The sequence below is a fragment of the Pituophis catenifer genome, unplaced genomic scaffold (assembly GCF_029215685.1).
Source record: "Pituophis catenifer annectens isolate HBS135680 unplaced genomic scaffold, rPitCat1.0.hap2 SCAF_8, whole genome shotgun sequence".
NCBI lineage: Eukaryota > Metazoa > Chordata > Lepidosauria > Squamata > Colubridae > Pituophis > Pituophis catenifer.
Genome location: NW_027256888.1, coordinates 52659939 through 52732027, shown reverse-complemented (window position 1 = coordinate 52732027; position 72089 = coordinate 52659939). Strand labels below are relative to the sequence as shown.

The 72089-nt window shown below is 38.4% G+C and overlaps 2 protein-coding genes across 3 annotated transcripts; both read right to left on the bottom strand.

Moving 5' to 3' along the window:
* Positions 1–6853: 6853 nt before the first annotated feature.
* LOC139320721 (E3 SUMO-protein ligase KIAA1586-like) lies at positions 6854–8233 on the bottom strand. Its single transcript, XM_070949156.1, is given in 1 exon segment — positions 6854–8233. A coding segment is annotated over 1 exon segment (1380 nt).
* Positions 8234–42451: 34218 nt separating this feature from the next.
* Positions 42452–58690, bottom strand: ZNF330 (zinc finger protein 330). 2 transcript variants are annotated; one of them, XM_070948333.1, is made up of 10 exons: positions 58591–58690; positions 55309–55438; positions 53204–53223; positions 53046–53116; positions 50873–50952; positions 49617–49743; positions 47952–48056; positions 46268–46314; positions 44205–44322; positions 42452–43479 (listed from the first exon to the last, which is right to left on the bottom strand). In XM_070948333.1, exons 2-10 carry the CDS (start codon positions 55426–55428, stop codon positions 43202–43204), a joined length of 966 nt encoding a protein of 321 aa, XP_070804434.1. In that variant the 5' UTR covers positions 55429–55438; positions 58591–58690; the 3' UTR covers positions 42452–43201. The 2 variants fall into 2 exon arrangements, with proteins under 2 accessions (XP_070804434.1, XP_070804435.1); XM_070948334.1 differs by lacking the exon at positions 58591–58690 and adding an exon at positions 58230–58451.
* Positions 58691–72089: the final 13399 nt, after the last annotated feature.

Genomic DNA, 72089 nt, shown 5'->3' with positions numbered 1-72089 from the left:
AAAATATTTTTAAGCCTGACTTTTGAATTCATCATCTGCTTGTTCTTATTATACATTACCTGCCACTAAGTGACCACATATTTTACTCAAAGTGAACCATTCAGCATTATTAAATATCTGTGAATTGCAATTTTATTGAAAACATTAAAAGATAGCTCTATTTAAATTAGGAAAACCGAGCAATGATATCTGGTCAGTAATTCCAACCTACTAGCTATATCGTTGCAAGGACTTTTCTTTTAAAAAGCACAACTTAGTTTTGAAAGTCACCGACCAGACAGAAACTTTACCATTGGAAACAGGGAATGCCAAAATCAGCAGAAATACAGGGAGAGAGCGGGGACGACAACAGTAGCGGGACTCTCCGAACACAGCCGCCCTAATGAGAATTAAGCGTAGTGTATTTCTTATTATTTAGAAATGCTGGCAAGCCTTGAGCGGAAAAGAGGGGAGGGGGGAGGGGAAAAGAGAATGAAAAAGAGGCAAGGGACGACAAAACAGCAGGATTGCACGGCGGTTTGATTTTTAACAGCCAGATTCAAGCAAAGGCTTGGAAACACCGATCGATTATAGTGACTGTCTGCTCCACTTGAGGGAGGCGACAATATCCCACGGGAACTTGCTTCTTTCTATGTGTGAAACCATTCGTCTTCCTGCTTCCTCTTCCCGCCCAGTAAGGGGGGGCCAAGAATAAGAAAGCCAGCACCGCAAATTGCGGTGTTGCGGCCAAGATATCGCCTGACCCACGACAGCCATGCCTTCCGCCCCACTCCTTTCGCCGGCGTTAGCCCGCTGCACCAAAGAGGCACGCAAGAGGGAAAAGAAAAAAAAAACAGAAAAAAATAAACAGAAGGAGATACCTGCCAAGCAACACGCACGCAGCAACCTCGGCGTCCGGCGGGCGAGTCCACAGCATGCGCGCCCGCCCGCCCGAGACAGGGCATAAAAAGGGAAGGAAAGGCAGGGAGGAGACGGCCGGACCCAGCCCCGTTTGGGCCGCCGGCTTGTACGCAAGCGAGTCCCCTGGCGCAGGGTGGGGAAAGCCTTTGTTGACAGGTCCAAAACGCGGAGAATTGGGAGGTGCCACGTGCCCGCCGCATAATAAATCGCACCAATTCCGCCCGAAGGTTTTTTTTTTTAAAATAAATAAATAAAAAAAACATTGCTGCGGGTATTTATACAAAGCGTCGAAAATGTTCGCAATGCCTTCCTTCCCCCCCCCTCCGCCCCCTTGGGGAAATATTTTCCCGGTTGAAAAGCACAATTGACGCAAGGCCGGGCTGTCGCAGAGAAGCAAAAGACTGCTCCGAGCGAAACAAAAGAAGGAGCTGGAGCCCCCTGGCCCTCTCTCCCGACCGGCGGTGCAGCGAGGAATGGGCTTAGTCAAAATCCCGGGCCCACAGCCAAGCTCACCCTCGATGACAGCTAATTGGGTGAAGGGGGAGGGCTACGGCAAAAAGCTGCAGAGTCAGTCGATTCCACAACTCACAACTGGATAAATTATAAAGCACAAATTTTAATCCTATTTAATTTTTAATCGTATCAAATTTAGCTATAATGTGGCCTTACCTACTTTTTTATCCTGGGCCTGCTAAATTCTGGTCGCTGGTGATACAATGAGTTAAATGCATTCTGGGCTGGATTCCCTATTGGGCAATTTGTGTCATGGACTTAAGTCATTTTAAATTCTATAAAATACCATCCAATTTCTCATCCTTTCCTTTTTCTGTCAGGAAGAAGTGGACAAAGCATAGGTAATGCTGTCCTCTTGGACATCCCTTGTTTGAGGCAATATAAAATCCTTCTTTTGGTCTCTAGACTCTAGAGCAGTCTTGCTCAATTGTGGCAACTTGAAGATGGATGGACTTCAATTCCAAGAATTCCAAGGGAATTGAAGTCCATACATCTTCAAACTGTCATCATTAAGAAAGATGGCTCTGGAGAAAGAGGCATGCAGAGGAAGCTAACTGCCACGTAGCCTGCTCATTCTCTTTGTCACTCACTTGTCTGATAGCAAAGATGCTCAGTTCAATCATGCTGCTGAGAGAAAAAGTTCAGACAACCAATTAAATGGTGATTCGCTGTCCTTTAAGCCAGGGGTCCCAAACCATGGTCCGTGGCATGTCAGGAACCGGGCTGCGCAAACAAGCAAAGCCCCATCCATGGAATGCAGGTAGCATGGAAAACCACACCTCCTCTGGTCCATGGAAAAACCTCTCCACAAAACGAATCTGCTGCTCAAAAAGTTGGGAACCATTGCTTTATCTAGCACATTGAAATAGCCAAGTTTCAAAAGAGTATTACTGGTATCTCTTCTAAGTGCTGTAAAATGATAGGTTCTGTGGTTGAGATGCTTTCAAGTTTCAGCTGTGCTTTTGTTGTTTTTCTTTACAACATATAATATTACCTAGCAAATATTGGCAATAAAAGAGGAATAAAATATAGGTCAATAAAAGAGGGAAAGCATGGCTAAAGACTGATTTAAGATTTTCTGCAACTGGCCGTCGCCACATAGCTATTCTACAAAGGGATTCATGGGTACGCATAGATTGCAAAAGGCTGCATGTGGGCTGAATATGCACACCTGCAAACCCCAATTGCATGTTGTGTGGAGGTGCATGTCCTATGAGGTGATTGGTTGATCTGAGTTCCTGTTCTGTGCTTTGCTGTTTGAGTGCCCCCTAAACAGAATATTACGTTTGCAGAAATATAAATGGAACACCTATGCAACTGTTCCTGAATGACAAATGTATATATTCCTTCTGCTCGACCCTTAAATGGGCTTCTGAAGATAAAATGTAAAAGGTGTCTGGGTGTTATCAAAAACCAAAAGCCACATAGTCATAAATACTGTGAGACAAGGTAGAGTGAACTGTTTAAAATCAACAAACTGTTTAACATAATAGTTTCAAATACACAGACTTTTTTTTTTTTTTATCTTTTCTCCTGGAAATCGCCAACTAACAAATGCTTTTTACCGGTGTGTTGTACTTAGTACATTGCGATGACAACAAGTTCAGCCTATGATCACGCTCTGATATTGTTAAAATGAGAAAAAATAAAGCTCCTGGATTAAGTAACTTTGTTTTTTCCCTTGGTTTTAGATAATTTAATACTCTGTTTTGCAATAATAATGGTGCAATGTTACCATTCAATTGTGCACAAAACAAATGTCACGTTTTATCAATCTATTAGTAATATTCAGATCAGGGGTAGGTTCTACTTACCTTTGCTACTGGTTTGCAACGGGATTGCACACGCACGCTTGCTTCACGCGCGCCTGTGCCTTGCTTCTGCGCAGATCGCTGATGACGACATCCAGGGTGGTGGGTGGGGCCAGTTTTATTACCGGTTCTTGTGAACCAATCTGAACCAGGGGCAACCCACCACTGATTCAGATATGCTTTTTGTATTATATCTACCAATGTGCAGTATTCTTTTTAGAAGAGAACATTTTTGTTCAGGGTTGAAGATCTCACAGTATTCTGTTTAAAATATGGGTTGGAAAAATAGAAATGCTCTTTTTTACTGATTAAACCAGTAGTCACCAACTAGTGATCCATAAGAAACTTTTGGTGGTCCGCAGAAAAATTATTTGCATATTTTGTATTGTATTTATTTTGTATTTATTGAATTTGTATACCGCCCTACTCCCGAAGGACTCAGGGCGGTGAACAGCCATAAAAATAAAACATGGAAGTACAAAATTTAAAATAGAGATAAAACAAATTAAATAAATTTGGCTGAACCATATTTAAAACCCCAATAATTTAAAACCAAATTTAAAATTCCCATTTAAAAGCGGAGAAGTTTAGGTCAGGCCGGCTTGCTGGAATAGGAACGTCTTAAGCGTGCGACGGAAGGTACGCAGATCCGGAATCCTCCGTATCTCGGGGGGGAGCTCGTTCCAGATAGTAGGTGCCCCCACAGAGAAGGCTCTCCCCCTGGGGGCCGCCAGTCGACATTGTTTGGCCGACGGCACCCAGAGGAGCCCCTCTCTATGGGAGCGTACTGGTCGGTGGGAGGCTATTGGTGGTAGCAGGCGGTCCCGTAGATAACCAGGTCCTAAGCCATGGAGCGCTCTAAAGGTGATAACCAAAACCTTGAAGCGCACTCGGAAGACCACCGGGAGCCAGTGCAGCTCGCGCAGGAGGGGCGTTACATGGGAGCGCCACGTCGCTCCCATCACCACCCGCGCGGCTGCACTCTGCGCCAGCTGGAGCCTCCGAGTGCTCCTCAAGGGGAGCCCCATGTAGAGAGCGTTACAATAGTCCAGACGGGAGGTGACGAGGGCATGAGTGACCGTGCGTAACGAGTCCCGATCCAGAAAGGGACGCAACTGGCGGATCAGGCGAACCTGATGAAAAATCCTCCCGGTCACGGCCGTCAAGTGCTCTTCTAAAGACAGCCGTGAATCCAGGAGGACACCCAAGTTGCGAGCCCTCTCCGTGGGGGCCAATGCTTTGCCCCCAATAGTCAGCGATGGCACCAGCTGACTATATCGGGACGTCGGAAACCACAGCCACTCGGTCTTGGATGGGTTGAGTCTGAGCCTGTTTCTCCCCATCCAGATCCGTACAGCCTCCAGGCACTAGGACATCACTTCAAGGGCATCGTTGGGGTGGTCTGGGGTGGAGATGTACAGCTGGGTGTCGTCAGTGTACTGATGGTACTCCACCCCAAAACCACGGATGATCTCGCCCAGCGGCTTCACATAAATGTTGAACAAAAGGGGCGAGAGGACCGATCCTTGTGGCACCCCACATATAAGGGGCCTCGGGGTCGACCTCTGCCCCCCTGTCAACACAGACTGCGACCGGTCAGAGAGAAAGGAGGAGAACCACCGTAGTACGGTGCCTCCCACCCCCAACTCTTCCAACCGGTGCAGCATGATACCATGGTCGATGGTATCAAAAGCCGCTGAGAGATCTAATAGGACCAGGATAGAGGAACAGCTTCTGTCCCGAGCCCTCCAGAGATCATCCACCAACGCGACCAATGCCGTTTCCGTGCTGTACCCAGGCCTGAAGCCCGACTGGAACGGATCTAGATACGTCGTTTCATCCAGGTACCGGAGAAACTGTCGTGCCACCACACTCTCAACAACCTTCGCAGCAAAGCGAAGGTTGGAGACTGGACGATAATTAGCCAATATTGCCAGATCCAGGGAAGGCTTCTTGAGGAGAGGTCTCACCACCGCCTCTTTCAAGGCGGCGGGAAAGACACCCTCACTCAATGAAGCATTTATAATCCCCTGGAGCCAGCCTCGCGTCACCTCCCGGGAAGCCAGCACTAACCAGGAGGGGCACGGGTCCAACAAACATGTGGTCGCGTTCAGTCTACCCAGAATCCTGTCCACGTCCTCAGGGGTCACAGAGTCAAACTCATCCCAGATAACATTCTCAGGACCTGCCTCCGTCATCCCCACTGGATCTACCCAGTCGGAGTCCAGATCTTCCCAAATCTGAGTGATTTTGTCATACAGATACTGAACAAAGTCCTCGGCTCTTCCCTCCAAGGGGAATTGCATTAAATCAGGGGTCCTCAAACTATGGCCCCTGGGATGGATATGTGCAATGAATGTTTGTGTTGCTGCAGAGAGTCTTCCCCTTCGGGATCTTTTTGTGTGGGTCCCAGGGGGATAGAAATTCTGACTTGGGGTCTGCTTCGGCCTCCTGGTGCTGGGGTTTGGGTGAAGGCTGGAGGGAAGTGCTGTGGGTGGCGAAGAGCCAGAGGGGCTTGTTCCAGTGGGGTTGCATCATGGTCTGAAACTGGCTGACCATCTCAGCCCACTAAGCCTCCAGGCCAGGGGTGAAATCTAAAATTTTTTGCTACCGGTTCTGTGGGCGTGGCTTAATTGATGGGTGGGGCTTGGTGGTCAGGTGACCCTCCCCGGTGGGCGGGGCTTGGTGGTCAGGTGGGGGTGGCCAAGTCGACATCACTTCTTTGCCCTTTTTTGACCTACAAAAAGAAGATATACCAATTATTTCATGCGATAAATTCTTAAATAATAAACGAAGTACACAAAACAATAAGAGGTACACAAATACTTATATAAGAGCAATAAAAATGTTGTTTTCAAGTTTCTTCTTGCACCAATGATAATAATGACCTACAAGGAGATATAACATGATATACAAATTTAACCATTTAATACAGAAATAAGAATAACAGAAGTTCACAAAACAATAAAAAACAATAAAAGAGGTACATAAATACTTACATAAAATTGTTAGTCATCTTTAGCTTTGAGATGTTTTCACATAGCTATTTCAGTGGCACTCTCCTCACTTCCACTTTTCTTGCACTTGATGCGCGGATCATTGGCTGAGCAATGGTTCTAAACCATTTTTTCACTGCAGGAATAGGGTCCCATTTTGGAAGAGGTAGTCCGGTGATGCTGATGGTCATGAGGTTGGTTAGATTGGAAACGGCTAGGCGACTTCTGCTCTCTGAACATATCAGGTTCATTTTCGAAAAAACTCTTTCCGCTTCTGCAGAACTCACTGCAATTGTTCTGACAATATCTTTTGCTTTTTTGATACTGTCAGGAATTACATACCTCTTCAAATCGTTTAAGACATTCTCCACAAAATCTCTATAGTCATTGATGTCAATGCTGTAGTTGAAAATGTCACTAAATGTGCGCAGTTGTTCTTCAGCTGCTGCCCATGGAACGAACGACTATTTCCTCAAAATCCCAGAACTCTGGCACCAAAAACTGTAGAAACTGTAGTTTGTTTGTGGTGTCTTGCAGTTGGTTCCCAGTTTTTAAATGCTCACAGTCCATCTGTCGTTTCTGCAAATTTTTGATGATACTTTGTAAAAGTCTTTCTCAATGAAGACCAACAAATCAATGGTTTTCTATGAAGTTTATATTCCTGAAGGTTTCTGAGGTAATTAGTCCTTCAACTTTTATTTCGTATGGACTCTTTCCTTTTGTTAGCAGTTCAAATGCCTTTATTGATCTTCTCACCAGTTTTTCAGCTTTTATTATGTCCGTATTGCGTGCTTGCAGTGCAGTTGAAAGAAGTGAAATTTCTTCCAAAATGTCTATCATCAATGCCAAATCGTTTAAGAAATATTTATTTTCCAGATGGGCAGCCATACCTGAGTATTTTGCATTCCCGTGAAAATATTGATGTAGCACAGGATAAGCATGCCACACAGCTATGGTTGCCCATAAACTACAGGCAGCCCATCTTGGCCCAAAAACTCGACCAATCCTTATGATGTTAATTACAAGTTCTTCAGATATTTCGTCAAGTTCAATTTGGTTTTTATTGGACTGCTAGAAAATAGAGCATATCTTATCAGTACAAATTTTAAAATGATTTACCTGTTTTATTTCCTTCATGGCAACATCTAAAACAAGTTGGAGGCGATGGTTCAAGCAGTGCCATATGATGATGTTTGGAAACTTGTTTGCTATTCTGGTGCTCACTCCAGATCTTCTCACAAGCATAACGCTGGCACCATCAGAGCAGAATGCTATCAAATTTTTTTGTAGATAGTCCCAGGTAAAGCCAACCTTATGTAAACTTTCAAAAACTGCAGAACATATTGTCTCTGCATTTTGTTTCTTCAATTCAACAAGCTTGACAAAAGTAGTTGGTGGGTCCTCTGAGTCCTCAACTTTTAAGAAAACTATCAGAACTGGTTTGCAGGATACTGTTGAGGCTTCATTAATGATCAGACATTTCTTCAGATTCCGTGCAATGATGCTGGAAAACATTTGGGTTTTAATTTCATTTGCAATGCACTCAACTATTTTCACAACTGTTGGCCTGGAATGCAATCTTACTCCCAGATCTACTCCATTTTCAGTTTGTAATTCTATCAATTCCTCTATGCTTGAAATTGGTCTGCATGCTTTTGCCAGGCTGTAAACAGTTTTGAACATTTTAGAAGTGGTGCCAAATTGCCTTTCAGATATCTTGTCCATTGCTTTTGTTATGGCTTCCTGCTCAGCTTGTTTTACATTGTCTCTACAAATGGTGTGCGATTTCGATACGAAATGTTCTCTCATTTTCTTCCGGACAGACGCCTGGTGCACTTCCTTGTTTTTCCCAGCCGGCTCAATCTTGAAAAGCTTCCACTCTTTTGACACATGAATACCACTCTCCATTGAGAAGCCATGTTTCGCACAGTATGTACAGTATGTACAACCCAGTTTCTTGTTTGAAATTTCCAAGCAGTCATACATCTCTTGGAAGTAGCTGTACTGTTGCATGGTCCAGCAGTCTGGAAGAATGCTTCCGGTTTCAGGTTGCAGCGGGTGACTCTATACTTGATTTGCTGCTTTCTCCGGTTTCAGGTGGTGGTGCTTGAGGCACAGGGGATGGTTTTTGTTCCATTTCTGTTGGTGGTTGTTCAAGTTTTGGTTTCTTGGCCAAGAAACCCATCAAAGTCTATTGCCTTTTCATCCTTCCTGTTAAAGGCGGCAGCTACTGCAAAAAGAAAAAAAAAGCAGCTTTGTTAGCTGATGACACACAATGTAAAAGCACACAGAAAGCCTCAAAAAGCCCCAAAAACCAACTTTCACACAACACAACTGGCTCATCCACAATGTAAAAGCAGTTGTGCTAGACCCAGAATGGTCCCTGCCACAAGCAGGCACCTCACACAGCCACAAATAGCCCAAAAAACCAATTTTCACACTTTTCAGACACAAAATTCCACATGCAGCTTTGTGAGATTTTGTGTGTTTGTGTAGTTAGAGTTAAACACTACAGAAACACACAAAATCTCAGAAAGCTGCACAAATATTATTTTATTTTATTTTATTTTATTTTATTTTTATTTTTAGATAAAAGCAGCTAAATTTAAAACTTCCTAAACTTTAAATGGCTAGGTCTAAAAAAAGAACAACTAAAAAAAAACCCAATTAACTATTTTTTTAAAGCTCCCAAAGGGGAAAAAAACTTACCCAATTGAAGGGACAAGGCAGACAGGCAGGCAGGCAGGCAGGCAGGCAGGCAGGCAGGCAGATAGAGCTGCTCACCGATTTATTTTATTTTTATTTATTTTATTTTATGAGCTTGATTGCAGGCAGGGAGATTCAGTTGCTTGCTGATGCAATGGATTGCATGGATTACAGCAAGCGAAGCAAGGCTGGCGTTGCGACCAGTGGCTCAGAATTCGAAGGTAAGCAAGCTGGAGGCTGGGGGGGAAGGTGGGTGGTTAGCTAGGTGGCTTAGCCAGGCCAGCAGGCAAGCATGAGCTCTTGGGGACCCGGGGCGTAGCACGAGGCCCGCAAATGATCCCCGATGGCTGCGCAAACTACGTGAGCCTGGGGACTGGGTGGGTGACATGCTAGACCACAACCAGCAAAGCTTACCTTTTTGAGTGAGCAGCAGTCAGCGAGGCATCTGAGCGAGGCAAGGCGAGGTCTGAGCGGCCAGGCGAACATCTGGGCGAAGTAGGAAGGGGAACTTATATAGGCTGGAAGGAAGAGCCGAGTGGCTGGAAAAGCGACTGGTGGAAGCGGAAGTGCTGAGTGGTGGAAAAAGTGAGCAAGTGAGCGACAAATGGCCAAGCGGGCAAGCAGGTGACTGGGTGAATGGGTGGGCATGAGCAGGGAGCCAGGGATTTTTGCTACTGGTTCTCCGAACTGCCCGCCGCCATCGCTACCAGATCGGGCGATCCGGTCCGAACTGGGAGCATTTCACTCCTGCTCCAGGCACCGGTACCTGCCCTTGCACTCTTGCAGGTCTTACCTCTGCTTGGAAAGCCTAGCTTGTAGTCCTCAGTGAGGTGCTTCTACTGAGCCTCCTTCTCAATCAGATCCAATTTGAACTGAGTTGTTTTGCCAACCCTTTCTCATGGTGACTGCTTAGCTCCAACAACTCCTTCCTGTTGGGGCCCTAAGGAGCCCAGGCGGGGAGACAAGAAGTGGCTGGGAGGGGAGGGGCAAGTAGAGACCGGTGAGGTGCCCCTCAACATGAGTGACATTGAGTTGGCCACACCCGCCCAGTCACATGACCACCTAGCCACGGCCACCCAGGTGGTCATTAGGCAAATCATATTAGTGGTCTGCAGGATTTAAAATTATGAATTTAATGGTCCCTGAGGTCCAAAAGGTTGGTGACTCCTGGACTAAACTGTCTGTATTCATTGTTTTTTATCACAGTGGCAAGAGATAGAAAATTCAGAACTGAAAACTCAACTGAAAAAATGCTGAACTTTATCAACCCTCCAAAGGAATAAAAGTGACTTATCGGTTACTTATTGACTATTGCTAGCAAGAAACAACTTTTCCTCTATAAGTTAATACTTAATAGGTTAAACTGTGCTTTCTTTTTAATATTAGAATATATATTCTAATATATATGTCACTAGTAAAAATAGTAAGAATTTTAAAATAGAAAGTATTTAAACTGAATGCAGGACTCAGTATTATGCTAGGGATAACTATTTGTGGTAGCACCTGCAATCATCCATTAAATTCACTTACATTTACTTAATGACATGAGGATCTGCTTCCTAGTTACATTAGGGACACATAACCATCAAAATACCACTAACCACAGCAAGGTGCTTATTTAAAATATAAATTATTTAGATGCATTTACCATCTATGAAATAACTATAATATATGCAAATTTCATTTCCAGTTATCACAGTCTATTTAGCAAGATATAAACAATTACTATCACTAATGAGCAACTAAATTACAATTTAGATATTTAAGTACAATGACAAACAAAGCAAATAGCTTACAAGAGCCAAATTCTACCCTGAATTAAACACTAACCTAAATTTACAAGCAAACGTATTTGTTAAATACAGTGTAACCATCTTGATTAAAACGGAAAAATTAAGGCAATAATACCCAGTTTGCAACAGTTTAAGGGTCTGGCAAATAATTTATGACATCAATAATATTAAGGCTTTTAATATTTTCAGACAGAACATAAGAGATTGCCTGCATGTCTAAAATAGTCAATATTAGTTTTTATCATAAATTAAGTTGGAACAGAAAACCAGGAACGAAAACAATATAATTTTTCCTTCTTCCTATACAGTTGCAAAACACGATACAGTTAAGTGCATGGCAGAAAAAAATGGAAACTTGTCTGATCTTGAGAGTTTATCAGGCTAGATTTTCCAATAACTTGAATAATACATTCCATTTCCATAAATTATTTCTGGCTTAGTGAAGGTTAATTGTTTTTAACCATGGGTTGGGTGTGTGTGCGGGTTTTTTTTTTTTTTTTGGTAATTACTTACTTTTGAACCTTCTGCTTCTCTTGGTCTTGACAATCTTTAGCTCAACCTGTTAACTGTTTTTTTTCTTTTTTCTTTTGTGTGTTTGTGTGTGTGTAAAAAGGGAGGAGAATTTATTGCTCTTTCTTTTCTTTCAGCACTCAGCCAGGGTACATGTTAAATGTTAAACTTAATTGACCATTTTTTCCTCCTTTTTGTACACTATTTTTTTTCTTTTTTTGTTGCTGTTAGGGTTGAATGTATGTTTTGTTTCATTTTGTTTGTTTAACTGTTCCGAATTTTATTTTTTATGATAAAACAATACTTTTAAAATAAGAACAAATTCTATGTTGCCTACGATCTGTTTCTATGTGATGGTAGATGTAACTATTTTGGGATGTGTGGAGCAGTGTGTCCTTGTATATACTTCCTCCTTGATCAGATACTGTAGGGATATGGAAAACAGCCTAGAGAGAATATATTTAAAAATGTTAATTTGTGCCTGTCCCTAGTGGATGGTGACATTATGATATTTCTGATGTTTTAAATATTTGTTTACATTGTATCCTACTCGCAGATCCATTACAATGAACCAGTGTAGAAATGTTACAAATAAACAAACCAATGAATCAATGTAGTACATTTACCCTAATTTTTAAAATATTGAAAAGTTCTAAGGTGCAATGCCTTTCCTATAACTGGTTTCCTTTTAAGATCATCAGTACCAACTGATATAAAATAGTACAAGAGAAAGGAAACAATATGGATATGTTGAAAAGGTAGTTTAATTATTTCACACATTTTATTTATTTTATTTATTTTATTAATCATATTTCTATGCCGCCCACTCTCCGAGGACTCTAGGCGGCTTACAACAATCGATAGTATACTAAAATAGCATATTGCCCCCAACAATCTGGGTCCTCATTTTACCCACCTCGGAAGAATGGAAGGCTGAGTCAACCTTGAGCCGGTGAGATTTGATCTGCTGATCTGCTGAACTAGCAGTCAGCTGAAGTAGCTGCAGTACAGCACTCTAACCACTGCGCCACCTCAGCTCTTCAATTTTAAATCACATATTGATTAAAAAGCTGAAGAATGCTGTGACATATTTGTTTTTTATTTAATGTTGAAGCACTACAGTCATTCTACATGTTGTTGTTCAATCATGCCCAGCTCTCTACAACCTCATGGACCAAAGCACTCCAGGCCCTCCTATCCTACAGCGTCTCCCCAGGTCTGCCCAAACCCATGGCCACTGCATTAACAACCTGATTAGTGAATCTTGTTAGATCAGGTGCAAGGAAAAGAAGACGCGACCAGCTCAGGTCCATTCAGTACCTTTTATTGAGTAGGAATAGACTGGTGCTGCGCTGCCGGAGCTCTCCTTATATTTGCTCCGGCAGTCGCACCGTCCCCTGACGGCTATTTGAAATTCCCACCGGTGGATTTGGCCAATCCCCGGCGGATGTCCTTAACAGGACATAACAAATCTAATTATCTTAGATTTGCAGTCAGTTTCTCAGTCTTCATTCCCCCACCTTTTTTTGTCTGATTTGGTTTTTGTCTGCTTATTTAAGCAACATTTATTCTTCCTGAATAATATAGCAGCAAAACAAAGAGCAAGGTTAAGAGAAGGAATACTGCAAACTTTTCAAAAGAAGTAAATAAGCTCATCTGTCACTTATCTTCATTTCGACTGCAGCTATCTTTTTTTATGTGATAAAACATTTATTTTTTAAAAAAATCCCATTGTGTAGCAATCCTGAATAACTGCACTATTTATTATGTATCAATCATTAGGAAAAAGTTATCAATACAAAATCCTTTCTGTCTCTGACACATAAAAGATTAATGAATTGATGACCCTATTGAAAGACTGCCTGTTTGTGCTGGCATTGATATAACTCAATTCTCAGTGTGTTAAAGCAAACAACTAGCACTATAATTGCTGCACATGATGTTCTTCAGCAAAAATACACTATAAACAATTTATTTACCTTAAGAAAAGAGAAGGCATGGGTTTATCTTATGCAAACAGATAGAGTAAAAGATCCAAGATTGTTCTGGGGAGGGACTGCAAACTTTTCAAAATGTGGCCAAATGCAGTTGGCAAAGATTTACATTACTGCAGGGCTGGGAACTATAATTTGGTGAACTTTGGGAGGATGAGGAAGTGCCTTGCCAAAGCCTGGTGATTGCAACTGAGGTTAGGAATTGTTACAGTATCCTTCCCCTGGAGTGGGGTGGGAATGGAGATTTTACAGTATCCTTCCCCTGCCACACCCACCATTGCTTCATATTACAATACTTAATGAGATGCCTTTTAACAACAATACAATCTCTTTATTCACAGCTTTTATAGATTTAAACACAATATTTTATTCCATTTTCAGATCAAAATTATGTATTAAACCATGGATGACCAGCATTTTTCTAACATGAGCCATTTTTGTTAAATTTTTATATAAATGATTTTATGATTTATTTGAATCATTTGAAACCTTAGTTCCAGCTTAGTCTATGCCAGTGCTTCTCAACCTTGGTACTTTAAGATGGGTAGACCTTCAACTCTCAGAATTCACCATCCAGTATGTCGACATTGAAATCAACCAAGACAGTGTCTTTTTTTCCCATCCAGGATTCTGGTGAATAGCACTGTGCTTAACTTCCTAAATCCGCCTCTTTCTGTCCTTTACAAAAGTGACTACTAGCTGTAAATTGCCACTCCACAACACTTCAACATTGCCATGTAGCATGATTTTAACATGGTTCAGGGCAGTGGTGAATTTCAAAAATTTGGCTTGGTGGGCGTGGCATAGCTTGGTGGGCGTGGCTTGGTGGGTGTGGAAGGGGAAGGATACTGTAAAATCTCCATTCTCTTCCCAATCCAGGGGAAAGTTACTGCAAAATCCCCATTTCCTCCCAATCAGCTGGGACTTGGGAGGCAGAGAATAGATGAGGGGCGGGGCCAGTCAGAATTTTTACTACCGGTTCTCTGAACTACTCAAAATTTCCACTACCGGTTCTCCAGAACTGGTCAGAACCTGCTGAAACCCACCTCTGGTTCAGGGACTCATTATCAATTAAATCATCTGTATGTTTTCTAACAGAAAAGAGAGGATGATTTAGGCTCTGTGCATCCAATCAAAGCTGAAAATCATTGAGGCTTATCTTCCCAGAAACATTGTTCAAAGGATTCTGCTATATATGAATAACATCTATAGTATATGTGAATGAACAAACAAAATCAAGATTTATGAATCTTAATATTTATCATATTTTGTAACGTAATTACGGATAGGTTCCTGCCGTACTTGTATCCTCTCCAGGTACGTGTTTTGGATTCTGGATATTGAGTTTGGGCCATCTGGTTGTTGCCTAGAATTAATTTATTTCTTCTGCTGGTTAAGAATGCAGAAATCATTCTGTATTGGTAACACTATCTGTAGGAAATCTTCCACCATACAGTTCCGGTTTTTTGCAGGATAACTTTCGATAGTACACAAAATCAACAGAACCCTAACAACGTTCATAATAATGCAACAACTATAGTCTTCTGAAACCTACTTGATTTGGATAAAAAGTAGATATTTTACTTTCTAACTGATCCTGTGTTCATGTATATAGAATACTGGAAGTTCATAATCTGTTGAATCCTTTGCAAATCTAATGGCATTGGTAAAGTTGCAAAATTATGTTCATCCTCCCATTCTAAACAAAAGAAATGAGACATAGTGGAGATCAGTTTTTCTGCAAAAGTGATGTTTATTTTGTGTTGGGGAGAAGAAGGAACCTCCCCTTTTACTGTTGTTAATCAGCAACATTTATAATAATGTAACAATACATCTTAGATTTTTGAAACATAGATTAATTTCAATAAAACACTGTAGATACGTTACCTTCTATATGGTCCTCTGTTCCATGTCTTGTAGAAAATAGGGATCCATAACAGTGGTGGGTTTGAATTATTTTTACTACCGATTCTATGGGCGTGGCTTGGTGGGCGTGGCTTGGTGAGCATGGCTTGGTAGGCGTGGCAGGGGAAGGTTATTGCAAAATCCCCATTTTTTCCTGATCAGCTGGGACTTGGGAGGCAGAGAATAGATGGGGGTGGGGCCAGTCAGACTTTTTACTACCGGTTCTCCAAATTACTCAAAATTTCTGCTACCGATTCTCCAGAACTGGTCAAAACCCGCTGAAACCATAATCCTCTGATCCATAATCTGTTGAGCCCATTGTGAATCTGTTAACACTGAAAAAGTTGCAAAGAACAAATCGGCATCAGTATTTACTGTCTTCAAAATGCAGGCCTTTTATTTTTTGAAAATATGCAGGAGTTTAAACTGTTGAACTTTACCGCACTCTGTACCTAACAGTCAGTGAATCTGCCCATAATCACAAGCTCTGACATGTCTGAGCACTGTATATCTCCTCATTCCTACTCCTTTTTTAGCGGCTGTCCTGAATACACCTCTACAGAATCACAGTTCTGTCATTTATCCATTAACAAGTATCACTGATGTTTGTTCGATTGTGGTCATGACTTGATTACATCACTGATTAAACCTACAGATAAGCTACCATTGAAAAAAGTATACATTATTACTATTCCTAGACTCATATAAGGGTATGAGATAATATGTAATATTTGTGTCTCTCTGCTTTGAGAGTTTAAGGGAAGGTGGACTGAATATATAATTCTGAGATCTCCTGATTTCAAGAGATAAATACAAGTTATGAATTTGTTATTTATCTCTGTAAATCTTTGAGTTCCAAAAATGAGACTAGGATACAGTATATTGCTATGTGCCTTAATTTAATAAGGTGCTGTTGAATAATTAATATGGATCTTTCTTTTATGGATCTGTACTAATATAGATCTTTCTGTGAACTAACAGCCTTTTTGATGTTTAATTAGTTTTAATTAATATAACACTAGTGTAAACTCTGAATGTTTTGTAATATAGACTTCTTTTCTTTGTATTTCATCAAGAGAATAATAATTTTTTAAAATGAAAAAGTTTACATTCCCATATGCTCTGAGATCTCTTTTTGGAATCACGATTAAAGTTCACATTGATCTTCTTTACTATTCTCAATCTCACAGGAAGCTAGGCAAACAAATTGCTGTTTGCTAGAGGAAAGTTATCTATTTTGAATTGACAAATATTTGTCCACTCTGTTTTTCTGACACTGACATAAGGTACAGGAAAAAGTGAAACGATCTTCTCTGTACATGCAAACTATCTCAGTGTAACTAATCTGAAAAGAAGTATGCACTGAGCTTCTGTACACTGAACATATTATGCACCTAAATGTTTCTGTTTATGAGGAAAAAAATAATTGAAGAATGCTTTCAGCTCATAAAAAATTCATAAATGAAATAATATGTTGATTTTATCTACTGTTGAAGAGGGGAACATTGTGGCAAGTCAAATTCCTGAAGGAAAGCAACAAAAGAATTACATAAATTCTTTTTAAAAACTGACAGCCAATTTGTGTGTCAGAACTATGCAGACTTTGAAGCAGTTTTATGAGGATGGTTGTTTTGGGTTGTTGTTGTTTTTTGTCTACTCAAAACAGAAAAATTAAAATTAGAGCAGCCATTCTTCTCCTAAATTGGGAATCTAAGAGTCCCAAAACATTTGCAGAATTTTAGACTGGGAAAGATCTAAAGTTATGTATAGACTGAATGCTACATTATTTTTTAAAATTGAGACAGAAAATGCTAAACAATGGTGGGATTTCTTTCTCACCTTTTTTCTTTATCCTTCTTGATAGAGGGAAAGGGAGCCAGTTTGATGTCTAGTGGTCAAAGTGCTAGATTAGAAACCCATGAGTTCTAGTCCTGTCTTAGAGACAAAGCCAACTGGGCCACCTGGGCCAGTGACTCTTTCTCAGCCTTAGGAAGCACATAATGGCAACCTCTTCCAAAAAATCTTTCTAAGAAAATGTCTATGAAGATGTTTCACTTCTCATCCAAGAAGCTTCTTCAGTTCTGAATTGAAGATGTTTCTTGGATGAGAAGCAAAACGTCTTCAAGGAAAAACAAAGAAAGTCCAGTTGCCTTTTGAAAAAACACTTTTGGAACTTGCTGAGATAACTGCAGCTCCCCCCTCAGTAATAAGCATAGAACTCTGACTATGACTTTTGTGGGTTTCTTAGCCACTTATAGCCAAATTTGGTGCCTGTTGCAATATTTTCAGGATCAGACTCAATAAGATTAGTGAGAGTTAGAGGTTTGAATATATTTTCTTTTATTTACAGCAGGCATTCTATATTCACTGAATATTCACAGATAGAAGCAAGGAAAAAGATGCAGACAGCTCCTTATATATACAATGGGAGGAGCTAGATGTGGGAGTGGTGAATTATGAATACATTAAGGAGTGAAGAATAAATTAACCCCTGATACCCCGTTCATATACTATTTACACATTGGAGAATAAGGCATTTACATCTGACAAATCCCCCTCTAAATGCCGATTCGTTATGCAACACCAATTACATTCAGATTCAGGACAATACAAAACATACAATTTAGAAGTTAAATATTTGTGCTGCTTAGAAGGTAAAGGCTTTGTCAATATGTCAGCTAATTGTTCTGAAGTATCACAATGCACTGCTTTAATAAATCCATCCTGAGATAATTGTCTCACATGTTTAAATTTTATATCTATGTGTCTGGACCTTTTTCCAATGGCGTCAGATCTAGATATTTCAATGGCTGCTTTGTTGTCTTCATGCATAACAAAAGGCAAAGCAGGCTTTTTCCAAACATCTGAAATTAAATCATTAAACCATACAAGGTTATTTGCAGCTTTGGATAAACAAACATATTCTGCTTCTGTCGTTGAAGTGGCCACTAGTTCTTGTTTACCAGTGTACCAGTAAACTGGACAGTCATTTAAGAGGAATATATAGCCAGATGTGCTTTTTCTACATGAGGTGTCTCCAGCCCAGTCCGCATCTGCGTAACATGTAAGCTTTGGTTCTTTATTATCGTTAGGTTCTAACATTAAACAAAAGTCTAGTGTACTTTTCAGATATCTTAAAATTCTTTTAACAGCTTCCCAGTGATACATTGTTGGCTTACTGACATGTCTGGATAATAAATTGAGTGGTAAAGCGATATCTGGTCTTGTCCAATTAGATATATAAAGAAGTGAACCTATGATTGATCTATAAAATGTGTTATCTTTGAATTCGGGAGAAGATTCATCAGTATTTCTTAGAAAGTCAGTTTGCATAGGAGTATCACAAGGTTTGGCATTATTTAGATTGCATTTATTTAAAAGTTCTATGATCTTATCTCTCTGAGTAAGTTTGAATCCTCTTTTAGTCTTATTAATTTGAACACCAAGATATTTGTTTACTTTGCCTAGAGATTTTAACGAGAAATGTTCATTTAGCTTAGTTACAAAAGTTTCTCTTCTCTCTTTATGTTTTCCTATGTATAAAATGTCATCCACATAAATCAATACAAATTCTATGTAATCATCACCCTTTTTGACAAAGAAACAGTTATCAGCAGTGGTAGCATTGAAGTCCATGGTTTTAAGTACTTTTACTAAACAATCATACCATTGTTTACCAGATTGTTTTAACCCGTATAAACTCTTGTTTAACAACCAAATCTCATTTTTGTTTGTGTATTGACTGTGAGGTGCTCTTACATATATTTCCTTATCTAGTTTTGCGTGTAGATACGCAGTCTGTATGTCATATTGGAATACATCAAGATTGAGTGCTGATGCTACCACTAGAGCTGTTTTGACACTCTCTGTTCCTACTGTGGGGGAATACGTGTCAGTATAGTCCTCCGGATATTTCTGTGCATAACCTTGTGCAACTAGTCTAGCTTTGTATAGGGTATTGCCTCCCTCTAAGTTCTTAATTTTATATATCCACCTGGTACCAATAATTGTTTTATCTTTAGGTGCAACTGCAGGTGTAAATACATTTAGTCCTTGTAAACTTTCCATCTCTTTTTTCATCGCTAATTCCCATTTTTCTTTTTCTTTACTAGGGAGTTTTAACACTTCCTCATATGTATTAGGTGTTGTTGGCTCACCATCCATATGCATTATATAATCCTTGTATTTATTTGGTATTTGATTTCTGGTGTTTCTAATAGTTTTTTTAGGTTTACTATCGTTATCATGCAAATATCTTGCTTCCTTTTTTGTTAGTGTATCTGTTTTTATTTTGTGTTGGCTATTTGTCCATGTTTTGGTTTTGTTTTTATATTTGTTGATATCTTGCTTTTCTATAGTCTCTTCCTCATGAGATTTTGTATCTTTGTTGTTATTTGGAAATATTTCATTAAGATGTATTTTAGACCAGTTGGCCTGTTCATGGAACACAGCTGTTCTGGAGACTATAAATTTGTTATTATTATCAATGAATCTGTATCCTTTAGTGCCTGTCTCGTAACCCATAAATCTGAGTCTTCTGGATACGTTTTCTCCCTTTCTTCTTAATTGCTTAGGTATGTGTACGTCTGCAGTGACTCCAAATATGTGCATGTGTGCTAATTTTGGTTTCCTATTATACATCACTTCATATGGTGTCTTATTTACAATGCTGGACCAGGTTCTATTCTGTGTGTAATTTGAATAATGTAAGGCTTCTGACCAGAATTGTTTGCTTAAGCCAGCATCTTCCAATGTGCATCTAATCATGGTTTGTAATGTTGAGTTCTTCCTCTCCGCAATTCCGTTCTGGAACGCAGAAAATGGGCTAGATGTGTAATGTAACATTCCTTTGTCTTTTAACCATTGGGAGAATTCTTTAGACATGAATTCACATCCCCTATCTGTCATAATTTGTTTTATTTTGATATTGTGTTGTGTTTCTATGCGTTTGTAAAATTCTTTAAATTTTTGAAAGGTTTCATCTTTGTGTTTTAATGTATAAACAAATCCATAGCGGCTATAATCGTCTACTATTGTCAAGAAGTAACGTTTTCTATAAGTGATTGATGGAGTTAATGGACCAACTAAGTCCATGTGTACTAAATCAAAAATTTTGTTGGTTGATCTAGTAGATTTTCTTGGTCTGGGACTAGTTTTTAGTTTTGTAGATTTACATACTGAGCATTCCAAATAGTTTTCACAATTTTTTATTTTAACACCTTCTGCGTGTTCAGTCATTTTTTGTACTACAGGAAAACTGGCATGTCCTAACTTCCTATGTAAGATGTGAGCACACTCATCATGAATTGGCTTACCTATTTTTGGTTTTTTTTCATTGTGTGTATCTATGTGATCATGAGATATTTTACATTCATCATTGTCACTGTTGCTAATATTTTCATTATCTACTTCAATACAATCTTCCATATTTGAATCAATGTTATGCAACCATTTTTCCTTTGTTATCAGATAAGGTAGGCCTCCTTTAATCATCACAGTGCCTATATTTATTTTATTCTTCTCCAAAGTCGCTTTTCCTTTAGAAAAAACAATGTTAATGTCAGAATCTCTACTTAGTTTTATGGCACTTAGTATGTTATGAGGTATTTCAGGTATTAACAATACCCCCTCTATTTTTCCTAGACCAGGCAGGGTTACATTCCCTCTACCTAATACTTGAACCTTTTCTTGGTTAGCTACCTTTATTACAAATTTATCTTCTATAAATGAAGACAATATATTTTTGTTATTAGTGGTGTGATTAGTTGCTCCAGAATCAATAAGCCAATTATTGTTCTCATTTTGCTGTATGTTAGTGTTGTCTTGTTTATTTAATCCATTTAGTGAACCAGATTTTCTATCCTTTGAATTATCTCTGCCCCCTCTATTCTCTTTGTAATTTGGTGGGCTTCTATATCTATGTCTATCTATGGAAGACTGTCTATAATTGTATTTGTTTCTATATTCTGACCTATGTCTTTCTTTTGAAATCTTGGGGCAATCTCTCCTATTGTGTTCCCTGGATCCACAGTTATGACATTTAAATGTTTCATTATATTTTTCTTGGAAAGCTACTTTCCTATATGGTTTGTGTTCTATGTGATTGTTAGAACGATTCCTTCTTGAATTGTCTTCTGCTATTAATTTATTGGATAGACTTTCTATGGATAAGTATCCTAGATTGATTGTGTCTAAATGTGTTATATAATTGTCCCATGATGGATCAAGTGAGTTGATAATAACACTTTTCATTGTTTGGTCTGAAATCACCTCCCCCCTCAAATGCAGCTCAGCTCTTATTTTGTTTAAAGATATTAAGTGCTCACTTATGGAAACCCCTGGTTTTATCCTAGATGAAAAGAAATCTTTAGACATCCTTGTGGTGGTAGCTACACTGTCACTGTGAAACAAATTAAACATGCATTGAATAATTTCTGAAACAGTCAGATTTGGCTTAATGCTGTGATACATTGCAGAAGACACACTAGATATTAATAAGAAAAATGCTCTATGGTGTAAACAATCTATTTTTAGAGTCCAAGGTCTTTTTGGGGGACTAGTGATAAAAGACAGTAAGTTTTCCTTCATAAAGACAACCTGGAGCTGTTGATACCATTCTTGCAAATTAATGCCATCTACCCTTAGCTTTGGGAAGTCACTGGGTAAATTTCCGACATTATTAGGTCCATTACTTACAACCTGAGGTAGTCCGTGGTCTCGTAAATGCAGAAAGTTACAAAACGGCATGGGGATGCTCGCAACGAGCCTGCACGGTCTCCTCGCCAGTTCATGTCTTCCCGGGCCGTCTGCGTAGTCTTGCGCATGCGCGTTGTCCATTTCTTCCTTGGAGTCGTCGTGAAAGGTTCTCCTCACCGCGGCTCGCTCGTTCCGCTCCTCCTCAGATGAATCGGTCTCTGGTTCGATTTTGGGAGTCCTGACGACGGCGGTTGTTCTTCCTTTTCTTCTGAGGGTGTTGGTGCTTGCTTCGGTCTGTGGCGTGGGGCGGTATCGGCAGGGCTCTCTGGGTTCGGGCGTCGGCGCTCTCGTAGTCAGGATGGGAGCGGGCAGGTCTTGAGGCATTGGCTTGCTCGCTCGCTTCTTTGTTAGCTTTTTAGTAATTTTTAGTTTTGGCCCAAATGCAGCAAAAAGCGTTTTCATTGCTGATTTTATTTGGTAGTTTGTTGAATCACCTTCACTTTCTGATTCTGATTCTTCTGAGGAGTTTGAATCTTCTTTTTCATTTTCGTTGTCTGATAACGTTTTTCGCGCCAGAAATTTTGAATTGAGCTTTTTGATTGGCTCTGCTTCGCTCACCTTGGAGGCCTGTTGAAACCAAGATGGCTGCCATTCAAAATTTCGCGCTGGATCACCGTTTTTCTTCTTCACAATATTTTTTTCTGCAGTCATATCACTCACTGTTTTTGGGTCTTTAGACTTTTCATTAGTGATGTTTTTCTCTCTCGCTGCTCCGCTGTTCTTCAGCATATCTTGGAGGTTCGCGATGAGGCTTTCATCGTTCTTCTGGCTCTTTAATAGTTTTAATATTTCTGACCTGAGTTCGTTATTCTCTATTTCGATTTCCTCCTGGTCATCATTTTCATCTATAATTTCTTCGTCTTCAGTGGTGTATTCTTCGGATTCTCTCGAAATTGCGTTTGTGGATTCGTTGATTATTTCTTGTTCTGTTTCCATTTCTTTGCTGTATGCCCTGGTGTTGGGCCTATCTTTCTTAGACATTTTTAAGTTTTTATTGAGTCAATTAACCATCCTCTGCTACCAGCTTGTTGCAATATTTTCAGGATCAGACTCAATAAGATTAGTGAGAGTTAGAGGTTTGAATATATTTTCTTTTATTTACAGCAAGCATTCTATATTCACTGAATATTCACAGATAGAAGCAAGGAAAAAGATGCAGACAGCTCCTTATATATACAATGGGAGGAGCTAGATGTGGGAGTGGTGAATTATGAATACATTAAGGAGTGAAGAATAAATTAACCCCTGATACCCCGTTCATATACTATTTACACATTGGAGAATAAGGCATTTACATCTGACAGTGCCCAAAATGTAGTGGCATTTGGAGGGGCTTTTCATGAAATGTAAACAAAGTTTCCAGGTGAAACATAACCCAGAGACTGTACATATCCTTGTCATATATTGCAATCAATTTTATTTCATTCATGATAGAGCTAATGATGCTCACTTTAGACAAGAGAGAAAACCACAAAAAGCAACTGGAACAAACCATGACTCTGTAACACATAAAAATATTGATGGCCACCTTCAAGATTGCATCTCTATGACAAACTGGGAGAAAAAGACATCTCCAGACCAATCTGCTCAAGCTAAATCCAGGAGGCAAAAATATACTTGAACTGCAATAAGTAATCATCATGTCCAGCTGCCCATTATTCATTAAAGAACACAATAAAAAAAAAAACCCTCAACTATAACTACTACTACTTCTCCTCCTCCTCCTCCTCCTCCTCCTCCTCCTCCTCCTCCTCCTCCTCCTCCTCCTCCTCTTCCTCCTCCTCCTCCTCCTCCTTCTGCCATATCTGTCATCGGAAATTGGCAATCATGTTGGCAAACTATAACATAGATTATATTAATTAGTTAGAATTCTTCGTAGCCTTACAAGCAGCATTTAAAACCACAGGACTTGCCATAAAGACCAAGAAAACATAAATTAGAGAATAACACCACAGATCAGAAGAATACAGAATCAGAACCAATTCAAAGCAAAGGACAGGGCAACTCTCAGAAACTTAAAGAAGGCCCAAACCATTATTTGTCCTCCTAGCAGACAAAGGCCAAACCATAGTTATCACGGTCAAACCACAATACATACAAAAAGACAAAGAATTACTGGAAGACAAAGAAACCTACATCCTGTTAAATACCAATTCAATACAGAAATTTAACAACCTGATCAAGGGAATCCATAACAACCTAAGAAAGATCAAATCCCAAAAGAAATACGCTTCTTCCCATGCTTTCAGGGGTGGGTTTCAGCAGGTTCTGACCAGTTCTGGAGAACCGGTAGTGGAAATTCTGTGTAGTTCAGAGAACCGGTAGTAAAAATTCTGACTGGCCCCGCCCCCATCTATTCTCTGCCTCCCAAGTCCTAGCTGATTGGGAGGGAATGGGGATTTTGCAGTATCCTTCCCCTGGAGTGGGGTGGGAATGGAGATTTTACAGTATCCTTCCCCTGCCATGCCCACCAAGTCATGCCCACCAAGCCATGCCTCGCCCACCAAGCCATGCCACGCCCACCAAGCCACACTCACAGAACCGGTAGTAAACAATTTTGAAACCCACCACTGCATGCTTCCCATGTTTCTGTGGAAGCTCAAAAATACATAAAACCATACAGCTGTTTGTCCAATTGTATCATTACCAGGTATCTCAACGTACAACATAGTGAAGAACTTACAAGAAGCTTGGACATCTCACAGAGGGGAGTGAATATTTTATCAACTCCTTACTACAGTGCCTCCAGAGAAACAAAAAACCTAACAATAGAATATGAAATTATGGTTTGCAGTATTCCATGTCACAACACTCTTTACATCCATAATTCTGAACTAGTGAAAGATTCCATGGCAATAGTACTATACAACATATCAAATTTAGCCCTTAAACACACCAAGATACTCAGCATCATGGACCACAACAACCTCTACCTCACTATTTACTTTCATATTTGATGAGCAAATATATCAACAAATAAGGAATAGCCATGGAATCACCAGCTTGGGACTCATAGCAGAGATCACAGCATCTAGAAACTATAGCATTCCCATGCATACATTCAAAAGTATGGATTAGCATAATAAAGAAAAGGAATCACTAAGGAAGACACATGCATCTATCAATAACATCTTTTCAAAAGAATAAAAATCACAAGGGAAAAAGAAAGCAACAACATATTGCCCTTCCTGGATATTCTTATCAGCAGGAGAAATGACAACAAATTAGAAGTGCAGGTCTATCAAAAAGCACTAACCAAGTGTTCCATTATCAAAGTAACAAGCCAATTACCAACAAAAGGAGCAGGGTAGGAACATTATTCAAACAAAAAAAGCACTGCAGCAACCCCCCCCCAAAAAAAACACTAGAAAAAGGAAATAGATTGCCTATACAATATCTTTCAATAAAATAGAACTCCCCAAAAGCAAAAGCAAGGGTTAGAATTTTAATCAAATAATTGCCTCATAGCTTGAGAAAGCGGTATAGGAGAGAGAAGAGAGGGAAGTGAAACCAATCAATTTCCAGTACCTGATGAATTTTATTCCCTCAAAGCAAGCAAGAAAAACCCCACATATTTTCAAAAATCCTCATTTGTCTCTAGGAGTTTAGCTTTAAGCTGAGTTAAATGAGATTTTACATACTGAAAAATCTCCCTGTTGTTTATGACTTTTTAACATCTATAAATTTAAATATAAATTTTGTTGCAAATCCTCAAGTTTCAGTTCCACTTTTTTCTAGTGATGATGTATGTTCACTTTTATAAATATGGCTTATAGTGTGCAGATACTTATTCATTTATCTTCACAACATGTCCATGAGGCAGACTGATTCCCATTGTGTCGTCACCAGAATAGACAGGCATCTCTGAGCCCTTGTGTGATGTGATCTCATTCACTTTGTGACATCAGCTCCCCATGGGAATTGTAATCTTTGAATCTCCCTATTCATATATTATACCTCTTCAGGTGAATTAAGCACAGCAATTTCAGATCTCTGTAAAGGACAACTAACACTTGAGAAAGGTATTGTTGAAAAAACAGAAAAGGAATGGAGAAGGAAACAAAAAGTATGAAAAATTGCCTCCAGTTGTAATGTGTATCAATAACAGGCAGTTGTCAGATAGATGCAATAGAGCCAGATGTTTTAGATTCTCTTCTCATAACTAATTGGCACAGTTAGGAAAATATTTTTTTATAAAAAGGAAGTCCACAACTGAACTGATTAAATCACCATGTGTTCTGTTTTCTCCTTTGCCAAAAGTCCAACGAGATGAATATGTTTGCAATTACTCAAATACATAGCTTTGCTTTAAATTAATAATTCATTTATAGTTTGCAGTTCCAACTGAACCATTGTTTTTCTTACTCAATCAGAGATCTGAGTATTCTATCAAGTATAATTCCAATTTACCATCACACATGCATTTTTGTATATGTCAATTATTTGTAGATATATTGTATGCTTATAAATCCCCCCTGAATTCATGAAGCATGTAATGTTGTTTGATTACAGGTAATTATGTCCCTAATTATGTGGCTGGAATCATAAATTGTATTAATCCACAATATGGTTCATTTGGATTTTACTTAGAGCCCAATGTGAGTCCAACCTTGGTTTATTGCAGGTGGCCCCAACTTTTTTCAGCAGGAGTATACCTGAAAATTTCAAAATACTGTATGTGCTCTCACATAAAACTGGGGAAGGAGAGGATTTCCCATTCTCTAAATGTCCATAATAAGCAACATAACTAGGCACAGAACACTGCTTTACCAGAATGCTGACTGCCATTCTCTGATCTAGCCTCCTTATAACAACAATGGTTACTATCCATGCCAGATTTGCACATAATTTATGTGTTCTGAATCCTAAACCAAGAGCTGCATGAAATTTAACATTCATTTAACTTTAGCAATTTGCCATGTGCATAACTGATAGATTCTATGGCACAATGCTGATTGTTATGATTAGAAATCATATTTAGTGACACAATGAAATGCCAGCATTTTACAAAGAATAGTCACTTCAGATCAACATACTGATCTACAAACTACTATTGTTACAGAACAGTGGACTGTCTCAGGCAATGAAGATGTTTGCTGGCTATTAATCAAAAATGTCCTAAATGAGATTTGTTAATGATAAAGTGATTTTCTGTATAGATGACTTATCAGTATGATTAGGATGAAACCAGTATCATGCAAACATTTCCAAAGAGGAAAGATCAGGCAGTCTACTTCCCAAACTTTGGGTTTATTTGAAAATTTAAGAAACATCATGCACAATATCATCATAGCTAAATAGCAGTAACAAAAACTATTAGTCATGACTTAAGAATTTGAACACAAGTCCAAACATTTAATTAAGCCCACTATTTGCTCTCGGATTACAGCACAAAGTATTTTTACCTCAGAAAGTAAACACCTTAGACCAGAGGTCTTCAAACTTGGCAGCTTTAAGATTTGTGGTCTTCAACTCCCAGAATTCTCAGTTACAGAGAATTTTGGGAGTTGAAGTCCACAAGTCTTAAAGTTGCCAAGTTTGAAGACCTCTGCCTTAGACAATAACCATGTTGTTTTAGGATAGGATGCATGTGGTTTTCAGATAGGGTTGGTCATCTTTGCTTGAAGACTTTAACTGGCTAGGACCTGTTTTTTTGCACAAGTTCATCCCTACCTGTGTGAAACTTTTGGTAAGATCCAGTGCACCCTAGAAGTATTTGACTGGCAACCAGCAATGGGTCTTTTGCTATGTTGGTTCATATGATGAGAAATGAGAAAATCTCTTGAGAGCCTCTGAATGTTGATAATCAAGTAATCCTGTTTGCTTTTTCCTTAAGTGATCTTTACATTTAGGGGTTTTATTAATTAATTAATTAATTCTTACACTTATACCCTACGTTTGCTCTAATACTGTCAGCAGGTGGCAATGCCCAGCTGACGGTCTGGCTTCAGAAGCAGAGAACAGGCAATATGCCAGAAGGGAGTAATGGCAAGATACCTCTATATAGCTGGCAATAAAGCAGCCTGATTTTGTTCCACTCAGCTATATTTTATCTTTTTCTATGCTTTTTCTCTAAGGAGCTACAAGCAGCATACATGAGTTATTACCCATTTTATCTTTGCTGGAGAATTCTGTAAAAAAGGATTGGACTGAAAAGTTTTCTCTCTTGAAATTTCTCAACTTTTAAAAGATTCTGGTTTTAATGGATATATTTAAATGAAGGTGAAATTTAATTATTTTATTTCAATATATTTTTCAATATTTGTAATGTGTATGTTTTTGTTAACTGGTTCAAGTAACCTTTTTCTTGGAAATAAAGTGAGATATTTTTAAAGTATAAAGAAAATGAAAGTTTCTGTATGTAAAAAAAATAAGCTACATAACTCTGGCATTTTCTACAGCTTGAAGGGAAAGGGAATTTAATGTTATAAAAACAGCATGTGCATCCTGTTTCATTTTTTAAATGGGAGAATATTTGATGAAAAGTGTAACTTTCCGGCTGGCTATTTCCCTATTATTATGGCCTACAATTCACATATTTCCCATTCAGTGAAGCCATTACTCATGTTACTGGAAATTTACTGAAATTTCACGCACATCTGGAGTTTAGCATATCCACTTGGAAGAACTGCAATTCAAAATACTATGTGCATCAGACTGAAGGAAGCTCAGCTAAAGAATTTCACTACAATCTTTAGAAATGACGTACATACAGAATTCTCAGGCTTGTTGAAGTTAGTAAAGATTTCTTAGAATTTTGGCAAAGCAGCCAATTATAATGGATAATTTAGTTTCAAATGGTCTGGCAAAAAGTAAAAATGTAAAGACAATCCTAGAAAGACATTTGTTTAAACGCTCATGGGTATGTAACTGTATTTTAATTGACTTTTAGAAGACTATTATATACCTCTTTGCTCAAAAAAGGAAACTAAAGCATTGCATAGCTGTAGCAGCAATATGCAAATTTTTCTCATTGCCAAAATTGGAAAGGTAAAAATTACTGGGATCTGAGCAAAATCAATCCGGCACAGCCATTGTCTCCCTGAAATGTTTTGCTGTATGATTTATTTTAGCTAAAACGTTAAAAGAGAGTGCTACACTGTCTAGTTGGTGTTATAAAATGTAAGGTGGACAAATCCCTGAGCCAAAGACCTTACATAAAAAAAAAAAAATAGAAGGAAAACAAAAAAAGGAACAAAAATAAAAGGAAGGGGAAATACAGAAAACAATTGCAAGTATTTTATTAATATTTTAATTTAAAGCACCTCCATATGAGCACTTTTTGCCCGTTCAAATCCATTCTGGAACAGTCCAGATGACACAGGAATTTTTAAAGGGTTGGCCATGATTTCTTTTCCTGCTTCTTCATATACTCATATAATATTAGGGAAATATTTGTTTCTTTGCTTTTTGCAATACCAGCACTTGTGGGCACTCAGTTCTTCACAGACAGACCTCTGGTGTCTTCCAAATTACAGTTCCTGAGCTCAAACAAGCTGTTGATGATCAAATAAGCTGGTCAAGAAAAACATAGGCAGTCAGGCACTTCACATACCAGCTAGTGTCTAGCTCCAAAGAAGGGGGAATCATCAGTGCCACTTTTATTCCTGCTTGAAGTGAGAATTTGTAGAGCTACTTGCATCTGAAAAGATTTGGGTTGCCCTGGACTCATAGCTCCTACTTGATGAAGAGGTCTGGCCAAAAAGGCCTTTATCTGGCATGTGATTTGCATTGCCTCTTAGATCATTATGCCTTTACACAATCACTCATCCTCTAATCATCTTCCAGCTTAACTATTATAACACATTATTCTATTCGGAGTTGCTCTTGAAGCCCACAGAAAGTTTAACTGATCTAGAGTTCAGCAGCAAGAGCAGATGAGATACCTTTGCTTCATAAGCTGCACTGGTTATGCTAAATGTGATTTAAGGTGCTGGTTATAACAATAAAGCCATTAAATGGCAAATGACCTGGTTAAAAAGTAAAGGTTCCCCTCGCACATATGTGCTAGTTGTTCCTGGCTCTAGGGGGCGGTGCTCATCTCCGTTTCAAAGCCGAAGAGCCAGCGCTGTCTGAAGATGTCTCCATGGTCATGTGGCTGGCATGACTAAATGCCAAAGACACATGAAATGCTGTTACCTTCCCACCAAAGGTGGTCCCTATTTTTCTACTTGCATTTTTTACATGCTTTCAAACTGCTAGGTTGGCAGAAGCTGGGACAAGTAATGGAAGCTTACCCTGTTATGCGGCACTAGGAATTCGAACCGCTGAACTGCCGACCTTTCAACTGCTTATTTCCTGGATATAAGGCCAACTGGGTTGATACTATATCTTTTTACTTTTGTTCCTTTCATTTGTAAGAATAGTATTGGTGACAAAGTGATTGGGATTGTTTCTTCTTTTTACAAGTCACCACTATATAGCTTCCCATTAGAATAATACAAGAAACACATAGCAGCATTTTAAGGCAAGTTTGCTTGATTCTGAAGAGGAGAGATATCTATTCCTCCAGGATTCGGAGATGTTCAGGGGGTTGGCACCAATGAACTATTGTTGTTATACTCTTCAGGCAGAAAAAGTAGTGATTGGCCCATGTTTATCTCAGTCAGAACCTTCCCTTTGAAAGCTAATGTTAGTAAGCCAATTGCAGGTTGATTTCAAACTGTCTTGGAGGAATTGGGAAATGACATCAATGGTGGCACAGAAGATAAAATATGTCTAATGGGTTATACTAACATTTCACAAAGGGACATCTCTGTGAGGAGAGATTTGAGAACAATGAAGAAAGGGAATCTTTAAAGAAAGGGAACGATTTGGGGTTAAGAGCTGCGATGGTGCAGTGGATAGAGTGCAGTACTGCAGGCTATTTCTGTTGATCACTGGCTGCCAGCAGTTTGGCAGTTTGAATCTTACCAGGTTCAAGGTTGACTCAGCCTTCCATCCTTCCGAGGTTGGTAAAATGATGACTCAGATTGTTGAAGGCAATATGCTGACTCTGTAAACTGCTTAGAGAGGGATGTAAAGCACTATGAAGCGATATATAAGTCTAAATGCTATTGCTATGGCTAATCTTAATTTCAACATGGTAAATTTGCTTATTTTGAGAACCTGGGCTGAAAAAGGAATCAATATTTTAGATACATTGATTGTTGAAGATTATTTTTAATAATTACCAGAGGAACCTGGTTGCCAAAAAAAGTTCTACCATGATATAACCAATTAAAAGATTTATTGATTTCTTAATGATCTCATGTATTTTATTTTTTTGTTATTGTTAGGATATTATTTTGATGTGCATTTTCCTGTAAGCTGTTTATGCTTGCTCTAATTGCTTTTATTATTTTTACTTATATTCTTAATATTGAGATTTTAAATGTTTTTAATGAATTTTAAATGAAAGTTTCATAGTGCTTATTGTAAAGTCCCTGTACTTGATTAGGTAGAATCACGTGAAATAAATAAATAAAAATTGAATATGTTGGCAGCCTGTCACATTCCTAAATTACTGGGCATATTGGAATATGTTCTACTGGAAACTAAACCTATAGCTCAGTTATATAAACCACATTAATTTTGTAACAAAAAGTTAGAATGTCTTATTTTACCAGTTTTCTCACATGCTAAAGAATATTAGTTTGTTATGATATTTTCAATGCATTTTTTTGTTCATGTTTATTGAATTCCTCAGTGGGTATTCAAGAAAGTTTGGGCATCAATTTTCTTTATGTTGAGGTATAAAAATATTGAGGGCATTTTTAACATGTATCATTTGTATTTGCTTTTTTGTTATTCTTATTTGGTTTAATATTTTCATTGAAATGCTTATGAAAAAAAGAAAGTTGCTGATATATGAAGAACTTAGGGAATATGGACTTAAGAGTATAGCTAGGGTGATAATGTGCAGCTGAAAGGAAACTACAATCCCAGGTGTAAAATCTTGTACTGAGGAAACATGTTTATTTTCAGGTTTTGAACTTTCTTTTTATATATACATAATGGAAAGACTAATTATTGTAACTCTGGATGATCAAGATTCAGTGTGTTCTTCAAAAAGTGAAACACTTAGACATGTCGTTGTGTTTCATGTGCACGCTGTAGTTTTTTCAATTTTAGTTCTGGTTTATTCTTACTTTTATATTTTTGTACTTTAGTAAATAAAATAATAAAATAATATTAAAATAGACAAAGGACTGTGAGAAAATAGTTCCACTGACCAGAAAGAGAAAACATTTTTTCCACAACAACAGGAAATTTGTACATTCCTTGGATGCTTGTTCTGAACTCAGTAATCCAGTTTTTCTTTCAGTTTACTTTTAAGCAAATGCAGGTTGATTTTAGAGTTTTGTCTGTGTGGTGCAGCAGTTAATGTTAATGTTAGTTCTGGTCTGTCTGCCATTGAACTCAGAGGCCAATCACCCTCTTTGAGCCTTGCTTTAACAGGGTTGTGAGGTCAATTGGGTCCTGAATGAAAAAGAGGATATGCATCAAGTGAATGAATTTGTGGTGCATCATCTATTCAGGCAAATCATTACTTGATATTGCTGCCATCAAGTGATGGGTATTTATATCTGAATAAATATTGAGTCATAACCAAATATTGTTATCTTTCCTTTATGTTAGTAAATATAAAGCTAAATAAAGAGAGTAAAGCATTATTTCCTCTATGCTTGAAAGAGGAAACATAATCTATGTTTACCTTATCCAAATAAAGTAGGTATTGGCCAACTGATTTTTTAAATTTAACTTTTACTTAAATGTATTTATTGAAAAAATGCATAATCAAAAATAAACAGCGACCTAATTCTCCATACCACATTCTCCTCTCTATGCTAGAATAAAGGCTTTGACCGACATGGTGAGATTTCATATTGGACATATCATAGAATATAGAAAAACAGGGTTGGAAGAGATCTTGGAAGTCTTCTAGTCCAACCCCTTGCTTGAGCAGGAGACTTTATGTTATTCCAGACAAAGATTTTATGCTATTCCTGTCCAGTCTCTTCTTGAAAACCTCCAGTGATGGGAGCCCCCATGATTTCTAGAGACATCTGTTCTGCTGATCAATTGTTCTCACTGTCAGGAAATTTCTGCTTAGTTCTAGGTTGGATTTCTCTTTAATAATCTTCCGCCATTACTTCTTGTCTTGCTTTCAGGTGTTTTGGACAATAGGTCAACCCCTTCTTCTATGTGAGAGCCCCTCAAATATTGGAAGGCTGCTATCATGTCACTCTAGGCCTCTTCATTAGACTAGTCAGACCTTGTTCCCTCAATCATTCATCATATGGTTTAGCCTCAAGACCTGTTATCATCTTTGTTGGTCTTCTCTGCACTCTTTCTAGGGTCTCTGCATCTTTTTTGTATCATGGTGACCAGAACTGGACACAATATTCAAATAAGATCTCATAGTGCAATATAAAGTGGCACTATCACTTTTTGTGATTTGATACTATCTTTATTGATGCAGCCTAGGAATATGTTGGCTTTTTTAGCAGTTACAGTACAGCATACTGCTGGCTCATACTTAAGTTGTGATCTACATGGACTCCTAGATCCTTTTCACAGTTACTACTGTTGAGCCAGGTACAACCTATTCTATACTGGTACATTTGATTTTTTATTTTATTTTATTTTTGCCTAAGTAGGACCTTACTTTTCTCACCACTGAATTGCATTTTTTAGGTCGGGCCCAGTTCAAGTTTGTCAAGATCTTTCTGAATCTTGAGTTTATCTTCCAAAGTGTTAGTTATTCCCCTTAGCTTGGTGTCATCTGCAATTTGATGATTTCTCTTTCTATCCTCTCATCTAAATAATTTCTCAACATGTTAAAGAGTACCTAAGACAGAACCTTGAGTTACCCCACTGCAAGCTTCCCTCCAGTTAGATTTATTATCATTGAGGACTACACACTTTGTGCAGTTGGTCAGCTAATAGCAAATTTATCTGGTGATGGTCCTATCTATCCCACATAGTTCTGTCAAACCAAGAAATAGACTGTTGTCTACTTTGTCAAATACCTTACTGAAGTCTATGTAAAGTTTGTCCGCTGCATTTCCCTGATTCACTAATTTAAGCATTTCATCAAAGAAGGCAATAAGATTTGCTTGGTATGATCTGTTTTAACAAACCCATGCTGGCTTCTAGTAATCACTTTGCTTGTTTCACAAATCCACTGCTTGATTATCTGTTTCTGGACTTTTCCAAGAATTGATGTCAGATGGTCTAGTCTGTAGTTTCCTGGCTCCACTTTTTTTCCTTTTCAAAGATTGGAATCATATCAACTCTTTTCCAGTCCTCTGGTAATTCCCCATGCTTCCGGAACTCTGGAAGATTTTGTTCAGTGGTTCCAACATCACATGGGTTAGAAATGTGAAGTTTACTCAAGCCCAAAATCTAAGAGAAAATTTTTATAAAATGTTTTATAGATGGCACTGAGATCCCCAAAAGTTAGCCTGTATGTACCCGAATTTACAACCTACATGTTGGAGATATAAATGATGATGCAACATATTTTCATGTACGGTGGACATGTAAGAAAATTAAGGCATTTTGGATTAAGATATGGTGGATTATACAAAATATTCTTAAAAGGAAGATAAAATTTACTCCACAGTTGTTCTTACTGGGTATAATTGAAGGATGTACAGTTATAGAGACTAATTTGATTTTGAATTTAATAACAGCAGCCAGACTTTTGGTGGCGCAATACTGGAAGAAGGAAGAAATACCTACTATTGAAGAATGGACATTAAAAGTAGCCAATCTGGTGGAGATGGCTAAAATTTCTGCATATTTGAAGGACCGTTCGAATGAAAGATATGTACTGGAATGGAGAAGATGGATTGACTATATACAAAACAAATACGGGACTAAAAAGTTGCAAATAGCTTATGAATAAAATATTCAGATGATTTTTTTTTTCTTCTACTTTAATATCTTAGTACTTATGGCGGAGTTAAAGAGTAAGGGGAAGTTAAGAGTTTAGACTTAGAGTTAGTTTGCTTATGTTAGATTATGTTTGTCAAATGCAATACCCTGTATTATGCTCTGGGAAGTCGGAGGGAAGGGAGAGGGGAAGAGGGGGGAAGGAATTTGTTTGTAAAACATTTTAAAACGTTTCAATAAAAAAAGAAATTGGCAAAAAAAAAAAGACTTGCTTGGTATGATCTGTTTTAACAAACCCATGCTGGCTTCTAGTAATCACTTTGCTTGTTTCACAAATCCACTGCTTGATTATCTGTTTCTGGACTTTTCCAAGAATTGATGTCAGATGGTCTGGTCTGTAGTTTCCTGGCTCCACTTTTTTTCCTTTTCAAAGATTGGAATCATATCAACTCTTTTCCAGTCCTCTGGTAATTCCCCATGCTTCCGGAACTCTGGAAGATTTTGTTCAGCAGTTCCAACATCACATCTGTCAGTTCCTTCAGAACTCTGAGATGTAATCCATCTGGTCCTGGCAATTTGAACTCATCTAGAATTGATAAGTGTCTTATCATTTTCTTGCCTATTTTGATTTGCATTTCTGTTCTGTCTCCTGCAGTGCTGCTTTTGATAGGTTGGGCTATTTTTTCTTTTTGCGTGAAGACAGATGCAAAGAATGAATTAAGCAGTTCTGCTTTCTCGCGGCTACCAAGTACCTCCTTGCCATTTTCTTCCACTAGTGGATTAATTGTTTCCTTGACTTTTTTCTTGTTTCTACATATTGAAATAAATATTTTTAAAAATTCTTTCTGGTATATGTTACAAATCTTAGTTAATTCTAAGCATTACCTTTCCTAACTCCATCCTTCCAGATTTAGGCTATTTGATGGTATCCTGCTTTAGTTATTTGTCCATCTTTCCATTTTTTATATTTGTTCTTTCTCTCTCCCTCTGTTTGTCAGAAAGTTCTTTATCCAACCATGCTGGTTTTATCTGGGGTCTCTTGTTTTTCTTTTTCTATAGTATGTGTTAGAGTGGGCTTTGATAATTTGATTTTTCAGAATTTCCCAAGCATCTTGAGTTGTTTTCTCTGTCAGGATTTTCATCCATGGAATCATTCCTAAATTCTTAGTTTGTTGAAGTCAGCTCTCTTGAAAGTTTAAGACACTAGTTTGACTTTATTCTATTACTTGTGTCTGCATTATGTTGAATTCCAGTATGACATGGTCGCTGTCCCTCAAAGTTCTGGCATTTCATTCTCCCTTTATCATTTCATCTCTGTTAGTAAGAATTAATCCTGTATAACTGACCCTCTAGTTCTCTCCTTTACCTTTTGGATGACAAAGTTGTCAGCTAGACTTGTGAGGAACTTATTTGATTTCCCACTTGCTGCAGAGTTTGTCTCCCAATTGATGTCACAGTAGTTAAAGTCCATCATTACTGCTGTGGTGTGCTTACTGCATGCCGTAGCTAACTGATTAGCAAAAAGTTCATCTATTTCCTCTGCTTGGTTGGGTGGCCTGTAGTATACACCTATGGCAATGCCATTCTTTTTTCTTTTTGTATTAACCCAGTTGCATTCAAGGTTTTGTACATTTCAGCCGAGGTGTAATGCTTTCTTACATATAATGCATACCTTCTCCTCCTTTGTAGATCTGTTTCTTCTGAACAACCTTGAGTCTAACCATCATTTAACTGAATCCTATTTCATGGTTTGCAAATTATTTAAGATTATTTTTTAAAAACAGGAGAAAATTAAATAAATCTATCTCTTTCCTTACCTCTTTCCCTACCTCTGTTCTGACTGATTGATGCTTATGGGCAGTGATGAAATCCAATTTTTTTTACTACCGGTTCTGTGGGTGTGGCTTAGTGAGCATGGTGGGAGCATGACTGGGGAAGGATACTGCAAAATCCCCATTTCCTCCCCACTCCTGCGGGGAGGATACTGCAAAAACCCCATTCCCTCCCCACTCCTGGGGGGAGGATATTGCAAAATCTCCATTCCTACCCCACTCCAGGGGAAGGATACTGCAAAATCCCCATTCCCTCCCCACTCCTGGAAGAAGGATATTGCAAAATCTCCATTCCCACCCCACTCTGGGGCCAGCCAGAGGTGGTATTTGCTGGTTCTCCGAACTACTCAAAATTTCCGCTACTGGTTCTCCAGAACCTGTCAGAACCTGCTGGATTTCACCCCTGCTTATGGGCAATAAATGTTGTGAGAAGCACAAGATAGGATTAAAAACTCTGAAAAATAGAAGGTCTATTTTTATCAAGACTATCAAGGAGATAAATTAGAAACAAGATATAAATTCTTAATACTAGTTAAACCAGTTATTGCTGTGTACAGTGGATGAGTTCCAATAGTCAATAAAGTATGTCTGTTTTATTTTTCATACTCCAACATCCTCTCCACATTGCCACCATTGTTTTGCGCACATCTCTCCAAAACCTTTCAAAACTGAGTTACTATTGTTCTCAGCCTTAGGAGAACATTTGCAAACAATTAGTTCTCCTACACACTTTCTCATTTGTCTGATAATTTGTCAAAATCACTGTGGTTGCTAAAAATAGGAGAAAGTAACCATGGCACTATTGTTCTCCTCACAATTTAAAAGTTGGTGAAATGTTTCACTATAGGTAAGTTTTCACCATGCTGTCAGATAGCTAAACTTCTAGTTGGGAGAAACAGAGGCCACAAGCTGTGAAGTAGAAAATTATACAAATATGAAAACAGCCAAATCTCCAAGCTCTGCAGAGCTCCAGTGTTTCAGCTGGAAAATTGGATTTGCAACATTTTTGTCTGTCCCAAGAATTGAGCTAGAAATAAATTGCTTCAGCAGACAACAGTTGAACAGACATTGTGCAATATTTCTGGAGTGGTGCTATTTATAGAGTGAGTCCAATAACTATATTGTAGATTGTACTCCATGGCAAATCCATTGTAGTTTGTATCCCATGACTTATGATTTGATGACATATTCAATAAACCACACTATTTAATGTGATCCATAAACGCAAAATTGGGCTGCCCATAAAAATCACAGTGTTAAGAGAAGAAAGGTTGAATGTAACCAACTGGGTTATCTCAATTTTGACACTGCTGGGATCCTTTTTAGGACCCCCGGTGGCCTTAAGAAAGCATTATGATTCCTTGCTCAATAGTGCAAAGTTCACCAATTGGTGATTAATTACTCTAAAACTAAAATTGTGGTGTTTGCCAGGACTAAAAACTATTCTTGGCATATCAACAAGATTTATATTGCACAGGTTTCATGCTTTAAGTACTTGACGATGACACTTTAGCCTGAAGTAACTGAAAGGTACATGGCACTTATGTTAAACTAAGTGTACAAAAGCCAACTTGTATTTTTACAGGACAAGAGGGGGATATTGGCTTCCAGCAGCTGTTAAATTATTTCAAGCCAAATCTTGTCTCATCTACAGAGCACAACCTGGGTAATTTCCCAGCTGTACCCCATTATGAGTCTGGTTAAGATTCTCTAAGGTGTTCCTTCAGATGATGATGTGCCTCTAATATGTCCTCTCTCTCTCTTGAATCAGGTATGATGAAAGTAATGCCAGTCGGGCTCTTATTTTTTTCCCCTTCTAGTTGAAATGTCTCCTTACCAAGGCCTTGCCCCTTTGATAACTCTAAATTTCAGTGGATGAAATCGTTATAAACAAATTACAAACATATGGTTTTCAAGAATTAAGGAGGGGCTGGGTCCTACATTACTTATTAAATAATATATTAGGCTGACCTAAGCAGAACTCCTAAATTACCAATAGACCAGTCCTGATTAAATAATATATTATGCCGATCTAGGCAGAGCTGGTAAATTGCCAGATCCGCCCATAAGCTACTTTCTAAAATGTGCCTCAGGCCTCATAGAATTGGTTTACTCCAGTCATAGAAGGATCTGGAACAACGTGATACTATTCCTTCAGCAGTGCCAGAGATAAAATATATGTTTTAAAAAAATGCCTATGCATAAAAATTGTGCTCTGCAGGGATAGGGCGGTAGAAGCTATTTACAGGTATAGAAGTCCTCATAACTGTAATGGAGCCTGCCCATTAGATCATAACTTGTAATGGTCATAAATCAGGTAACCACGGGATCATTATTTATGATCTTTTTTGTGGCGGTTGTTAAACAACTCGCTATGGGCCAGTTTTGCTGTAACATCAGTGCCAACCATTAAAATGAAATGCCAAAATGTTTTGCTGACTGTCTTAAAACATGGTCATGTGACTGTGGGATGCCACAAATGGCTATTAATGCACCCTGGATGCCAAGAATCTGATCAAGCCATTGTGTTGGTGGGGGAGGGCTGTTGAAACTTCAAATCCAGGTTGTAAGTATCCCAGGAAGGTCTATTGTAATTTTGAATGGTCGCTAACTGACTGGACATAAGTTGAGTACTACCTGTACTTATTTAATTTCAAGGCTGCCCCCAACTCCTCTGCAACTCTAGGTAGTTTCCAGATTAAAGAAACTAGATATATGCCTTGACGACCTAGAAAGCCCAATAGTAGTGATGTGAAACTCTCATGTTTCTTATTGCCCTACAAGAGTCCTACTATAATGTATAATATGGCAAAACGTTGGGTTGCAAAATGTCAGATTAAGATCTTGGTTCCTCTGTTATTAACATTGTTTTTCCCTTCAAACCTTCCCCCATCCCAAACTCCTTTGTATAACTTTTTTTTGAATGTTTTAATATGTATGTTTTGTTTTCAGCCAGAATTTTTAGGCTCACTTCTTTTATGCACTATTTTATTTTATGCATTGTCTAGTATATTATTTTATATAGAGTAATTTTACAATGGTTCTAATTTTATCTTCATTTTATCTATGTTCTCTCTATTCAGGATTATTTTGCCTATTATATATTTTTATAGCTTTGGCTTTATTATTTTGATTTTTAATACCTACTGTTACGCTGTTAACTATAACTTGATTGCTTTTCCAAGTTTTTTCCTCTTCATCATGATTTCTTTACTTTTTGTATTACATTGGTCTATAATGGTATTTGGTTATAAAGTTGAAGTTTCTGATTTCAAGAATGAAGAAAGTTGTCTCTTGATATCATGCTTTACTGATGTCTTCACTGAGTCAAACTTCCTTACCTTACTTTGCATTCTGAACTTTGTATGCATTCCAAGACTGAATTTCTCGTGGCTGACTCCTTAGTTGTGAAATACCTTCTCTTTGGGATTTCAGACCTTATCTATCCAATTTTTTGAAGTTATTGGTTAGGAAGAAAAAACTTAAAAGCTGCCTGAAAGAAATGGTTTGGCTTCAGTTAAAACTTACTGATTTTACACCCAACAATCCTACTTTTATTTTGTCTTCAAGTCATGTATTCTGACTTAGAAATGGTTACTTCTACTTTAGAACAATTTATTTTTTAGTTTGCCATTGATTTCAAAACAGAAACTTGGCCCAGCGCTTTTAGATGCCAAATAAAAACTTTACTCTTTTCCAATTTTCAAGAGGGCTTACAATAGATATACATCTGTTTTAATTTTTAATTTAATCTGTCACTAGCTCAGTAATTTTACAAGTGTATGTATCCTGTCTGTCTATAAATTAAGTGTCCAGATATAAAACACTTTGGTCAGTAATACCAAATGAATAAATCAGTCCTACTTCATAGATCAACATCATCCTGAACCCAAGATTGGCCTAATATATTAAGCAAACCATTGTGCTTTATATACATTAATTAATCAATCAATCAATCAATCATGTGAATGTAGGCAATTCAGTTAATTTAGTAAATTGTGGTTTTGTTAACCATGTGTATGCTTGTTGTACAAAATTAGCTAAAGTTATTTCACAATGTTTATTTTTAAGAAAACGTCTGTCTGTCCTTCCTTAAAAAGTTTTGCAGTACTAACTTCTGGCCAAAAGGGGATGGTAGTTCCTACATGTATGAACAGTACCAAGCTACAGATTTTGCAAAGCCATCTGCGTTACTGATTTACATCAAATCAGGAACAAAATGGGAAATATATCCTTGGGCTGGGAGCGGACCAGAACTAATTTGCTAATTTGCTAAATACTTAGTAATTACTTAGGCTAGCCCCAATTTACATCACTGTGGTATAGAGCATAAAACCCCAGCTATTAAATGGGGTATCACTTTTACAATTTGGCAATTAAAAAAAAATGTACTGGATAAATAAATCTACATTTCAAATCACTGTACAATTGATTACAATGAATGCCAATATAGAAGGTAATTAACTTGAGATCTAGTAATTAACTTGAGATCTAGTAGTTGTTCTGTATCTTTTGCAGTTGTACTCCATCATGTAGTCTCCTTTGCTCTTCAATCCTATTGGTGTTAGCAACTGGCAATCAACTAGCTCCACCCCCTTTTATGTGCATGTAATGCATGGTCAAAATGGACTTCGATCATGCCCACATTTTGACATCACTATCTCCCACTTCTAATTGAATTTATTAGAAAACATTTATGTAACACTTGCTCACACAATTCTAGACTGCATACAAGTACTCATATAAAAAGACAACCATAAGAATGATCCAGCATTGAAATAATATATTGTTGTCCTGATCTAAATCTTCCTTTCTGAATGGCCCATGTCACTGTCTCAAATGCTTCCTGTTCAGAAAGGGGTATAACTGGTAGATTAACCAAATCTAGCTATTATCGCATAGATGATAAACCAGTTCCCCTGGCAAATAGGACAGCAGTAGTTCCCCTTTTACTTCTAGTCAAAATCTGTAGCTCTTGTTTGAAATAGTCCTCCAATGCCAGCATCTATCTCTCTACTGGAAAAAAACTGAAAATCCTAGCAAATTAACATCTTTGCTCAATTCGAAGTAAACATCTCCCTATCCCTAAATTGTGTAAGATTTGCAATTGATTTAATAACAAAAGTATGCTGCAAAATACCTACAAAACACCCAGAGTGGCCCCACAGGAGTAAATAAATTTAACAAAAACATTTTTATATGCATATAATTGTCTTTTTCCTTATGACAATTATTTACTTGCTTAGTTTTCATCTATTATTTGGCTTAAACAAACTGATGCAGAATTGGTCCATTCTTTATGACTCACACAAGCACTGTCTTTTCTAATCTGAAATATACTCCCTATTTCCAAAATTAGAACTTTTGCTCCTTCCAGCGACTTGTTTGGATGCTTTTGTAACAGGGTTGTGTCTTGTTCCATACACAAGATGAAGTATCTCTTTCCTACTCAAAAATTCTTGGTTTGATGGCTAGCAATCAACTAGCTCCCTACTTCTGGTGAGCCCAGAAGCTCGCATGCCCACTGATATGGCTAAGCGTGCCACCTGTGGCACACGTGCCATAGGTTCGCCATCACGGTTCTAGACATATTGTATTTCATTTTCCATCACATAGGATGAAAATGGCAAGAACTGTAATTTAATCTATCTCCCCCATTACCAGGCTGGAAAGGCCAATTTATCCATACTAAATATATATTTAGGTTCTGTCCCACTATTTCATTTTTCACTCTTTTACTGATTTGAGAGCTCCCATCTTATATCCACGGATTCACTGCCCTCTTGCAGCAGAGTATAAAAAATACAGAAAGTGAATATGATTGACAGAGGCAGTGTCAGTTTTATGGCGATAAATAGAAAATCAAAAATTTATTTAGATCACATTGCAGGTGGCTGCAAATTTCCAATTAATGTATAGCATGTCAAAATGGCAAGAACTGATAATGTTACAGAAGTAAATCGCAAGGAAATGTATTGATCAGCCTTGCTGACACAACCACCAAACTAAATTTAATTTCAATTTATATATTCAACTATAATAGCTTGCAGCAAGCATTTCCCCATTGCAAAAACCTGGATCAATATTTATGAAAAAAAATCATTTGCACGTGACAGGAAATAACTTTTGATACAGAAAAACTGTAGATGCCCATTGCCACTGATTTTCTTAGTTTATGGAGCATGATGTCAAAACCAACCACCAGAATTACTCAAGAACTTCACATTTGATGACTGCATAGAAGCAAATATTGCCTCGATTTCCTCACACTTTTGTCCTGAATGGGCAGAAAGAATATGAGGTCCCCTAATGTCATGTAAATACCAACACAGGATGCTCCATTGGACCATCCAAACCCTTCCTTGGCCTCATTCAACTGCTCCATACCTTTATTGCCTAATAAGCTTTGCTATCCAAAAGCCTCCCTCTGTTATACCAATGCTACACATAAATTTCACTAAGCACATACAGAGATCTTCTCACTGTTTATTCCTTTCCAAGCAAGGCCTAGAACTAGACCTAAGCACAGATCTTACTCCAAAGGTAAGTACTACTAGGTTCAAGGGGATTTAGTTCTTGCTAAGTGTGCTAAGAACAATAGCTTTATTCAGCAGACTCTTCATAGTGTGCATAGCCACTAGCATAGGTCCTTCCTAAATTCAGGTTGCTGAACATATCAGTTGCCTCTGATTCCGAATCTCTCCCTCCTTCCTCATTATCATCATCTTCATCATCCTCTGCCTCATAATCATCATATTCTTCATCATGATCTCCAGTATCAACACCTCTGCCAGATGAAAGATTCTTCCAATAGGCATCATAACCAGAAGCCCCATCAGCTTCTTCGCCTCCTGTCTGACGGCCAAATCTCAGAGAGCGAGCTGGAAAAAGAAATGGAGAAAGGTACAGAAGTTTCCATTATATTCTGCTTATCTATGTATCAAGGAAAGTGCTATAGATATTGGGTATTCCACAGAAAAGCATGAAAAATTATCTTGCGTTTTCTATGGGGCATCATGGATGCACCAAAAATTTAGATCAATTAAAGAACCAATGTCCTTGGTTGTCCTTGCTTAATGAAGCTAATTGAGCTTGCAAATTCCCTCAATAATTGATGTAATCCTAAATCAAAAGGCCATGTGAATGTGCCACTTAGGAACAATTCCAGCAGTCATCAATAACCAAGGATCTCGCATACCACAACTTGCAACTTTTTGTCGGCTTCCCGATTATGTTTGTTTGTTGGAAGCCTGCAGAGAAGATTGAAAATCATGATCATGTGATTGCAGGATTGCTGGGATGGTCATAAGTATGAGAACTGGTTGTAAGTATCACTAATTCAGTACACTCGTAAGTTTGAACAGTCACTGAAGGGTCATTAAACCAGGACTACTTGTATTGCAACAGATTATGAGTTTGTAAGAGTGTGACAAAATCTTCCACTAAAGGCAAAAAATATGAAAACTACCCTTAAATTCAGAATAAGCATTCTTAATCAGTTGACAATACAATGCTACACACTCTGTTATCTCAGCCAAATCTTTAATAGACCATTACTTCCATTCTACTGGGTGTGAAAAGTACAAATCTTGGAAGGCAAACTTACTTGACATGCTCAGGTCCTTGGTTTGTTGTGTTTCATGCCCACATTTTGGACACGGAGGCTCTCTTCCCTTTTCATGTTTGAAAACCTTGCTGCGTGTATGATCATCACAGAAGCATGCCTGTAGGTATAATTTATATATCAGTAAAAATGAGTGTTTGGGAGACCAACAAAAGTAAAAACAAAACCCCACCATTATTAAAAACTTATTGAAAAACAGCTCTGAGCTCCCAATAAATCTAACATGCATAAATAACTATCCATTAATGCTAGCTGTATTAATATCCCTCAAGTCTTTATTTTTTCCCCTAAAGGTCACAAGGTCAGGGCCATTGTTATCTGTATAGGGAGGCTGTCCCATAAGGTAAGCACCATGACAAAGAAGACATGCTTCCAAGACCTCATCAGGTAATAATCTTTTACTGAGAGGACTTGCCAACTCGGCTGGATTTAATGAGACAAGTAGAAACAATTGTGGATAGGCAATGTTGCAAATAAGCTGCCACCTACCGTGTAGGCTTTAAAGGTGGTAACTAACACCTGGGAACCTTGTGGGAGTTACAGTGGTGCTACAGAGATATACCATGATCGGCCAAATACAGCCCATGCTGTTTCATCATGAACTAGCTGAAACTTCTGAATACTCTTTAAGGGCAGCCCCCATATAGAGCACATTACAATAGTCTAATTCAGGGGTCCCCAAACTTGGCAGCTTTAAGACTTGTGGAATTCTGGGAGTTGAAGTCCACAAGTCTTAAAGCTGCCAAGTTTGAAGACCTCTGGTCTAATTGGAAGATGACAAAGAGAAGGAAAGACCATGAACAGTGCCATCCAAACTAGGAAAGGACATAATTAGTGTACAAGTTCTATTTATGCAAAGGGTCTCTTGGCCATGGCTATTACTGCTCTTCAAGCAGAAGGCAGAGTCCAGAAGAATCCTCAGATTGTGAACCAGCTCTGACTCCGGAGTGTCACCCCAATCGGACGTAAAGATAGGAGATATAAGTAGTTCTTGACTTATTACCAGTTTCTTAATGACCATTTGAAGTTATGACGGCCTTACTCTTCCTTTGATCATGTGATTTTGGGTGCCTATCAACCAGCTCACCTTTATGGCTGTTTGTATTGCCCCATGGTCATGTGACTGAAATTTGCAATGTTTTTGGACAGTTCCCAGTGTTAATTTCTGGTTTCAGCAAAAACACCCATTTGGGGAAAATCACTTTTAACAACCAAGGCATTCACTTAACGAATACCACAAAAAATGTTAAAAAATTGAGTCTGGTCACGTGTTGCAACTTATGATCACTATGATTTCTAACCATAATTTCAGACTCAATTACAGTTGTAAGTTGAGGATTAATTATAACAACGTATAGGACTGCACTATCACTTGCAACAATTGATCTTTTGAATCAGTATAATAATGACATTCTGTAACACTAGAAACACAGAATAGAAGCAAGTGATACCGTTCTCCCATCAAATAACTGCACATATCTAAATAGTGATGTCCTGTACATTCATTCTGCCACTATTAACAAATGCTGAGACTACAAACAAAGTCAACCACCCTGCAGGAAATCCTATCACTTTTAAATAGCTGGAGAATCCAGAACAGTATGGATGCCTGAAGACAATGAAATAATTCATTTACCAGAATTCCCTGAAAGGTAGTAGGTATAAAAAATGAAGGAGATGCAGCATAATGAGGTATGATTTTAGCAATACCAGTTATAAGCAATTGGTGCAGAAATATTCAGGTTGATATGAAAACCTACAATGCTTTGAATGAAAGGAAACCAGCAGATGGTAACCTGAACAATAATCCAGGGCAGGTGCTGGTGTTTTATGGTGACTGGAGGGAAAGTTTCAGCATCACACTGAAATCACAGCATGAAAGTTAATCAAAGTATAATAGAAACAGGACACAGACCATTAAAAAAAAACCCACCACAAAGCATTTTTAATGTATTATGGAAAATGAATGATGAGAGCTGCCAGCAGGTTGAAAGCATGTGAATACGAAATGCGATACATTTACTTGGAAATGTTTTTGCTTGTACCTTACAGCGGAGACATGAATGCTGCCCCAGTCGATTGCAGGAAACACCTAATAGGCAAAATAAAAGGCATGGCTGAATGAGGAGAGTTCTTGTTGCTTTGCCCTCTTTTTCTTTTTGTCTTTTAAATCAAGGTCGACTCTTTACTTCAATGGACAACCTTAGGCTCTCCCTCAGCAAAGTACAATGGAACTGAACACTTAAGAGATGAGAGAAAATGGGGATTTTAATGACCAGTTTCATTTCAGTAGCAAATTGCAGGAGTCCTGATCTAAGACCAAAGACTCCAATCATCACCCAAAGGCATCTCATGAGAGGAACTGCCCAACAAAGCATGAACACTGCATTGCCCCTTCCTCATGTCCAATTTCTGGACACACTGTTCATGCAAGGACAAAAAAAGCAGCACTGGATTAAACAATAAGAGATGTGATGGTGATAGAAAAATTCAGGTAGTTTTGGATGAGATGTATAAAAGGAATGATCATAAACTTGGTGCTTGGGTAAGGAATGCCCACATAGAGTACCAATCATAAGCTGTACTAGTCTTGCATGTACTGACGTATAGGAAAATTAATTGTAGTACATCCTTGAATGCATTCTGATTCAGGATGTTACATCCGATATTCAGTTCCCAGTGACAGTACGCTGGCACCTTAACGTAATGTTGTAATGGCATTGATTGCTTAGTTCTGCACACTTCTGCAATCCTTACAGACTCCCAGTGTTAATCAGTGACTAAACATCTATAATACACAATAATATATGAACAAAAATAAGTGGGGCATGAACAAAACAGATTTAACAAGAGCTCAATAAAGCAACAGAAACTAAAAACAGAAAAAAGAAAAAAAAACAATTTTCTATAGTTTTAAAACAATGGAGTAGTATAGCAAACTACTCACTTTTTAAACAAAGTTGAACTTAGACCACACAGAATTCATAAACCCTGGTTTGCAAACCACCGCAGGTTTACATAATTTGCTAAGCCAAAACTGGATAAAGCATTTTATGCCTAACACGGTCTTTTATTAGATCCACATGAAGTGGGAATGTTTTTTTGTGCCTGGCTTCCGATACAGAAACTGCAGCCTTTATAAAAAGGCTCTTCCAAGACCAGAATCTACAAACAGAAGCTAGTTTAAGCTTCAGTCATTTTCCTGGCTTTCTTTAAACACCACTTCCTTAAACTTGGGTATTGTGCATACAAGTTTGTTTCAAATATAGCAAGCATTATATATTAGAAACCGGGTCAATCTATCCTCCAAAGCACCTGAGGGCAGGACAAGAAGCAATGGATGGAAACTAATCAAGGAGAGAACCAACCTAGAACTAAGGAGAAATTTCCTGACAGTGAGAACCATTAATCAGTAGACCAACTTGCCTCCAGATGTTGTGAGTACTCCAACACTACCAATTTTTAAGAAGAGACTGGACAACCTTTTACCTGAAATGCTATGGCATTTCTTGCTTAAGCAGGGGCTTGGATTAGAAAATATCCAAGCTCCCTTCCACCTCTATTATTCAGTCATGAAAGTAACAGGGCCAATAATCTCCCACTTCATACTACTTTGTAAATTATCAATTTGAAATTTATTATTGATCTACCTTGTGGGCTTGAACTAAATCACAGAAACAGTTAAAAGCATGCGTAATTTGATAATAGAGTCATTAAGAATAAACTTACATTTAAAGGTTTCAGCTTCCAGAACCTGGCAGCTGGCTTGATGCTCAAACTGATCATCCTCACAAAGGAAATTATGGCAAAAGGAGCAGCTAAATATCCTGCCACCTGTAGGATTCAGTGAAAAGAATGCAGATTGATCAAAACCAATTGCAGCATATCCTACCAGAGACTGAAAACTGAAGACAAAGAAAATCTGAATTTACCCACAAAGAAAATAAAAAAAACCCCACGACTTTATAGTTTATTTACCATGTATGCTACGTCACACTATCTTTTTTTTTTTTTAATTTGATTTATATGCCGCCCTTCTCCGGAGACTCAGGGCGGCTTACAATGCGTTAAGCAATAGCCTTCATACTTTTGTATATTTATACAAAGTCAGCTTATTGCCCCCACAAACTGGGTCCTCAATTTATCTACCTTAGAAAGGATGGAAGGCTGAGTCAACCTTGAGCCTGGTGAGATTTGAACTTACAGTAATTGCAGACAGCTGGTGTTAATCACAATGCTTTTAGTCTGCTGAGCCACCAGGCCCTATCTAAAAATATAAACTTTTAATTTTCTTTAAATATAGATAAAAATACAGATAGTCCTCAATTTACAACCATGCATTTAGTGACTATTCAAAGTCACTAAATAAATCTAGGCTTAGGGTTTAGGGCTTAGGGTTAGGGTTAGGTCTATTTGGAGTGATGGCCAAAATATTTTACTTTGGTTCACAAACAGCTCTGAATGAAAAGCTGTCAATTTCTCTTTTCTTCGAAAACCTCTAGGAATCTCTCCTAGCATTCGTTTATGGCCATGACTCCAAGTAGATGTAATCCTAAACCTAACCCTAATCCTAGATTCATTTTAATTGACAATGGGATTTTCCCATGTATTTTACTGTATTCCACAAACAAGTCCAAATGAAAAACTGTTAACTCACCTTTCCTTTGAAAACCTTTAGTATCCCTAGCATTAGTTATTGGTCATGACACCAAGTAGACTATCTGAATCCCAATTCAGAAAAATTTAGAATGGATTGTGTCCACTGTATGAAAATATTAACATAGAGGTAAGTCCTTGACTTACAACAGTTCATTTAGTGACAGGTCGAAGTTACAACAGCACTGAAAAACTGCCGGTCACACTTACGATCATTGCAGCATCCCCATGGTCACAATATCAAAATTCACAAAACTGGCAAATGACTCATACTTATGAAGGTTGCGGTGTCTCAGGGTCATGTGACCACCTTTTACGATCTTCTGAGAAGCAAAGTCAATGGGGAAACCAGATTCACTTAACAACCGTGTTATTAACTTAACAGTGGCGGCAAGAAAGGTTGTAAAGTGAAGCAAAACTCAGTTAATAACTGTCTTGCTTAGCAACAGAGATTTGGGAGTCAATTGTGGTTATAAATCGAGGACTACCTGCATAAGAGAATTAGTAGTCACAGTAAAAAGTCTTGTGGAAAACCTGAAAGATTTAAAACATCATTGCATAAATTTCATGGACTGCAATCAACTTTGCCACAGAACATTATCCTAAAGCTTCCGTTGTATGTGTGCGTGATAGCCCACATATAGACATACATTCATAAGGAACAGATGGAGAAATTGCAAGAATACAAGACAGATAATTTAGATTAATTTGGTTCCTTCTCACCAAGAAACAACTTACCATGATCCCAGACACCTCTCTCACATTCAATGCATTCTGCATCAGTCAGAGGACAGATGCAGGCATGGGTGCTCAAACATTTCCTGCCATGGCAAACCCAAGCTTCACAAAAATCACATATGGCCCCCTATGAAAAAAGAGGTAACATTTATTATCAGCTATGTCTGACTGCTAATGAAAGACATTTTCCTTGACTACACATGCATTTCCAGGGACAGTAAATCCCCACCAATATACTCCTTGTTCTTATGCTTTCTCAATTCTCAATCTTCACTGGCACCTTTAATTTAGTATCAACTCTACTTCCCATTTTTGACACAAAGTCATAAAACAAGATAAAAGGTGAAAGATTCATAAGATCTGAAAAGAAACCAGAGTACCAAAGAAGGTGTTTCACTAGAGATGGAACATGCTGTTAGGCCAAATGAAAGTGCCAAAGCACACCAAGAGCGCCTGGCAACTTTCCCTGGATAGATCAATCCTCCTACACTTCCTGCCTAACCAGAATGTGTAAAAAAATGGGAAGAAACAACTTAATATCAGGCCAGTTTTCATTGATCACTTTCCGGGCCTAAATGCCAAGATCTTACCCAAGGGAACATGCAGAAGCCCATTTATCTAATTTTGTTTCATTTCCATTTTAAGATTCCATGCTTGTTCACTCTCTCAAAGCAAATACGGGTAGTCCTCGACTTACAACCACCACTGAGCTCAAAATTTCTGTTGTTCAGTGAGGTTTGCCACATTTTACGACCTTTCTTTGCCCAGTTGTTAAGCGAATCACTGCAGTTGTTAAATTAGTAACACGGTTGTTGAGTTAATCTGGCTTCCCCAATCAGAAGATTGTAAAAGGTGACCACACGGCTCTTGGACATTGCAACTGTCATAAATATGAGTCACTTGCCAAGCTTCTGAATTCTGATCACGTGACCATGAGGAAGCTGCAATGGTCATAAGTGCAACCATAAATGAGTTTTTTCAGTGCTGTTGTAACTTCGAACTGTGACTAAACAAACTGTTGTAAGTCGAGGACTACCTGTACGTTAATATTTTCATAAGGTGGACACAATCCAGTCCATTCTAAATGCAGCTGAATTGATTTCATTGAGATTTAGGCATGCACAAATACCCATTCAAATATTCCAATCCTACATTTTGCTACCCAGAAGACACCAATGCTGCCAAACAAGTCCTTTCTGCAATAATTACTTAACCTACTGTAAATCTTAGCCATGTAATTGACTTCAGATACATACCACCATTGCAAGCCCAGTGCTATACACTCCAGCATGTTTTATGACACAGTCTGAGGATTTCATCATACATTTTGTCTTTCCTATTACAAAGGACATAAAAATATTGTTTAAGAAGTTAAGGATTAATAATGTCATTCAACTAACACATTTCAATTAATTCTATGAACTTTTAGTTCTTTGTTTACATATCAAATTAATAATTTTGAGAAAGATTTTTTTTTTGTTTTGTTTTAAAAATGTGGGCTGTATAAGCCACAAGAGGAATCAATTTAGGACCCAAAGGTGCTTTTTCAAGAGTCAACTGGACTTTCTGGGTTTTCTTTGAAGACGTTTCGCTTCTCATCCAAGGAGCTTCTTCACCTACCATCCAGTCAGAGCTGAAGAAACTTCTTGGATGAGAAGCGGAACGTCTTCAAAGAAAAACCATAAAGTCCAGTTGACTCTTGACTTTTGGGACAACCATGACCTGGATGGCAAACACACATAATACTCCTTCCTTCTCCTATTTTCCCCACAACTAAAAGCCCATGTGGTGAGTTGGGCTGAGATAAGAGTGCTGGTCCAAAGTCGCCCTTTCATGCCTAAGGCGGACAAGTAGTGTAGTGACTATAACTAGAAGTGGTGACTTGTAGTGATCATTGCAGAAGATGGGAGATAGAAAGTTGTTATCAATACATTCTCCTGATGGGTTGATCTTTTTCACCAAGAAATAAAGATTCAATAATGGCATACAAAGGAAGAAAGAAGGGTGCACCATAAATGTACAACTCCAAATTTCACAAGGGAAAAAGCCCTTCTGAGATACATATTATTTATTTTTTGACCTGATTATGTGTCTGGGACTGGAAGTTCAAATGTGTCAAAGGCCCAATTTCCTGGTTATATCAACATTTATGGATAATTGTTTGCAGCCGCTGTATATATATACCGTATATATACCACCTACAAGGGGGTGAAAATTTAGGTGCGTCTTATACACCGAATGTAGCCCCGCCCACCCACTGGCCTCTGCCTCATGGCAGTTACCTCCTTGCAAGCAAATAGCAAGAAAAAACAGCTCCTTTCAGCTTCAGGACAGCCTAATTAGCACAAGTTTGTTTGTTTTTTAATTTGATTTATATGCCACCCTTCTCCGGAGACTCAGTTGATTGGATTGGCTTCCCGACTCTCAGCTGATTTGCTATCAGCTGTTTTGCACAAAGCTCTGCTGCTTGCTGTGAAGAGGTAAATTGCTGGAGCAGATTTTTTTTCCCCTTGTGCTAATCAAGCTATGCTGAAAACAAAAATGAAAGTAAAGCAGGCTGTTTGCTGTAAGGAGGCAAAATTGCTCAGAGGCAGAGGCAGAGGCAGAGGCAGAGGGAGAGGGAGATTTATTTTTCTTCTTTTCCTCACCAAAAAAGGTAGGTGCGTCTTATACTCCGGTGAGTCTTATACTCCGAAAAATACGGTATTTATTGTGTTTTGTTTTAATTGATTCTTATAATTGTTTATCTCCTAGAGTCGCTTGTTTGAGATGGGAGACCATAGAAACTGAATAAATGAATACAAAATAAAAAGGAAAAGAAGGAAAATAAAGGAAAGTCAGGAAGAAAATCTTTAGAGCAAAAAAGGAACAGGCAGAAAATGGCACAATCCTTTTCCCATTCTAAATCATATTCCACCATCTCTATTAAAAGTTGCCTTTCCTGTTTAGATAATTTCTATATTTCTTTTAATAAGACAATTGTGCTCAAGAACTGTGCCCTAATTCTGGATTAGCTGGGAACTTCGTGTTTTTACTGCCATGGATGCTTCTGCACTTTCCCCAAACATCACTGCTTCTGCATTCTTGGCACTCTTTTGCATAGCAGGCTGCTGAAGGTGTTTATTGCACAGAGGAAAACTTCTCAGAATATCCATATGATGCAATGGGAAAACAACATGTGGTCTTGCCCTGTATGCACATATACCTCCAAGCTACTGCTGGACACTGGAATTCACTTCATCTTAACTCAAGTACCTCATATCACAATACTTAAATAATTATACCTAAAACCACTATACTTAAAGAAGCAAAAGAATGAAAGCCTGAGCACCTCTGAAACATGAAATCAGAAAAAAAAAATAAACTAACCCTAAGCAGAAATCTATTGTTGCAATCCAGTAATCAAAATGTTAAACCAGGCACACTTACCACACTGTGCACAAATGGGTAATTTTTGAGTAGAGTTGCAAAAGTAGCAAAAAGCTCTATTTTTTTGCCGCCTGTTAAAATAAACAAAACAAGATGAAACAAATAGCTAAACAAATGTATTTAAAATTGTATGTAAAATCCTGAAAAGGAATATTTACCTTTGACATTTGTCACATTCCTGTAAAAGAAAGAAACAGGGTTTTTATATCCATATTTTTAGGCTTGGCAAATTAAAGGCAATTTATTTTTTAAAAAACATAAAACATAAAATACATCTTTTTAGAGCAAGGATTTGATCCGGTATAAAGTAAATACAATTACTCACATTCCCTCAACCAATTTTGTTCCAAATTTTATCCATTTACCTCTTTAAAAAAAAATTAAAAAAAGAAAAAAGAAATCTTATTCTAAACATTTAGATTTTAAACATTCTACTATGTCACCCTAAATTCTAAACAATTATTTCCAAATAGACATCATTCCAAATCTTTGTCATTTTAACCATCAATATTTCATATATATTCATTTCTAAGACCCATTACATTGAGTCTATATTGTACCTCTTTTAAATGGCAACTAGTATCCGTAATTTTGACAAAGAATATTTTCCTCCTCTCTTGTTTCTAAATCAATCACCATTTCCATCTAAAATTTGTCACTCCCAAAATACTTTATTTTAAAGTCTAATATTTAACTAATTCATAATTTAAATAGCTATTTCCCAACAGTGTTTTCCGCCTCTTCTATCTCTATTTATTTAACTGGTTCACAGTTTGGCTTAACTATTCTCCAGTATTGTCTCCTCCACTTCCTCCTGAGTTTATTTTTTGGCTGGTTCGCATCTTAATCAGTTGCTTTCCAGCAATGCTTTCCTCCACTCCTAACCTTACTTATTTGAGCTGGTTCACAGTATAATTTTAACTGCATACCAACGTTGTCTCCTTTAATCCTCCTAAATCTATTATGAAACTGATTCGCAACTCAAATAGTTGCTTCCCAGCAATGCTTCCTCATCAAATTAAAGGCAATTTGTAATGCACCGTACATCATACTTTGGAGAGGCAATCATAAAAAGAACCAAATTACCGGTATCTATTATCTTTGATCTTTCTACATCATCCATTACTTTGAACTGGACCTGTACTAACTTCTTGGTTTTGAATATGTTTTAGTTATTTCATTTCTACTGATCATCTTTAAGGTCCCAGTAGAGTGGTGCAGTGGCCTAGAGGTGGAGCTCTCGCCTCACAATCAGGAGGCTGTGAGCTCGATCCTAGGTAGAGGCAGATATTTCTCTCTCTGGGCATAATGAGAATATATCTGCTGAACAAAACTCTGCATTGGCGACAGGAAGGGCATCTGGCCAGTAAACACTCAGCTCCATTCAGTTGCCCAGACTCCACCCTGCAAGGGATTATGGGGTCATTAAAAGCAGATGATCTTTAAGGTCCCTGTAGTTCAAAAATCACATTACAAAGGTCAATTTTGCTACAAGAACACACATTCTGCATGTGCAAAGGAGACAAGGTTTTCCTGAAGCATTTCCAGCAAAGAATTTCATAATTTGGGAGTTCAACCTTTTTTTTTATTGCTAGTAACATTTTGGAATAATCTAGGCAATTTCTGCTTCTCCCATCTTAGATAAGAAGGGCTGCTCATCCCCTTTCATCCATACCCACACAATATGAAGTAGATACCACAGCCAACAATTGTATGTTTACAATTAAACTTTTAGAGGACTAAATGCAGCTCTAGAGGACAGAATACTTTCCAAGCTTCTCTAAAGGGCTGGAAATCTGTCCAAGGGATGGCAACTGAAAATTGGCTGACCTTATCAAGTATCTTCTAAGTAATTCCTACTATATCTGTATAAAATCAAATAATTCAAAAAACAGTTCTGGAATATGGATTCAGGCAAGTTTGAGTTTGGCCATCTTTATACATATTTCTTTTTAATTCAGGGAAATGAAGCCTGGATCCCTCATCTTTCCCCCCCTTAAATCCTCTATATACCAGAAACCTTTCAAGAGAAGGTAAAGAGATGTTCCTTGTCTACTGTAATAGTTTTTAGATGTACTTTTCTTATCTGTTAACATTAGTGAGTTTTATAAGATTACACATGCATTCTCCTTAGTGCAAGAAAGTTTGAACATATTTGACCCAACCATACTTCTGTGCAGGACAAAGGAAGGAGATCACTTTTAGCATTCTATTATTTTATCAGACATCTGACACTGAAAAAGCTTTAAAAACTAAATATTACCATTGAAGCATTGCAGGGATGTTTGGCCAAATCAATATTAGCCCTTGAAGCTCTAATTTGTTTTTCCCGTTCCTTCCGACTTTCAGCTTTCTTCCGTGCACCTGTCTTCTTCTTCGGCATTTTTCACTTCCTGGAAAAAACATTTATCAGGATTAGTCTGCCCCATATTTTCCACCAAGAATACATGCCTCTACTTCTGAATTTTTGTTAATGAATCCATAAAAATGCTCAGATGCAAAGGTGTAGAACTGTTAAATTTACAATGGCCATTCCTGGCCACTGGTCCCCAAATGGTGATATTACACTCGTCAGCAGCCAATAACTACTACAGTCTCTAAATTAGGAAAAGCTACTTTTCTTCCTAAAACTATGAGCTACTGGGACAAAAAGTGAACATAGAATCAAAATAAATTGTCTAACAAAATAGAAGGGATTTGACTACATCATACAATAAAATGTCATTTGCTTAACAATGTATTGCCAGATAAACCAAAACTGACTGGATTATACAATATGCTAAGCAAAATCAAATAAATCACATTATGGTTCATGTCATGTGAATCCAACTGAAATATGCTTGTGATCTGAATACCAAAGGTACTGAAATTACCATTTTGAATTTATTGGAATAATTTCTCTCCAACTCATATTTAAATGACTGGATTTGTCAGCAAGAAAAATTATGTAGTTTTTAATATACTTGTTAAGTATACTTGTATGTATTCTAATGAGTATAAATAACACACAGTATGTCCAGAACCAGGACAATTCTAATGAAATTTCCCGCACTGGAATATAGGCTTTATCCAGAAAAAAGCTATCCATTGTTTTGCAGTGCTCTCAAGAATCATATGTATTGTGCTGCTTTTTTACATCACCAATACCCTAATATAGCAATAGTACTTAGATTCATATACAGCTTCACAGCGCTTTACAACTGTCTCTAAGCTGTTTACAGAATCAGCATATTGCCCCCAACAATTTGGATCCTCATTTTACCGACCTCGGAAGGATGGAAAGCTGACTCAGCCTTGAGCTGGTGAAGATCACTTGGCAGTCAGCAGAATTAGCCTGCAATACTGCATTCTAACCACTGTGCCATCATGGCTCTTACTGGACAACTGTGCAAGGTAACATGAGTCAAGTTAGCTAAACCATGCAAAACATTTAATTGCAAATTCAAGAATTGGTTCAGAGGAGAAAGCCCAGAGTCACCGACAAAAGAGAAAGACCTGGAGAAAATCACAAAATACACAGATTTGCAAACAGAAGTAGAATAAAAACATTCAAAACCATAATCAGGCCATGTACTGGGCAAAAATTACATATAATTTATATGATTTAATTTTCTCCTTAGCTTTCCACACTGAACCTAGTTCTTATTAAAAAAAATAATCTTGCATAACAAATTTTTTTTTTGCTAACTATCATTCTGGGGAATATATCATATATAAATTCAGGTTTTCTTCCTAATTAATGAAACTTAATAAAATGTCTAGCAGTATTAAATTTAGGTTATTATACATGGTTTGTCAGAACTGTACAGATGGGCAAGAAGTTTCATCCTCTTTCTGTTATATATTGAGGGAACTAAACAAACCTTATTAACTTGTTATATGATATTCCTTTCTGCAAAATACTGGGAAGCACCAAACATACCAATCCCAAACCATGGATTGAATATTTTTAAATTATACTATAACTATACTACAATGTCTAATACTTACCTAAGAGAATAATGAATAAAATCAGGAGAATTAGTTAGCTTACTAAGAATTTTTAACCCATAATATATAGAAAAAGGGGAGAGGTGAATGTTTTTGTGGTTCTTGAGAGAAAAAAGTGTCCAATTGATAAAATAATCTTAAATCCAATTGGTGTCCAGGCTCAATTTTGGGTTTGAAATCAAAGGAGCCTTTTACAGCCAAAGTTATCAACCAACCCCCTGCAATACACTGACCTCTAGATGTGTTTTGTTAAACTCTAACTTTTGAAATGGCCAGTAAACCTGACCAGGCCAGACTATGTATGACTCAATAGGTCCTAAATGATTTACACTGCTTGAAAAGAACAACCAACATGCTCAATTACAAAATGCCCTTCGTGCCAGTAAACAAATTTATTTTATTTTATTTTATGTTTGTCAAACATGTGGTCAATGCCTGGAATGCACTACCTGACTGTAGTTTCTTCCCCAAACCCCCAAAACTTTAACCTTAAACTGTCTACTGTTGACCTCACCCAGTGGTGGGATTCAAGTAATTTAACAACTGGTTCTCTGCCCTAATGATTTCTTTCAACAACCAGTTTGCCAAACTGTTCAGAAAGTTAACAACCCGAAGTGGTGCGAACTGGCTGAATCCCATCACTGACCTGACCCCATTCCTAAGTGGTCTGTAAGGGGCGTGCATAAGTGCACCAGTGTGCCTACTGTCCCTGTCCTAATATTCCTTTTTACTTACTTTTCATGTATACAAATTATACTTTTACCTGTTATCTTATATATACTTGACAAATAAACTTATCATGAACAAGATAGCAGGTATAAATATGAACATGAAGGAAGAAAACGAATACAAATGAATAATCCAACAGCACAACAATTGCGCTCTATAACTACGCTCTTAACTACCTAAAACGTTCGAAGAAAGAACCCATCTAAACTAACGCCGGAAAATAAAAGAGTATCTCCAGATGCCACACGTTGCAAACTTGCAAAGCTCTGCCCTCGTTACTCCGGTCTCAAAGAAGCTTCCGATTCAAATCCTTTCGAGGCCTAACCTCCTGGCACAACTGGTTTAATTTAAATCAAGCACAAAAGCAAAGGCACCATCATCGAAACTCCTTGAAAAACGGAAGGAAAAGGAGTAAGAAAAAGACAAGAAGGGGGGGGGGGGAGAGGAAAAGTTGAAGCAACTAACTCCAGATTTCAGCCTGTTTGCAATCACAAACCACGCAGCGCTGGAGCGATAGTCCTTCCAGCTGTGGGAGACAGAAGAGCGGCTTCTTATGGTCCCCCTTAACAGGAACACCCCAGATGGGGTCCGTGCTCCTCCAACCCGGCGCCCTCGGCCTACAACTCCCACAATCCTCAGCCAGCAACATTTTGCAGGGAATCGTGGGAGCTGTAGTCCCCACACCTTGCCGACCCTGAATCCGGAGAAGGCTGCTCCACCGCCCGCGTTTCCGAGCACCCCCTGCCCCTCGTTTAATCCGCCTGCCTGGATGACCGCGGACCCATCCCGATCCCCGGCTCGGGAATCCCGTCCCGTCGCCGCTCACCGCCTTAAGCTGGCCTTCTTCAGGCCTTTCAAGACAGCTCAGCCTCCCAGAGAAGCCGAAAACGGCGCGTGGGCTCCGGCCTCAGCTGCTGCAAAAGGCATCGCTGGCGCTCGCTGAGCATGCTCGAGGCCAGCGAGCAGGCGCGGTTGGAGCCACTGTTGCAGCTTCTTCCTGCTTTAGTTTTGCCCTCAGTCGGGTGCGGGGCGAAATGGTGGGTGAGGTATATTCCCGAAGCCTCAGCAGGCAGGGAGGGTCGCTTGGGTGGCAGGCTGAGAAAGTGGGTTTAATGCGCGAGGTCGAGCTTGGCCTTTTCACCTCCCTGCCTTTTGCGAACTCCTGGCTGCCACGCAAGGAAAGCACTGATGCAACAGAGACCTTGGCTTGTTTCTCTTCCGCCAGAAATGGGTCTTCGGTGGGTCTTGCTTCCGGACATTAGCCCTCCTTGTGATAAAAAACAAAACAAAACCAACTCTTTTCGTTGTTTTAGGGAGATGCCTGTTGCACAGATAGTTTTGTGGCACTTTAAAATATGTCAATACGTTTATTCTGGCATAAAAGCCTATATGGCTAATGGTTCATGTCCATCGGAAGCAAAATGTCTTGCAGGAAGTTAGCACCCACCCCTTTCCTAGAAGAATGAAATATTTTAGGAAATATTAAAAAGGCAGAATATATTTCCCTGGATGAGAAATAGAGAAACATGTTTTAAAGACAAAGCATCTCCCACATTTCCTGCCTCCCCCCCTTTTGTCAATGGGCCAGAGGCAGAAACCCAATCCTTTGTCAAAGGACCATCATCTGCAACACAATAGGACCCATCTAGCAACAGAAACTAACACAATGGGACCCATCTAGCAACAGAAACTCACCACATGGCACCTGGGAAGAGTACATGGCCAGCAAGGCCAGCTAAGATCCCCACCCCCTGGGAGTCTGACAACCAATCAGGATACGCTTTATGGGCCCCAGGAAGTTCAAAGCCAGAGAGGGCATAAAACCCAGGGACTCGCAGCATCTCGGCCCCTTTTTCTGATCAGGAACTCAAGCCATGTGATCCTGTCCACCATTAAACCATCTTTCCAAGCAGTCTCCATGTTTCCAGTGTCTTTTTCCCCACTTGGAGTTGAACCCAGAAGGATATTTCTTCTAACAGTCTTATGCACAAGATGATGAAATAACCTGAAGCAGGATCCATACATTGTGTCAATTGGTTATTTGTGTAATATCCATTTGACTAGGCATCTCGTGGAACAAAGACCAAATTGCAACTCCCAAACCCCCTGTTACCATAATTGTTGGAAATGGAGAGTGGGGGATGATTTTTGTTGCCATTTTAGGACAAAGTATACATGAAAATTACAGTGAATTCTAAAAAAATCAAAGACCGCAATCCCTGTCCCATGCTATTAGTTCTTGAAATCCTCAATAAAAAGAGATAAATTATTCACTTGCATTTTTATGCTTTTGAACTGTTGGTAGGAACTGGGGGTAAAAATGGGACCCTGTCATGCAGTTCTTGGGTCTCAAATTGTCATCAAATCCAGCATCTTAATCACTATGCAACCACACTCCCTCTGAAATATATTCGCCTCATGCTAAATCATAATCCACCTTGGTCTGTTACATTCAACTTCCAAGCCTAAAGTAAACCTCATCAGTGAATTTGTACATCTTATGACATCAGAATAAGATTTGCTATATGGCTTCTTCAATTATGAATTGTGCAACACAAATTACTGGATTGTTATATATAACAATTGTACATAAATATGTACAGAATCCTATTGTTTAATTTGCTTTTGCTACAAAAATATACATATATGCTTAAAGTATTGTTTCTTTTTTATGAGTTGCACTTAACTTGATCAAAACTTGGTTAGGTGTATGTAAATGCATAGTTGGATAAATTAAGTCTAATAAAATCATCCCAAATCAGCTCACTGACAATTATTCAATATTGTGATGTTTACTCACTGTAAGTGAGATGGGCGGCAAATATATGTAATAAAATAAATATGACTTTATTTTTCTAAATGACACATGATCCAAACCAAATAAAATCTGTAATTAACTTATTTAAGGCTTCTAACGGATAAAATGAGGTAGTGATTAAAGCACTAAGCCCTATCCAACAAAATGTAATTCAGTGGCAAACAAAGTAAGGTTTTACATTTAGGCAAGAAAAACCAAATGCACAGGTATAGAATAAATGGTACATGGCTTAACAGCAGCAATTGTGAGACGGATCCAGGAGTCCTATTGAAAAATCACTTAAGTAAGAGTCAGCAATATGCTGCAGCTGCCCAAAAACCCAATGCAGTCCTAGGCTGCATCAACAGAGGAATAGTATCAAGATCACATGAAGTATTAGTACCATTGTATATTGCCCTGGTGACAGCACACTTGTCAGGTTCTGGTCGCCAAAATAAAAAAATGTTAAGAGAACATTTACTGTATATACTCTATACAGAAGAGTATAGAGAAGAACAACAAAGATGAATAGGGATCAGGAGGCTAAAACATGATGAATGGTTGTGGGAACTGGATAGGTCTAGTTTTAATGAAGAGAAGGATTAGGAGTGACATAATAGAAATTGTCTAATATATGAGAGGCTGCCACAGAAAAGAAGGGAACAATTTATTATCCAAAGCACCTGAAGACACAACAAGAAGTAATGGATGGAAACTTCTCAAAGACAGATGCAACCTAGAACTAAGGAGAAATTTTCTGACAGCAAGAACAATTAATCAGTGGAATGGCTTGTCTTCAGACATGGGTGCTTCCACACTGGAGGTTTTTGAGAAAATGTTGGACAGCCATTTGTTCGGAAAGATATAGGGTCTCCTGCTTGGGCAGGGGGTTGGACTAGAAGACCTCCAAGGTCCCTTTCAACTTTGTCATTCTGTATTCTGTATTGGGCTAGGAACAATTCACCTTCAAACAGAAGGCTAACTTTGAAATGGTCATTCACCTGCAAACCAATCTACCTCATGGGATTGTTATTATATAGGAAAAAACAAGGAGGGAATTGTATAATGCCATCTTAAAAACCATGGAAAAAAGGCAAAATATAAATCTAATGCATATTATCCAAAGGGGGGGGAGGATTTTTAAACATGCTACCCTCTACTGGTCATTCAAATTTTTGTTGCCTAGATGTCTCTTACAATGAGCTTTCCTCAAGCTCTGTTGGGATTTTTAATGGCAATGCATTTAGAGTGCACCAAATTTAGAAAAGATATGCCATCCTAAAATATTCCTAACAATATATTAGTACTGCTAACTGTGAGGACAAAGTACATGTGCACTATATGAATTTGCTTGGCCCATTACAATCTCCATCCAAGTGCCTTCTGTTTCTAAGGAAAAGAAACATTCAATTTTGCTACACTTTAATAGGAAGTAGATAGTTTAGTTGGCTACCACTTCTGCATTGACTCCAACTTCTGCAGTTTTAAATATAAGCTGAAAATCATGCTATTGTCTCTTTTACACTAGCCCATCTGGAATGAAGAACATTACTGTTAAAATATTCTGCTACGCAAACCTTTTCCTAACTGCATAATCACAGCTATGCCGACCTATCTAGAATTAGGAGAAAATGCTACCATAGCAACATTCCTTGGTCAGCTTTCCTATTAGAATCCACTGTGCCATCAAACTCATATACAGTAGGTAACTGATATTTTTGCCCTGAGTAGTATCTTCAAACTTGGTACTTTCTGTGTAAGGTTGACCACTCATTCAGTAGTAGACAAATAGGTAAGGATGTTCTTCACCCATTTGTTAATCCTCCAAGATCTGACTATATTTTTTTCCAGGTGAGAATACAGAGGAATTATTGAGTCTGTCATCTGCACCTCTATAACTGTCTGGTTTGGTTTTGCAACCCAACAAGACAGACACAGACTTCAGAGGATAATTAAAACTGCAGAAAAAAACAATTAGTTTAGTTTAGTTTAGTTTATTCATACTTATATGCCGCCCTTCTCCCGAAGGACTCGGGGCGGCTCACAAAGACAAAACAACGGAACAATAAAATTAATACTAAAATAATCCAATTAAAATCCCCAAGAAGTTAAAACTAAGATTCCCAGCAGATCAGGCAATTTGTTGGAAAAGCCATGTCTTCAGGTCACCGCAGAAAGAGCAGAGGTCGGGGGCCGTCCGGAGCTCAGTGGGTAACCCATTCCAGAGGGTCGGTGCACTCACAGAGAACGCCCTCATCCTGGGCACCATCAGTCGACATTGTCTAGCCGATGGCACCCAGAGGAGGGCAGTCCTATGTGAACCCACTGGGCGGTGGGAGGCCGGTAGGAGGTGATCCTGCAAGTACCCCGGGCCCATGCCATGAAGGGCTTTATAGGTAAGTACCAGCACCTTGAAGCGGATCCGAAGGACCACCGGTAACCAGTGCAGGAGTGGTGTTACATGGGAGTAACGGGAAGCTCCCGCAACAACCTGCGCGGCCGCATTCTGGACCAGCTGGAGCCTCCGGGTGCACCACAAGGGCAGCCCATGTAGAGGGCATTGCAGTAATCCAAACGCGAGATAACGAGAGCATGAGTGACTGTACGGAGGGCATCCCTGTCTAGGAAAGGGCGCAACTGGCGCACCAGGCAAACCTGTGCAAAAGCCCCCCTTGTCACGGCCGTCAGATGGTCCACCAAGGACAGCCGCGAATCCAGGAGGACGCCAAGATTGCAAACCTTTTCAGAGGGAGTAAGCAACTCCCCCCACAATCTGGAGTGATGGGGGTACTAGACCATGAGATGCCGGCATCCACAGCCACTCAGTCTTGGAAGGGTTGAGTCTGAGCCTGTTCCTACCCATCCAGACCCGTACCGCCTCCAGGCACTTAGACATCACGGAAAGGTCATCCCTGGGTTGATCCAGGGTGGAGATGTAGACCTGGGTATCATCAGCATACTGATGATATCTCACCCCCAAAATACGAATGATCACACCCAGTGGCTTCATATAAATGTTAAAGAGCAAGGGGGAGAGAACTGACCCCTGAGGCACCCCACAGGTGAGGGGCCTCGGAGAGGATCTCTGACCCCCCGCCCAAACAAACTGCGTACGGCCCGAGAGGTAGGAGGAGAACCACTGTAGAACAGTGCTCCCCACCCCCAGCCCCCCGAGTCGTCACAGTAGGATACCATGGTCGATGGTATCAAAAGCCGCTGAGAGGTCAAGTAGGACCAGGATAGAGGAATAAACCCCATCCTGGGCCCGCCAGAGATCATTCACCAGGGCGACCAATGCCGTTTCCGTGTTGTGTCCACGCCTGAAACCCGATTGGGTTTCTACCAATTACTACCAACCTGCCTTCCATTGAGGACCTGTATACTGCAGGAGTCAAAAAGAGGGCTGTGAAAATATTTACAGACCCCTCACATCCTAGACATAAACTGTTTCAAGTCCTATCCTCAAAACGACGCTATAGAGCACTGCACACCAGAACAACTAGACACAAGAACAGTTTTTTTCCGAATGCCATCACTCTGCTAAACAAATAATTCCCTCAACACTGTCAAACTAGTTACTAAGTCTGCATTATTATTAATCTTCTCATCGTTCCTATCACCCATCTCCTCACACTTATGACTGTATGACTGTAACCTTGTTGCTGGTATCCTTAAGATTTATATTGACTGTTTCCCTATGACTATCATTAAGTGTTGTAACTTATGATTCTTGACGAATGTATCTTTTCTTTTATGTACTCCGAGAGCGTATGCACCAAGACAAATTCCTTGTGTGTCCAATTACACTTGGCCAATAAAAAATTCTATTCTATTCTATTCTATTCTATTCTATTCTATTCTATTCTATTCTATTCTATTCTATTCTATTCTATTCTATTCTATTTTCTAACAAGTAATATGTTGCAATTTCTTGCTATTTTTGTTTTCTAAGAATGTATATGAGAGAACTAGATATTTTTAAAGAAACAAATGCTTCAGCTGATACTTTGGCTTGCTGCATGTCACTTTACCATCTCATTTCTAAAAAAAATAAATGATGGGATAGGTCATGGATAAAAAAATAGTGGATGATAGTTAATGATCAGTGAGGAAGTGAGAAAACCTTTCAAGTTTTCACTTATATTTGTTATTTATAACCTGTGAACTCCATGTAGGCATTAGGAAAAACTTCTATCCTGTAAACACTCAGCTCCATCCAGTCGCCCCAACTCTTCCCTGAATTAAGAGACTACAGACTCGTAAAAAGAAAAAAAAACATTATTTATAACAAAAAGAGCCATGTTGGCACAGTGGTTAGAATGCAGTCTTGCAGGCTAATTCTGCTGACTGCCAGGAGTTCAATTCTGACTGGCTCAAGATTGACTCAGTCTTCCATCCTTCCGAGGGCAGTAAAATGAGGACCCAGATTGTTGGGGGAAAAGAAGCTGATTCTGTAAACTACTTAGAGAAGGCTTTGAAAGCACTATGAAGCGGTATATAAGTCTAAGTGCTATTGCTATATACTTTATACGTATATGAGCAGTTTAAATCCTTTTAATAGATGCTTTCATAAATACTGGTGAGAGTTAAGTCAAGTGAATGATCTCTATATCCTGCAAATATGAGTGCCAAAGATTTACAGCATTCATGGAACAATATCACCCCCCAGTGGCAATCTTGACATTAATTCTCTTGTATATTAGGCATGTTTATTTTTCAAGGAATATAATTCTAGCCAAAAGAAGTCTTACTGTAGCCAGAGTAAAACATTGGAAGAGCAGTTTGATTTCAGTCCAGGCTTAATGTTCAAGCATTTATACAAGTAAAAATAGTTACAATTAACTTTGATCTTATTCTGAATGTAGATAGTATATAGCTATTTATTACTTGGCACAACATTGGTCTGCCAGGCCTTTAAAGAGCTCACTGCTGAATGAGTCCCATACTTAGGTGTAGAAGAGAATTCCTTAACTTGAAGTAATTTTACAATGCAAAAATATGCCTTAAAATCTGCATTCAATTTTCACTCTTCATTTTTCTGTATTATTTAGCAAGCATTGACTGGCTTTCTAGCTACAAAATCAGAGCATATACTATACAGTATAGTATTTTTGAGATTTTTTTAAAAGCCTAAAATCAAATTAAAAGGTAGGATTAGATTTTTTTTTGTCTTCATGGGAAATTGATGAAATGCTGTGGAATGCTTACTGTGTATTATTTTCAAAAATAAAAATGGCTTCTTTTTATATGCAATGAATGCTCACTAATTTGTTCAGAATTCTACCTGTTCCTGTCACAAGGACAAAATTTCTAGTTACAGGAGTGTCGAAATTAAATGACAACAGAGGTTTTCCTGACACCAATGCGGATGGATCAATAATTCATCCCCAACAGAAGGCTGCTTTGAAATGTTATATTAATATACACAAAGAATAAATGTTAAAGTAGGACTTATTATATAGTCTTAAAGTGGAAGGTTGTTTTGAAATGTTGTAATAATATATAGATATAAGTTTGGGGGAGGAGAAAAAGGGCAGATTATTGGTAGTTATAATAATATTATGCTAAATTAGAACTTATCATACAATGTTATAGTAGACTGCTTTTTTTTGAAATGTATGGTAAAAGGGGAAAATAACAATATCAATAATATTTTTAGTAAGTAAGGGTCAGTATGTAGAGGAGGGAGTAAGGAGATGGTAAAATATTATGTAATCTGTTATGAACTAGGTTTTTGTTGTGAAGAAGTCACGGGGGGGGATGGGTGGTGGTGGGGGGTTAGGGAGGAGGGGGGAAGAAAAAAGGGGGAAAAATTTGTATTTGAAAACTTTTTCAATAAAAAAAAAAATTCATCCCCAACTGCCTACAACTTAAATAAAAAGCAGCTTACACCAAACTTCCCTCCAGATGTACAGAATTACAGTATCCATAGTTTTGAGTTAGTTTGACTAAGTAGGCCACAATCTACTACTTGGTAAATTAGAAAAATGTGGAATAGAGAACATCACCACCATAGCTGGCTGACAAACCTTACTCAACGGGTAGTCCTTAATGGTACTATATCCACATGGAGAGAAGTAAGCAGTGGGATAGTGCAAGGCTTCATCTGAGGCCCAGTACTCTTCAATATTTTTATAAAGGACTTAGATGAGGAAATAGAAGGGGAACTCATCAAATTTGCAGATAATACTAAACTGGCAGGAATAGCCAAAACCCCAGAAGACAAATTCAGGATCCAAAAAGAACTTGACAAACTTGAACAATGGGCCCTATCCAACGACATGGATTTTAAAGTGGAGAAAAGCAAAGCTTTAAATTTAGGCAGATTAGGCGAGACCTGGCTCAAAAGCAATAACTGTGAGAGGGACCTTGGAGTCCTAGTGGATGATCTTTTAAATATGAGCCAGCAAGGTGCAGCCGCTGCCAAAAAGCTAATACAATCCTGGGTTGTATAAACAGAGGCATAGAATCAAGATCATGTGAAGTATTAGTGCCGCTTTACAAAAGCCTAGTAAGACCACACCTGGAGTACTGCAACCAATTTTGGTCACCATTTTACAAAAAAAATGTTCAGACTTTGAAAAAAGTTCAGAGAAGAGCAGCTAAGATGATCAAAGGCCTGGAGACTAAACCATATGAAGTGCAGGTGGCTAGCTGGTCATGTGACCGGGTGGCCATGGCTATGTGTATAGGGACTACTCAGAGGGCTGAAAAAAGTCATTTCTGACAGGTCCCCGCACTTTTGACTGGTCCTCACACTTATGACCATCTTCACATTTATGCCCATGCAGCATTCTTAGCAACCATATCACTCATTTCACAACTGCTTCTCTTCACCATGGTGATAAGATAAGGCAAAAAACGTAAAATGTGAGGACAGTCGTAAGTTTGAGGACTGGTCAAAAGTGCGATGACCAGTCAAAAGTAACTTTTTCAGCCCTCTGAGTAGTCCATATGCACAAAAGGACTACCCAGAGGGCTGAAAAAAGTGATTTCTGACAGGTCCTCGCACTTTTGACCAGTCTTCACACTTATGACTGGTCATCATTTATGCCCATTGCAGCATTCTTAACAACCGTGTCACTCATTTCACAACTGCTTCTCTTCACCATGGTGACAAGGTAGGGCAAAAATGAAAAATGTGAGGATGGTTGTAAGTTTGAGGACTGGTCACAAGTGCGAGGACCAGTCAAAAATAACTTTTTCAGCTCTCTGAGTAGTCCATATGCATAAAAGGATACAGCAATAGAGAGGGATGAAGGAAGGGAAAGGAAATTAGAGTAGGAGTGAGGGTAAGAGAGGGAGGAAGAGAGGAGGAGAAGGAAAAAGGAAAAGGAAGTAGTGAAGAGAAGAAGGGGGGAAGAGAAAGTAAGAAGGAAAGAAAAGAAAAGAGAGAGGTGGTAGGTTTGAAGAGACAGATTGCTGTACAATAAAAAAGATGAAAGGGAAGAAAGCCAACCCCAAGCAAATATAAAGATATTAAGATAAAGAATGAATTGTTAAACTTTAAAGAATAAAAGAGAACAAAAATGAATGAATAGCAATAATTAGAAACACACATACAAACATACAATGTATTTTCTTTGAACAAAGTATTTGGCCGGTTCACAAATTTAAATAGTGTTTAGTCATTTCAATTAAATTTACAATTTCTATATTTCCTTTTTGCCATATTTATTTCTCAACTATTTTTTAAAAAAACAATATTACCCTTCATCCTCATCTCTAATCTTAATCAAATTCAATTTTTCCCTTCTATTCTATATTATACCCCTTCCCATTGTCATCTATTTTTATATCCATCCTCACATTGGTTAATTATGTAATATTACAGTTGTTTAATACAAATTCAACATTTTAATATAAATCAATTAGTTATATAACTATCTTTTTTGTATATTAATCAATATGAACATGAATATTCCAATTATTTCCATGCAATCCAATTTCTTACAAATCAATTAATTATATTTACCAATAATAATAAACCAAATAATTTCCCCCATATCCAAACCACAACTTAACCATTTCTGCTTTCAACACAATATACAATTAATAGTATCTCAATTATTACAATTTCCTAGTTAAATAGAGCTTTTTTTCTTTTGTGTTTTAAAATCTTGAATTCTCCTCTTTTGCCCTAAATTTCCCATTGTTTGCAGTTTTGCACCTACCTTTTTTGGTGAGGAAAAAGAAAAAGAAATCTCTCTCTGCCTTATTTTGTCACGTTGCAGCAAAGACCCTGCTTTACTTGCAGTTTTGTTTTTTCAGCATAGCTAGGGGGAAAAAAATCTGCTCCAGCATTCTTTGCAGCTAGTGACAGAGCTCTCTGCAAAACAGCTGAGAGCAAATCAGCTGAGAGTCGGGAGGCTGATCTAATCAACTTGTGCTAATTAACCTATGCTGAAGCTGAAAGGGGCTGTTTTTTCTATTGTTGCAGGCACGGGTCTACTCATTTGTTTTCTTTTAATACTGATCAGTTGTAGGGCAGCCCTTTGAAGCCCCGCGGCAAGAGTTTAAACAGTTTTTTTTCCCTCTAGCCATCAGCTGGGAGCCTGGGACTCAGGAGGCAGCATAGATTGGGAGTGGGCGGGGTAAGCAAACAGCGACGGGGGCATGGCCAGCCAATCTTATTACTGGTTCTCCGAACTATTAAAATTTTTTACTACCGGTCCTTGAGAACCGGTGCGAACCGGGAGCAACCCACCACTGCAATGCAATAGTGTTGGACAACAAGTGGCAGGTTGAAAAAGGCTGAGGAGTTACTCTATTGATTCAGTCCTTCAAAATTCTTAACTCTTCAGGATTTCTGTTCATATAGACCTAGTTGTTTGCAACTCTGAACTGTTATTTTCATTTCTCAAATAGTTTTGAAATCATTAGTTTGAATTACATATTGGCTGAGATAAAAATCTTATTTCTTAACAAGATTCCATTTGGTAGAGTATAGCCATTTTTACTGTATCTTTATTCCCTCATATTCTACAGGCCACGGAGCAATTTTGCTTTCAAATTCAGCATTTTTTAAATAAAAGCAGGCATAAGCTAATTAAGACCATTCATGCAGAATAGAAGGAAATCACTTCTGCTAATATTCTGTGTTATTTCATAGAGATGGAATAGGTATGGTTAGTTTGCTTTTCTGTGAATAGAAAATGGGTGTTTTTAAAGTAATATTGTAAGCCTTTATAAGTGATTGGTTCATTCAATGAAAAACGTATTTCTTCTGCTCTCATTACATTTCTTTTTCTAGTTGATGCTCTTTATATTTGTAAATATTTGCACCCATATTTATTGTGGCCTTCAGTGCTCAGAAACATGTGGTATCTTATCTCAGAAATATGTGTGATACCACACATATGTGTTATGTGTGGTATCACACATATCTTATATGTAGTAAATATGTGGTGGAACACTGATATCCAATAAAAGTTTATGTAGATATTTTTAGGAGTGTAAGGTCCAGCATTTCTATTTTATAGCTGTAGCTCTGCCCATTCGTCTTCTACATCAGTGAGACATTGATAAGAATTTGAGGAGGTCATCATAAAACCAGGCAATTTTTGTAGTAAATAATACCTTCAGTATCTCCGGCTGAATGCATGTAGCACATTGAGTATGAAGTGATATAATGGGAAAAGCATCTCTTAGACCACTGCTTTCCATGCTTGGATAAATTACCCAAAATTGGGTAAAAGTAGTTGACAAATGAAACCATTACCCAATCATAACATGGATATTTAACTGACTTAAACTGTTTTACCTACATTGGGTGAAAAAAGAACTTTCTGATCAGCTGTTATGTATAATGAAGGAAAAGGTTTGAGAAGCACTGCCTTAGAAATTGTTAGGAAAAAATAACCCTAGACCAGACATTTCCTTTTTCTTGTAAAACCACATTTCCCATTTACAGCGTTACAAACCCTATTGTCCCCAATCACATTTTCTTGTCTTTGTTCTGATTGTGACAATGTGCTGAATAGGATGCAGTGGGAAATTGTTTAAGTGCTGAATAGAATGCAGTGGGAAATTGTTTAAGAGGGCAAAGCAAGCCCACTTGTTTACCCTGGAGTTTCTTTCTACCTTTCTCAGAACTTGAGACTCTACTGCAAATACAATGGCCTTCTTTTCAAAATCATGGCAAGGATTCCACAAGGGAAAACACATGAAACACAAACCATCAGTTTCTATTTTGTGCAAGGTTGGAAGGGGAAGTGAATAGGCTCAGAAAAACCCTGCCATAGGCAAGTATAAATACTATTGATCTCAATTGCGGAAAACTGCAGAAACATTCCTTTGCTATAACACTCCAGTAGCTAAAATTTATATTGCCCTACTGTAGCGTGTCTTAATCTTGATGTGTAGACTTCAACTCCCAGAACTCTTTAAGGTGCGTGCAGGGGTGGGATTCAGCCTATTCGGGAAAACCGGTAGCTCCAATGATCAGCTGAGTGCGAACCGGTTCGCTCCGACGATGAGGTGGGCCCGCATGCCTGCCCCTGCGCTATACTGACCTAAAGTTCCTTTGTTTGAAGCCCAGTTGATCAGCAAAGCAGAGCAGATTGCCACACCTCAGCTGTTTTACTTACCAGGGCTGCAGTAGAAGGTAAGTTTTAGAACTGTCAGATGTAAATGCCTTATTCTCTAATGTGTAAATAGTATATGAATGGGGTATCAGGGGTTAACTTATTCTTCACTTCTTAATGTATTCATAATTCACCACTCCCACTTATAGCTCCACCCATTGTATATATAAGGAGCCACCTACACCTTTTTCCTCGCTTCTATCTGTGAATATTCAGTGAATATAGAATGCCTATTGTAAATAAAAGGAAGTATATTTAAACCTTTAACTCTCATCAATATTATTGAGTCTGATCCTGAAAATATTGCAACAAGCTGGTAGCAGAGGATGGTTAATTGACTCAATAAAAACTTAAAAATGTCTAAGAAAGATAGGCCCAACACCAGGGCCTACAGCAAAGAAATGGAAACAGAACAAGAAATAATCAACGAATCCACAAACGCAATTTCGAGAGAATCCGAAGAATACACCACTGAAGACGAAGAAATAATAGATGAAAATGATGACCAGGAGGAAATCGAAATAGAGAATAACGAACTCAGGTCAGAGATATTAAAACTATTAAAAAGCCAGAAGAATGATGAAAGCCTCATCGCGAACCTCCAAGAAATGCTGAAGAACAGCGGAGCAGCGAGAGAGAAAAACATCACTAATGAGAAGTCTAAAGACCCAAAAATAGTGAGTGATATGACTGCAGAGAAAGTCATTACGAAGAAGAAAAACAGTGATCCCGCGCGAAATTTTGAATGGCAGCCATCTTGGTTTCAACAGGCCTCCAAGGTGAGCGAAGCAGAGCCAATCAAAATGCTCAATTCAAAATTTCTGGCGCGAAAAACGTTATCAGACAACGAAAATGAAAAAGAAGATTCGAACTCCTCAGAAGAATCAGAATCAGAAAGTGAAGATGACTCAACAAAATCCCAAATAAAATCAGCAATGAAAA

Excerpts from the sequence above, each read along its gene's own strand:
- ZNF330 (XM_070948333.1), bottom strand. The coding sequence starts at position 55,428 with ATGCCGAAGAAGAAGACAGGTGCACGGAAGAAAGCTGAAAGTCGGAAG. Across the intron at positions 50,953-53,045 it reads ACCCATTTGTGCACAGTGTG|GAAAGACAAAATGTATGATG; the intron begins GTAAGTGTGCCT and ends CCTTTGTAATAG. Across the intron at positions 46,315-47,951 it reads GGAAGCTGAAACCTTTAAAT|GTGTTTCCTGCAATCGACTG; the intron begins GTAAGTTTATTC and ends TTTGCCTATTAG.